General features: G+C 39.9%; 9 protein-coding genes across 10 annotated transcripts in view; 3 read left to right on the top strand and 6 right to left on the bottom strand.

Moving 5' to 3' along the window:
* LOC311046665 (cadherin-13-like) overlaps positions 1–3301 on the bottom strand; it is a 164491-nt gene extending 161190 nt beyond the window's left edge. Inside the window, exon 1 of the mRNA XM_084059151.1 lies at positions 3180–3301. Within this exon, the coding sequence (XP_083915277.1) occupies positions 3180–3224 (45 nt within the window). The 5' untranslated portion in view covers positions 3225–3301. The remainder of the gene's footprint in view (positions 1–3179) is intronic.
* Positions 3302–14661: 11360 nt separating this feature from the next.
* Positions 14662–16188, bottom strand: LOC311046945 (26S proteasome non-ATPase regulatory subunit 3-like; the record flags this gene model as incomplete). Its single annotated transcript, XM_084059525.1, has 1 exon — positions 14662–16188. The coding sequence occupies one exon, from the start codon at positions 16186–16188 to the stop codon at positions 14662–14664; it is 1527 nt and encodes a 508-aa protein (XP_083915651.1).
* Positions 16189–23779: 7591 nt separating this feature from the next.
* Positions 23780–25195, bottom strand: LOC311046944 (spastin-like; the record flags this gene model as incomplete). The annotated part of the gene is made up of 1 exon (XM_084059524.1): positions 23780–25195. One exon carries the CDS (start codon positions 25193–25195, stop codon positions 23780–23782), a length of 1416 nt encoding a protein of 471 aa, XP_083915650.1.
* Positions 25196–28105: 2910 nt separating this feature from the next.
* LOC311046666 (tripartite motif-containing protein 16-like) lies at positions 28106–35143 on the top strand. Of its 2 annotated transcripts, XR_014600910.1 has the most exons (8): positions 28106–28338; positions 30050–30379; positions 31251–31346; positions 31900–32145; positions 32253–32406; positions 32690–32761; positions 32869–33869; positions 33920–35143. XR_014600910.1 is itself a non-coding variant. In XM_084059152.1 (7 exons), exons 1-7 carry the CDS (start codon positions 28195–28197, stop codon positions 33420–33422), a joined length of 1596 nt encoding a protein of 531 aa, XP_083915278.1. In that variant the 5' UTR covers positions 28106–28194; the 3' UTR covers positions 33423–35143. The 2 variants fall into 2 exon arrangements, 1 of the variants encoding a protein (XP_083915278.1); XM_084059152.1 differs by having other exon boundaries at positions 32869–35143.
* Positions 35144–36675: 1532 nt separating this feature from the next.
* Positions 36676–43531, bottom strand: slc15a5 (solute carrier family 15 member 5). Its single transcript, XM_084059153.1, has 9 exons — positions 43333–43531; positions 42109–42331; positions 41171–41340; positions 39236–39456; positions 38177–38363; positions 37870–38058; positions 37429–37560; positions 37227–37335; positions 36676–36921 (listed from the first exon to the last, which is right to left on the bottom strand). Exons 1-9 carry the CDS (start codon positions 43514–43516, stop codon positions 36780–36782), a joined length of 1557 nt encoding a protein of 518 aa, XP_083915279.1. The 5' UTR covers positions 43517–43531; the 3' UTR covers positions 36676–36779.
* A 2202-nt stretch (positions 43532–45733) lies between these two features.
* Positions 45734–52616, top strand: ccdc34 (coiled-coil domain containing 34). The gene is made up of 7 exons (XM_084060274.1): positions 45734–45808; positions 46808–47095; positions 48180–48324; positions 48658–48765; positions 49250–49408; positions 50006–50135; positions 50956–52616. The coding sequence occupies exons 2-7, from the start codon at positions 46824–46826 to the stop codon at positions 51144–51146; spliced, it is 1005 nt and encodes a 334-aa protein (XP_083916400.1). The 5' UTR covers positions 45734–45808; positions 46808–46823; the 3' UTR covers positions 51147–52616.
* Positions 52617–52904: 288 nt separating this feature from the next.
* On the top strand, positions 52905–56297 carry rab19 (RAB19, member RAS oncogene family). Its single transcript, XM_084060443.1, has 4 exons — positions 52905–52993; positions 53655–53843; positions 54504–54687; positions 55650–56297. The coding sequence occupies exons 1-4, from the start codon at positions 52943–52945 to the stop codon at positions 55922–55924; spliced, it is 699 nt and encodes a 232-aa protein (XP_083916569.1). The 5' UTR covers positions 52905–52942; the 3' UTR covers positions 55925–56297.
* A 152-nt stretch (positions 56298–56449) lies between these two features.
* hdhd5 (haloacid dehalogenase like hydrolase domain containing 5) lies at positions 56450–62226 on the bottom strand. Its single transcript, XM_084060442.1, has 8 exons — positions 61912–62226; positions 59628–59831; positions 59419–59531; positions 59093–59186; positions 58953–58986; positions 58668–58842; positions 58325–58513; positions 56450–57931 (listed from the first exon to the last, which is right to left on the bottom strand). Exons 1-8 carry the CDS (start codon positions 62008–62010, stop codon positions 57526–57528), a joined length of 1314 nt encoding a protein of 437 aa, XP_083916568.1. The 5' UTR covers positions 62011–62226; the 3' UTR covers positions 56450–57525.
* Positions 62227–63432: 1206 nt separating this feature from the next.
* On the bottom strand, positions 63433–69804 carry ccdc77 (coiled-coil domain containing 77). Its single transcript, XM_084060201.1, has 12 exons — positions 69769–69804; positions 68544–68590; positions 67992–68178; positions 67382–67524; positions 67047–67143; positions 66773–66860; positions 66274–66359; positions 65040–65188; positions 64589–64850; positions 64289–64414; positions 63840–63992; positions 63433–63733 (listed from the first exon to the last, which is right to left on the bottom strand). Exons 2-12 carry the CDS (start codon positions 68576–68578, stop codon positions 63581–63583), a joined length of 1479 nt encoding a protein of 492 aa, XP_083916327.1. The 5' UTR covers positions 68579–68590; positions 69769–69804; the 3' UTR covers positions 63433–63580.
* Between the last annotated feature and the right edge of the window lie 212 nt (positions 69805–70016).

Raw genomic sequence — 70016 nt, 5'->3', positions numbered from 1 at the left:
AATTGGCATTATAAACGGGCTATTCAACCATTCATCAGTTATTTTCCGTAGGGCCATGAAGAACCTTTGTCCACATGGAAATAGATTAAATAAGGCTTTCACATTATGATAATACTGTAAAGCTCCACAAGCCTCTCCTCTCCCCTCCCCTCCAGTGAGCATGTGTTCAGTCTCATCATATTAACATGTCGTATATGTGGGTTTGAGTGAAACACTGCTATTCATAAAAACACTCAGGTACTGATCTGCAAGTTGATCTCCAATAAGCAGCCTCACACCCACCCGTTGCCTCCTTGGCGATACATCCCTGTTTTCTAAATGAAGCGTAAAGCAGTCTCTCTGGGTGGAGCAATGATTCAGAATAAACACAGCACAGCTGGGAGATGCAGGTGCTGCCTGGGGGGTTTATTTCCTTATGCACTGTTCATTACTTCCTTCATTACTTCCTGTCATTCTTTTCTTTCCCTCAGAGTTGTTTTGCGTGTCTTTCCTTTCCTTGCTCTCTGGTGTGACTCTCAAGCAGCAGTGTATAGCTGCTGTGTTTTTATATACATTTTATTCATTTATAAACCCTGTAAACCTCATTTATTTACAGCAAGCACAGTGCTGTATGTCTCTTTTGTTGTTGAGGCTCTTCTAGAGCCAAGTTCCAATGTTCATTTCTAGTCACTAGCTCACTCCGCACTCCATCCTCCAGCGTGACCCGGAAATTGTTAGCGTCCCTAATGTTATTTTGGTTTTGGAGGAGCTGCGAGTGAGAAGAGAGGAGGCTTCCCAAGGAGCAGCATGTGTCGTACCATGTGTAAATACGTAGATAATTTGTTATTTCTTTTTTCCCCACCACCCTTCTTCTTTCCTTTCTTTCTTCTATGAAAATAAAGATACGATGGGAACTATGCACAAAAACGAATTTCACCCACGTCTTTACTCTGTAAACCTGTGATGTGACAATAAAGCTGATTCTGATTCTAATTCTAAGCATCTTTGCTGAACATTAAGAATTCTTGCCATAACCATAGGGACAGTGATCCACACGCACACACACACACGCAAATGTAAACTCTGTGATTTGGGTGTCAATTTGGTTATCATTGTCTCCAGCAGGCCAAAAGGCATGGCCAAGACTATATTTTGTACCCTGTCCGTCCGTCCGTCCTCTCTCACTCTCTGGATGCCAGAGCAGAACCTCTGACCCAAATCTTTCACACGGGCCTGTTATAGCGCCACCTGGAGGCCGATTTGTGCAAAACATTTTTTTGACACACAAACACACACACACACACACACAAATGTAAACTCTGTGATTTTGGTGTCAATTTGATTATCATTGTCTCCGCCAGGCCAAGACTATATTTTGCACCCTGTCAGTCCGTCCATGAGTGTGTCTGTGTGTGTCCGTCCTTCCGTCTGTGAACAGCTAATCTCCAGCACCGTAGGCCCCATCGCAGCGAAACTGTGCACACACACTCCCTGGATGCCAGAGCAGAACCTCTGCCCCAAATCTTTCACATGGGCCTGTTATGCCTGTTATGGGTGCATTTCGCCTTTCCGACATGTCGCCTTTCCGACGTTAACGAACCCTATACCTAACCCTAACGGTGCGTTTTAACAGCGGGCAACTCTGGGCGATGCCGGGCGATATCGCCCAAAAAGATAAAGAAAATCCATCTTTCATCGCCCCCCCGCCCACTTCGCCCGATCGCCGGCTCTCATAGACTTTCATTATATTTTGGGCGATGTTGCCCGGCATCGCCCGAGAGTTGCCCGCTGTTAAAACGCAGGGTGACCGCACGCGGAAGCCACTAGTCGGAGTGGCGAGATGTCGGAATGGAAGGAGCACCCCGCCTGTTATAGCACCACTAGGAGGCCGATTTGTTCAAAACACATTTTTTGACAGTACTCCTACAGATTGTGTCCAAATATCACGCAAATCGTTTAATATAGTCATTAAACGAAACAGGTATTTCAGATTCTTCATATTCCATCCTGATTGGCCAAGATTGGCTACCAAAGTTTGAAAATCATGAACACAGAAATTGTGCATGCACATTCCCGCTAGGCCGAGGAACAAATGCCACCCTTTTACATTGCGCTGTTATAGTGCCACCACCAGGATTTTTGCTGGCCCAGAATAACCTACCTGACCTGGCGGAAACCTGTGCTCCGATAGTTTTTTGTTTTTTTTTCCAAATTAATTATATATCTATTCAATTCAATTCAATTTTATGTTATTAAAGTGTCAAATCACAACAAGTTGTCTCAAGACACTTTACATGTAGAGAAGAGACCTAGCTCCGACGGAACCTCTCCCTCCGCTGTATAGCTCCGAGATGAGGTTCCTCGTTAGTTACTGCCGTCTGTTTTCGAAATGGTCGCACGTCTTCCACTTTACATGTTTCTTACCCCTTTCTGCACATCGTATCCAAAAAGTAAAGCATTTCCGCCACTCTCTCAGATGTTTTAAGTTTTAACGCGCCATAAAAGCTATCCAACGGGTTGAAGAAAGTATTTAATTTGCCTCGGTTTTCATCCGGTTACATGTTTTTTAAGACATTGCGCAAGAGTTGCGCCCGTAGAGATAACATTACTGGTTACCCTACTGGTCAAATGTTGAATTGCATCTTCTAATGCAAAATATTATGGAACCGGATGAAAACCGAGGCAAATTAAATACTTTCTTCAAGAGGAGAGGTTCCGTAGGGGCTAAGAAGAGACCCGACAATCCCACCCTGAGCAAGCAATTTTGCGACAGTGGCAACGAAAAACTCCCTCTTAACTGGAAGAAACGTCAGGCAGACCCTAGGCTCTATGTTATTTCTTCATCATGCTTTGGCAATATATAGTGAGACGAAAATTCTGTAAAAGTCCGTGAAATCTCCTCTCTCTCTCTCTCTCTCTCTCTCTCTCTCTCTCTCTCTCTCTCTCTCTCTCTCTCTCTCTCTCTCTCTCTCTCTCTCTCTCTCTCTCTCTCTCTCTCTCTCTCTCTCTCTCTCCAAAAAAACAAACAAACAAACAAACAAACAACAAGAAACAATATTAAAAAAGGACAAGTGCGGAGTGCGTTCTAACCCACACCTGCTCGCTATTACCACTGATGATTGTTTTTCCATATGATACAAGAACGCATCCCTTTACATGCACGGTAGAGAGAGTCGTTTAAAAGTGTACGGTGGTTTTACCTGGTGGATGAGGAACGCTACCAGGACGCGGACACCAGTCTCCATGTTCTGTTCAGTTCGTTGGGAATTAATTCAGTTCAAACGCAGGTAACAGAGGATGAAACAGTTCTGGTCATAATTCCACAGTCCAGCCGTTAATGCTGCGAGTTGAAGCCAACTTCCCACTAGATCCAACTGCAGTGTGATCAGCAAAGCATTGGAGAGAGAGAGGGGGAGAGAGAGATCAGCAAAGCATTGGAGAGAGAGAGAGAGAGAGAGAGAGAGAGAGAGAGAGAGAGAGAGAGAGAGAGAGAGAGAGAGAGAGAGAGGAAGGGAGGGAGAGAGGGAGAGGGAGAGGGAGTGAGAGGAAGAGAGGGAGGGAGGGAGGGAGGGAGGGAGAGAGAGAGAGAGAGAGAGAGAGAGAAAGAGAGAAAGAGAGAAAGAGAGAAAGAGAGAGAGAGAGAGATAGATCAGAAAAGCATTGGAGGGAGAGCGGAGCGCCACCAATCAGTGTTGCCATGTCCGCTCATTATAAGCGACGTTGGGCTTCTATTTCTGTACAGTTGCTTGTAAAAAGAAGTTGCGTTTTTTGGGGCTTGTTTCTAGAGTGTACTTGCTTATTTAGGCTTGCTTCCAAAATGTAATTATTATTTAAACCAGTGCATGGTTCTCAAATATTTTCATGAAAATGTTTTGTGCGCAGGGAGCATTTGTGTTGTTAGATTGTCAATGTTTCAAAACATGTTCCAAACATTCACATTTTATTGCAAGAGTTTTTGAAAATAGCAGATCTACAAGCTTTGTGGGCTTGCAGATCGGCTATTTTCAAATAGCCGATGCATATACCGCAGGTTTAAAGTGCTCAAGTGCTTCTTTTGGGCTTGCTTTCCTAGACCTGCTTGCTTATTTCTCTCACAAAATATGGAAACATTGACCAATAGAATAGAGGATCTCTGATGCGCACGAACCGAAGGTTAGGCTGATGATATCTTATAATATTGTGCCTTTTTCTTGATGGATTAATAGGCTAAACTGTTTATGCCTGGCGAGTCAATTCGCACAACAGGCAACAGGAGCACCCTGACTCTGACTCGGAAAATAATAGATAGCCCTATCACCCCTATGTTTTTGTATTTCTTATTTTTAACATTGCTTCTCTACAGTCGGCCTTATTGAACCCAATCCTTGACCAACTGCACCCCCTTTTTCGTGCATCATGATGTGTTTGTTTGTTTGATTGATTTAAGGCATGACATGACCTGATAGATAATTTCTAATCAATAGTTTATTAGATTATAATTATTGTATGATTATTGTATTGTATCACTTTGGATAATTGCATAAAGTATGATGTATTTGCTCAGAAGGGACTGTTCTATAACTGCTAAGATAAGATGTCCTTGCTCCCTGGCCTACTCTTTCTTACCCATGAAAGTTGTGGCTACAGTTTATCTATGATGCCTTAGAACAGGTTACCGTGCCACCAAAATGAGCCTTTGCCCTGTTCATGATTGATATTATATTGTGGGGTGGGCTTAATAAGAGATAAACTGTCTGTTATAATGCTGAACATTTTGTATTACCAGTAGAGAGATATTTTTGCTGTACGGTGCCTCGTGGATTGATTCTTTCTCTTAATACAATGTCAACCTTTTAATTTGAGAACCGGCCTGTGTCTGTCTTTGATTTCGTCTCATCCTTTTTACACTGGGTTTTCAGCTGTTTAACTACAAATAGTTTTAATTAACATAGAGCAGGATTTACAACCCTTATCAGCTCTTTTATCTACTTTATCAATTGGTCCTTCGAGCCGGATAAAGGCCTGTCCGACATTATTATCATAATTATTATTAATATTTTTCTCGGACGGTGCGTTTAGAATCAGCCTTAAAATTCCGATTTTTTTTCCATATTTCTTTTTCACGGTCGACTCTGAGGGGCTCCGGACGACTCCTCTTCGCGCGAGGACTCTTTCCGGTCAGCTATCTTAGAATCAGCCTCTTTTTCAAATATTGTTTTTGGAGACAAGTGGCTCACAGACTTTCCTCAAACGCGTGGGGATTCTCCGTCCAGCTGACCACAAAGACACAGGTTACATTTTGGTTCGGTTCCTTGACTTGTAATTTTGACATTGCATTAACTTTAACACGAGGCTCATTGGCCGTACTTGTATATATATATATATTTGTAAAATTGTTATCAGTATTGATGTTGTATATATATATATATTTTTTTTTTTGGACAGATACTGTCAATACATATATATGCGCATATCAGACGTCTACCAGTGTGTGCATAGATATTTATTGCCTGGTACATCTGTTCCTCTGTTTTTAACTGCAGTTGTATAGATACATTTATTCAGATCTGTTAGGATAAAAGTTTAAAATAATAAAAATAATAATAATAATAATAATAATAATAATAATATATATATATATATATATATATATATATATATATATATATGCAGTTGCCTGTTCAATGGACAACAATTAGGTGTTGTTTATTTGACTTGTATAAATGCAATGTATATATATATATATCATTCTTTTGTAAACCGGTTGTCAGGCAAAATTAGATTTGTCTGCATGTTTTATTATTTCATTTATTTTGGTTTAAATTTTTGGTACCGCAACTTATGACTCAGGCAGAACACAGATTCTGTACTTTATGACTCAGGCAGAACCCAGATTCTGTACTTTATGACTCAGGCAGAACTCAGATTCTGTACTTTATGACTCAGGCAGAACCCAGATTCTGTACTTTATGACTCGGGCAGAACCCAGATTCTGTACTTTATGACTCAGGCAGAACCCAGATTCTGTACTTTATGACTCAGGCAGAACCCAGATTCTGTACTTTATGACTCAGGCAGAACCCAGATTCTGTACTTTATGACTCAGGCAGAACCCAGAATCTGTATTTTATGAATCAGGCAGAACTGACATTCTGTATCCTAAGTTACTTTGATTTTGTAAATCATTTAAACCTTGACACACACAGATACATTCAGTGTGTGCCAATAAGAGGGGAATTATTATAGGAAATAACATAGTGTATCCAGATACACCATTCAATTATTTTTCATTTTTAATACGTTTAATATTTTGATTTCATTCCCATTTATCTAGGAACCAGCCATCTTTGACTTCTCCTGTGTTCCTTTGCCCCAGGCAACCTCTGTATCACTAAAACCAACTACAGGCATCTCATCCATTCAACCCCTAAACAGCATTACATCAGCACTAAACCGTTTGTATGATATTTACTTATTTTCTAGGATAAGACACAGCCTGCTGATTTGAGTATTTTAAAGAAACTAGTCATTTAAACCTTCTACTTTGCCACAGACAGAAGTATGTAACCTTTGGGTAGGGCTGACAGCCTCTTTCTCTCACTCACTCTCTCTCTCAATCCCTTGAACGTGTCAACAATCTGTTGTCACTGTGTCTCTCTCTCTCCCTGCAAGCCGTGCATCTGCTCAGAATTGTTTTATTTAAATTTTATATCAGTAATTGTCATTTCATCCTTGCCACACACAGATACATTCAGTGTGTGTCAAATAGAGGGGATAATAATTATAGTAAAACAGGTCAATTGTCTACACTAGCCCACCCACTTCTTATATAGATACTAAATAGATTTTGAACACAGTCTTTTAAGTTTTAGTCACGTCTGAATAATTACATTTTTGCATTATGGGAAATATCCCTTCCCCGATTATTTGACATTCATTAGTTCAGTTTCTGATGGCTGGTCTTAAGTTAAATCTGTTTTATGTTTTTCTTTCTCGTTAGTGGATAGTTTAGTTTTTATTTTGTTTTGATAGCTGAGGGGGTTCTATTTATGACGACGGGGACATATTTTCTGGCATAAACGGAATCCCACCCTTTTTGTTCCTTTGATCAAAACCATCATTTTTGACTTCATGTTAAATTTCCACCCTATAGTATTTGTTATAAAACATTCTCCATGTCTGCTCTATACCTTACAGCATCACTGTACCCCGAAAGAAGGCAGCCGAGATCCATTCAGATCCAAATTACTGATGTAAAGATTTTTTGGTGACCCAAGACCATATGGGATCAGAGGTCAGTGGATTTCAGAGGGGTCACAACAGAGGTAAGGTGTACATTTTAATATCTTACGCCTCCTGTGCTCCTCTGAAACTCCAAGAAAGATTTACACATTAATATGAATCCTGGTACAATTTCATTTCATTTTTTTGAATAATTCATATCCATTTACTTAAAAAAAAAAAAAAAAGGGAAAAAAAGAAAGGGAACTTCATTTTATTTTCATTGTCGGTTTAATAAAAATAAATTTAAAAAAAATCTTAAGATATTTGGTTAGATTCTCAGTAGTACACTAAAATACTCATTGTTAATTGACCCATAACTCAATATAGAGATGAACAGCAGCCTTTCCTCTCTAGCTTATCTGTTTACATTCCATAGTAGAACAGCGCAGTCTAGATAACAAAGTCCTAACAAAGATGGTTAGAGAAACATGTGCTGTACAATTTTCTAGGTCACTTCATCAACTGTCATCTTAAGACTTATTTCATTTCATTTTTTGACATCAATCCAAAGTCACCAATACTAATACTAGCCAAACTCCGTTTCTGACTCATGAGCTGCAGATCATGAATCAAAAAGGATAGAGGTTAGATATTACCCTAATTAGTCAATTAAAAAAAAAAAAAAAAAAAAAAAAAAAAAATGTGTTATTAATATTTTATTATTAACGTCTGACACATATTGGTCCAAATGTTGGTTGTTTGAATTTATAATAGTTTTATTTTGACCACTCTAGTCTAAACCATCCAACCATCAATATATTACAATATATTTTGCTTTAATAATACGTTTTAAATTCTTTTAAATATTTTTCATATAATTTAAACTAATAAGTAATACTGACCCCAGTCAGTATAAAATAATTCTCACTCTAAAATTAGTTTGACGCTGAAATATCTATGTTCTATACGTGTATGTATGAATGATTGAGTTTAAAATTTTGAACACTGAATGACTCTCTCTCCCTGTCTCGTTGAGCGCCTGTTGTTTATGGTGTGTGTTTGAGTGAGAGAGCGAGGGAGTGTAAAGGAGTGTTAGTGAAAGTTTCTATCTCTCTCGTCTTATCTCTTGTTCTCTCCCTCAGATGTTTTATGTTTGCATGTGTGAATAAGTTTGTTCGTCTAATTTAGTAACTTTAACTGTTAAGCAAACTTCAATATCCACAATCCCTTGTGGAGATTTCCGTTTCCGTTAGGGTCTGTAACAGCCACGTTGCTATGGCCACTCATTCCAAAATTACCTCTTATCTGGTCTCTTAGACTACCCATAATTCCTTCAGCAGGAAGTGTTAGCTACTGAGTCTCAAGTGAATTCCATTTAAAACATAGATCAGTTAAATTAACCCTAATAAGATTCAATATGTTCTAATATCAATATTGGAGAACATTAACTATAATATTAAGAATATTATAAAGTCATTTTGATTTATTTTAAAAGTTTTGAAAATATTTTATCATTTTAACTTAAGATGTTTTTGAGCTTGTAGATCTGCTACTTTTTGAATTTTTGGATTTCGATCTATTTTTGTGTACCGTATCTAATTCTAATGTACCTCAGAACAAAGATGTTTATTCCTTACTTTTCATTGTTATATTTTAATCTTAAATAATTTTATTTAAACATTTTCCCCCAATTTTTTTCGTTTTTTTCCAATTTATTTTTTTATTTTTTTTTCCCCTTGGTTTTCTGTTTTATTTTTGTTTTTTTTCATTCACATCAGCAAATTCATTCTCTGACACACTATATATATATACTGTATATAGAATATATGGTATTGTGTCAAGAGGAGGGAGTTTCTGAATATTTGATTTAAATGTGAATATTTGATTTAAATGTGATTTGCTTAATATCTTTTTGTCATTTAACGATAAATATTAACTTACAGTCTTAGTCACATTCATCCATTTCAGATCTTGCCCCAGGAGTCATTGAAGTTTACAAAACCTCCCCAGGGGAGACTGAGGGTCTCAAACTCTGATGGAAAACCTTTAAACTCCGATGGAAAACCTTTGTATTTTATTTTTCAAGAGTTCTTAACTGTTTTAAACAGCTTATGTTTTGTCAAATACCTTTCATGTACACTTTCTACACGCAGTAATTCTGTGTTTAATTCATTTACAGATTAAATAATCTTCCTGGTTAAATTGAGTGACAGAAGCCTCTCCTCTCGACTGCTCAAAGAGGAAAAGTAGGTCCTATACGTCTGTGTGAGTAAAGAGGCATCACGTGAGTTTTTCCCGCCATAAATTATTTTGTAAAAAAATGGTTAACATATCAACCCACAGTATTGCTTCAAGGAGAAGTAGGGCTAAAATTCGACTGAGCCTTTACACACTTGGGGGCGGGACCGGAAACAACAGCTTCTTGGGAACAAGACTATGTTGGCTAAAGTTCCTGGTGGTACAGTACATACATTGTGGGATTTTCAGGAAAAGAAAAAAAAATTCAGATCCTGCCCTCCTGCCAAGGGATGGCCTTCAAAATAAAGAAAGGATCTGTTTATAATTATAATACCTTATTCTGGGAACTTGCGAGGTGATGTCATTTTTCTCATTTAACAGCATATAGAACACACTTACCATTCTAATTATTCTATAGTCTATGTAAGATTTCATCCTACTAACGCTGATTATTTACTCAAGAAATATAACCATTTGGCTTCCAAATTAATAAACAATACAGTCCTTTTGAAGAAGTAAAACAATGTGTATGTCTGAATCTGAATTCAGACATATCTGAATAAATAACCATTTGTTTTAGCCCTTATAGTCTTTTAATATAATTTACAAAGGTATTTAAGTCTAAAATGTATCTGTTTTCCTATATTAATTAATTACATTTTCTTTCAATGTCATACCAATCTAACTCGGGACAGATAGGTATAAAACTATGTCTTTTGTCGACAATATTGATATATATGCCATTATATCCTATTTTAGTGTGCCATCTCTGCATAACTCAAGTTTGCCTACCAATGCTATGATTTTATTAAGTTAAAGGTGGGCTGGAACTAATCCTAGTATTAGTTCTCTCCTTTCCTCTAGAGACTGCATGTGTTTTGAGTTGCACAGCGCACAGGCCCAGCCGATGTCACTGATTATCTCTGGAGGAATACAATAACAGCTCATTGGAGTTAACTTGACCATCTATGACAAAGCCACAACACCTCCAGCTACGCCGGCCAAGGTCTCGCCAAAGTCTCAACCTACGAGCAAGGCTCCTCATGGCCAGATGTCATCGTGAGCCCCTCCCTGCTGATGACTTCGCCTCGTACCTCCGAAACCTGGGCTGGGGGTGGTCTTACAATGCTGTCTCATCCCCCTGGTCAAACAGTTTGTGCACCACCTGTTCTCTAGAGCTATACCCACTTCGAGATCAACATTCTAACATTCCATAATACAGTCCTTTAGCAAATCGAAATAAGAAAAAAAAAATGTATTGCATTATTGAATTTGTCTATCTTGTGCTCCCTATGTTCTCTCCCCCTTCCCCCCATCTCCTTCACCTCTATACTTCGTTTACTCGTTAGGAGATAAAGTCTACATATTTTGACTTGCCCCATTGTTGTCATTTCTGAATAGAGTCACAGGGTCGATAACTTGCTGATGCTTGGTTGACTGACACCCTTTGACCCTATCCAAACTGATAAACAAGATGAGGGATTGATAGATAATTTCTAATCAATAGTTTATTAGATTATAATTATTGTATGATTATTGTATTGTATCACTTTGGATAATTGCATAAAGTATGATGTATTTGCTCAGAAGGGACTGTTCTATAACTGCTAAGATAAGATGTCCTTGCTCCCTGGCCTACTCTTTCTTACCCATGAAAGTTGTGGCTACAGTTTATCTATGATGCCTTAGAACAGGTTACCGTGCCACCAAAATGAGCCTTTGCCCTGTTCATGATTGATATTATATTGTGGGGTGGGCTTAATAAGAGATAAACTGTCTGTTATAATGCTGAACATTTTGTATTACCAGTAGAGAGATATTTTTGCTGTACGGTGCCTCGTGGATTGATTCTTTCTCTTAATACAATGTCAACCTTTTAATTTGAGAACCGGCCTGTGTCTGTCTTTGATTTCGTCTCATCCTTTTTACACTGGGTTTTCAGCTGTTTAACTACAAATAGTTTTAATTAACATAGAGCAGGATTTACAACCCTTATCAGCTCTTTTATCTACTTTATCATGACCTGTGAATAAGTGGGCACATTTAGCAATAAAATAATAGTTTTAGCTGGCATGTGACTTTTTGTATTATATTTTGTTATCATTTTTTAATCATATTCACATTGTACCTTTTTAATTTCATTTTTTAAATGTTATTCTTAACTAGAAAGGGGTGCTCTACAGAGCACACATCTTCAGCAGGCAGGGCTGTGTGAGGGCAGGGCACGGTCACACATGTGCTTCATACGTGTTTGTAGTGAATGCAATCCGAGGCTTCAGGTGTGTCAATTTCCCATGTTGTCTTGTCTGTGTTGGCTCACTGAAAGAAAACTACAAGCGAAATGGCTGGCAAGTGGGGTTCTGTGGCCCGCCTCTGGCGGCTCAAGTCCGCTTCAGACAGCACGCCTCCGTTATTTTAACAGGTTCTAAGCTGAGTCGATACCCTTTCTAATATACGTCTTGGGTTTGAGTATGGCACTTGCGCATTCCAGTGTGGGTGGGGTTATCGGGAAGTTTAAAATGACGTGATCGGGGGACCCAAATGTTGCCTTTTGGTCAGATGTTGTCCCATGCTGTCACTATAGTACAGCAGTTGAAAGGCTTTCTTTTGCTTTGCTTTATACCCCTTTTTTATCTCCCCAATGTAGTCGTTATGTCAATTATTTACTCCCCACACACACATTTCAGTATCGTCTTACTGACTCACCTGCCAGTGAAGAGCCCCCACCGAGAGGGCATAGAGCCTCCGCCCTACTCCCACCCAACACTCCGTGCTGACAGGTGCCACCCCAGCCCGTAGGATTGCATGCAACAATTATTACCCTCCTCGCCCGGCTTCCCGCCCCTGAACATGGGCCAATTGTGTTTGCGTATAGACACTCAACAAAGCTGGATGCACCACGGTGGATTCGAACCCCAGACTCCGCGGTGGTGGTTTGAGTGTTTTCTGTGGCAAAAGGTCTGCCAATAATTGGTCAAGGGGTTTGCGAATCCAGCAGACACTCTGACACATAGGGGCTTTATTTTATTTTATTGGCATTGAAAACAAGCAGAGGCGCTGACAGAAGCAGCCTTGTTTGATGGCTGCGCTGTCAACTCGGCACCGTGCGCTGCTGGGAACCAGTTATAATCTATTTTGAAATTGCACATCGTTTCCACATGGAATTGACATGGTCCGCATTCAATCATTGTCAACAACATGGTACACAAAATGGTACCCTTGATGTCAGCATGTGGGCTGGGGTTCCAGCTCAAGTGACAAAATATGACGGCTAAAAAATTAGGGAACATAGGTCTGAGGGAACACAATGTAGGGCTGAAAGAATCTCGGAAGCAGAACAACGACAGAGTTTCAGCACCATAGACAGCTCCTTCTTTTTTCCAATCAAATACAATTATGTCAGCTACATTAAATGTTGCTAGTATAAGTTATACAACACGACAGCGCAGACATTTCCAACAACCCTTATTACATATTCTGCACACCAACGATTGACTAGTAGATCTACTATCAACAATAATAAAATAGATCAATCCATCATCCATCATCCATCCATTCACCCACCACTTTGGTCACAAACAACATCGAAAACTACTAGTTGCAATCTACATTCATATTCCCTGGAGCATCCTCCTACACTATTTGTGACACTATTGCCTTTTGCTCTAGTCTAGTAATAGGACTGCACTCTTAGTACAAGACTGCAATATTAGTCTTGCACTAAGAGTGCAGTCCTATTAAGAATCCAATCTTAATGCAAGATGTCCAATTGCACAATATCTGAAAATCAAATGGGCAGATTGCCATGAAACTTGCTACTCACATTGACATATTTGGAGGTTGAAGTCTATAAATGAATGTGAATAAATGTGGTGCCAACACATCAACCAGCAGTCTGTATGCTACACAACTGAACCACACATATTTTTCGCTATGTATGCCCAAAACGTAGTGTAAGATGCCTCTCATCACTCGTGGGGCAGCACAGCAAAAAACCCAAAACACCCAACATGCAGACAAATCATAGTGTATGAACACTCAACACACTAGTGGAACAGTCAAATGACCCCCTGCAGAGAGAATTTAGAGATGAAAACTGAAAGCTGAAAACGTCTTCCTTCTGTGCTTCTTTTTCTCTTTCACTAGTTGCACACACACACCTTATGGTGGTGACAGATTTTTTTGCATTTTGAGAGGGAGGATAAAAAAAAGCTTAGCTTCACACAGAGTCAGCTGGGGTCTTGGTATATCTTCTGTGCAGGAAAGCAGTAACATTCACAGCTTTCTATTCTCTATGAATGTGAAAAACGAGGGCATAAATTGTTGTGACGCCTGAGGAATTGCTTTTCCTATGGGCCTCATGCAATAACATTCTCTTAAATGTATTGTATAAATTTGTCTGTTAAGAGAACAAAAAAACATAACATAATAATAACATCCAATAGCGATAGCATTGGGCAAACAATATTTGCGGACTGTATATTTTTACATTTTTATTTCCTTTTTTATCTCAGTAAGTGCCCTTGACCACTTAATATTTGCTCATCCCTACAAGATAAATCATGGAAAAGACCAAAAATGAGAAGAAATGTGTTCTTAAATCGCTTCCTGCATGAGACTCGATGTTTATGCCATGTCCATGCCATTAATTTATAACTGGCTAGCCTCTCGTGAGCCGAGCCATCTGTAAGAGGAAGATAATTGCGGTAGATCTGGGCTGAACATTGCCTAAATATGGAGTCATACATTATAGATATGTCATAGACAACTGACACCATAGACTGGCCACATGAACGCAGAGATCCACATGAAATTACATTGTTATTAGAACCTCTTTGTGTACATGTACTCACTGTTTGTTTGTTTTTAGTGGGCTCGCTGTATTAAAAAAAAAGAAAAAAGACATCCTTGGCTTACAGGTAACATGCACAAAAAAGTATTTTTTGTGCACATGCAATCTGGCAAGTTTTTTTAGCCCTTAATTAACATTAAGGGCATTCATTCAGACAGACATGACCATTTGTAGACATCTTGCGCCTATTACAGAACCACACTGTAAAACATTGTAAATATTTATTGTCTGCCTTATAATATAGACAGGACTACATAGTTTTAGTTAAGACATTTTGTTTGCTTTGTGCATGGTTGTCAGTGAGACGCCAAGGTAAGAAGGAATTCAAGCCAAAGAAAACACACCTAAGGGAAGAAAATACTAGCTCTAAGAAAGAAAAGCAGAGTAAATCATGGGAAACTGTCGTCGTCATCTTCGGCCATCTCCTTGGCAAACTCCAGGTCCTGCTGCTCCCGCTCGCGACATTCCTCTGCTGACTCCAGGTCCTTGTTATAAGCTTTGGGAGGGAACCTCATGGCTTTGACAGACATGTTGTAGATGTCCAGACATAAAGAGATTCTCTCGTGGTACTGTAGCTGAGGTTCTCGGGTCCCATAAATGTCCATGGCCTCTTTTGACTGGATGAAACCCTTCTCATGGTTTATAGTGGCATCTATCACTCCATCATGGATGGCCTTGGCCACTATGTACTCTGCGTCCTTTGGACTGTCCAGGTGTAGTTTGAGAGCAATGTCTGCCAGAGAGATCCTAGAGTAAGACAGACTGATCATACGCACTCCAGTCTTGATGACATTGTGTCTTAGTCGAATGATCAGTGTGTAGGTTCTGTCTGCCTGGAACTTCTCTCCAAACTGTTCCAGGACCTGACTGAACTTGGCCAGGTTCCCAGTTCTCATGACCTGTGTGAGGAGGAAGTAAGGCATGAGTGATCTTTTGAGCGATGGCTGTCTGAACTGCAGTCTTTCGGGAATCTCCCCCAACAACAACTCAACCACTATCAATAACTTATGGACTGTCTGTTTGAAGCCTACAGCAGTGTGCTGAGGAGCCTTCCTCAGGGCATTGATTAGAGTCTTCCTCGCCTCAGAATACTTTAACTGGATGGCCTTGATACGACCAGTGTAGTACAGGTATCTGGCCCATTCGTTGTTGTTGGCCAGCTCAGGGAACACAAAATTGGAATCCAGTTTCTCTGCCTGGTCATATAGGTTGAACTGTAGGTAGTTCCTCAGCAGCAGATTCAACAGGACAGCCTGACCGTCAGTATCGTGGCGCAGTGCTGCCGTGCGCAGACGTGTGTTGAGGAAGCTGCGGATGGTGCCCAACTGGTTGAGGAACTCGTAGACCCGTGCATGGTAGTAATAACACTTGGCAGCAACCAGGTCCAGAGCCCTGCGGTTCTGCGATCCAATCTTCTGCATCAGGTCTTCTGACAGCTTCTGGGCCTCAGAGTATCTCTTCTTGTTGGTAAGGTAGACTACCATTAGAAGCTGAAGATAGGCCTCAACCTCAGGCAGGAGAGGAGTGGAAGCTGCTTTCCCCATCCTGGGACAGAACTGGACCTCGCTTTCAGCTGTCTCCATGGGCTCTCCCAGGAAACCCAGCAGGCAGTCCCTGGCCGTGGCATTACTGGTGTAGAAGCCGGACACGGCTTTGTGCAGAACGTTGGAGTTGAGGCGACGACAGGTCGAGGGCAGCGCACGCAGTGCACGAAGAACGAATCGAGGTTCCTTTCCCAACACAGCCTTCTCTATCTGCTTTACATGTTCATTGATGTATTCCAGAGTCAGACCATCAAGCTCCTTAGGGGTTTTGGCCATGTTGACTGTGTCTTCTGGCATTTCGACGTCCTGCGGGTAGGGGCCTGAATCTTTCTTCTTGTCGGCTTTGGAGTCCTTGGGTTTCTCACGTTGCATAGGCTGGCTCCTTTCTCTCTCTTATTTCTTCTCTTTTCTCTCTGTCTCTGTAACTCTATGTCTCTATAGTTGCTACTATTCTATGTCTCTCAGTGTCAAAGCCATCCTGTGATGGCAGCGAAAACTTATGATCCCTTGTTCATAACGGCTGTAATACCTTATAAAGAATGTAGGCTGGTCTGACATCACATAGAACACAAACCATTGCAATACATACCTAACAACGCCGATTTGCATGGGTGTTCTTATTTGTACACATTTCTCTCTTTTTTTCTACGTTTCTTGAAACCTTCACCCATTTTACTTCACAAACCCTGACTCTTCTGGCAAAATCAAACAATTGCCTCATACCATTTACAGTAATCTGTGCTCAAAATCAAACAATGCTTCTAGATTATGCACACAGTCAGTCAATAGATTAAAACTATAGCATTCATTAGAACATATAGATCAGCTAATTGAAACACAGTGTTCAGGGTTTGTAGTTATAGAAAAGAATGCAGTAGCTAAGCTACTGTAACCGCATTCTGCAATTAAACAAGATGGGGTCTAATAATGGCATGGAACTCTCACATCATATTGATGAGGACATTACTCTTGCCGTAGCAGCCGAACAGTGTTGGGCTTGTTACAAAAAAAGTAATATATTACTCATTACTCTTTTCAAAAGTAATATTATTACGTTACTTATTACTCCCCGTCAACAGTAACTAGTTACACTACACGTTATATTTTCGTTACACCCCACAAAATTTGGTAATTGCTTTTTTTCTTCTCAAACTGTAAAATCCTGTTGGTACTGGTCCATTTGGCTACATTTGTAAACGCATCAGGGTTGGCTACACTTCGATGAAGTTGAGCTGTAGAAAGCATTTAGATGGACTCAACCACCTACATTACGGCTGCTAAACAAAATCTTTCTCAGATCGAGGGGAGTTTACAGCATGCCTGATAAGAAAAATGTGCTGTTCTACAAGCTCACAACGCGTCGCAGCCCAATACATTGTGAGCTTATAGATCAGCTTTGTTCGGCAAGCAACATGGCTGGCAACCAAGCATAAATCAGACATAACTAAGGTGCCGTAGCATGGAAATGGAATGGATTAGGGGGAGAGAGAGCACATGTTGTGCATACGGAGATCAGTGTCATTCATTTTCCTTAGGGAAGGGGTCTTCAACGTTTTTCAGGTCAAGGACCCTTTAGCTGAGAGAGAGATTAAGCAGAGACCCCCACTATATTGTGTTGCAGATTAAACTTTTTCATAGATTTCATAGATAACTTCATGGACAGCACTATCATCAGTGCAAATTAATGTTTTTTTGTTGACACATGATCTTTTCTATTCATATGTTGGATTCATGTTAATGTGTATTTTCAGACATCTCATCTCACCACTCAAACAGAGAGCGTCTCCTTTCAAACCCCAATGGTTCTATTGAGCCCCCCGCCCACAGGAGTGGCCCAATTCTCTCACAACTTGCTACAAACATCGCTCATGAAAAAATATATAATCTCCTACATTTAATTTTCCACCTTCACATGTGTCTCCTTCTCTAATAATCAAAAAGTGCTATATATTTCATCTCGCAATTTACTTCCGGATGGTTCGTTTTGCACCTTTTTTGCCACATCGGTCACGGGAAAGAAATAAGCGCTGGCGTGGTCTATGGAAACGAGCCCAAAAGTGCACCCAAATAAGCCCAAAATCGCTTATACAAACAGTCAGACCTGGCAACGCAGCCTACGCCAATCATGGGTGAGAGATCTACAAGCTATGTTGTAAGCTTGTAGATCGGCTATTTTCAACATGTTTGCCTCTTTCTTATATTATTTGACAATTTGGCCAATGTTTCATAGTATAGTTTGTTGACTACTTTTGTTGCAGTAATGGTCTTTTCCTTTACTTTCGTTGTTTTATTTTCTCCGCCAGGCCGAAAGGCATGGCGCCAGAGTATCTTTTACCCCCTGTCCGTCCGTCCGTCTGTGGCTAGCTAATCTCCCGCATCGTTGGCTTGATCCCAGCAAAACTGTGCACACACACTCCCTGGATGCCAATTCAGAACCTCTGGCCCATTTCTTTCACATGGCCCTGTTATAGTGCCACCAGGAGGTCGCTTTTTGCAATACACATTTTTTTCACAGTACTCCTACATATTTTGTCCAAACATCACACAAATCGGTACACAGTATCTCTATAGTCATTAAAAAAAACTGGTCTTTCAGTTTTTTCATATTCCATCCTGATTGGCTAAAAATGGCTTCCAAAGTTTGCAGGACTGCTCCGTTTTGACCAAAATGCCTCAAATTATGCACACAGTCAGCATGCACTTTCCGTGCAACTTCGCACCCACATTCCCACTATGCCGAGGAAGAAATTCCACTTGATATTTTCCTAATCAGCCTCATGGTGGCGCTATAACAGCCCAATTTGTGTTTTCCCTATAACTGCACCAATCTGTGTAAAACTTTGTATGTGAATCTCTAGAGGTCAAGGACAAACCTATTACCCTGCATTTTCCACATCTACCTTTTAGAGCGCCACCAGGAGGCCGACTTATGTAAAACATCTTTCTTTACATTACTCCTTCCGATTTTATCTAAATTTAACACAAATCGGTACACATGATCTCTACAGTCATGTGATCAAGACGGATCTGTTTAATTTTTCATATTCCATCCCGATTGGCTAACATTCACATCTACAGAATGCAGCGTCCGATTGCGGTCAACTTTGCACGCACATTCACACTATGTTGAGGAACAAGTGCTACCATTTTAACATTGGCCTGTGGGGGGTCCCCACCGACAGGTTGAGAACCACTGTATTAGGGGAGAGTCAGTGACAGCTGGATAAACGAGGTAAAATGTGTCAAAAGGAGTCTGTACGGCTGTCGATAAATGAACACATGACGTCGGTGGGAGAGGAGATAATTGTGACACACAGCAGCGTGGTGCTGAACTTTGTTGTGTGAAGCAGCTTAATGTCAGAGTGTTTGTGTTGGAGCGCCTCAGTGCGGCTGCAGAGTTCATGTGCAACCTCTTCCAGAGAGAGATAGAGACACTAGAAACTCTGCTGGAGAAAAAAAAAAACACTGTTGGGCATTGACTTTCATATGGACATTGCTCTACACACTGCAGGTATGTCTGTTACACACACAACATCAAAATACACACTACAGGTATGATGCAGCGTTTGCATTCCAGCCAGCACGCCAGCATAGTTCCCATATGGTTTCAAGGTGGGCTAAACCATATGGACCCCATGTCGCCAATGTCAGCGGGATCCACTTCAGTCCCAACTGGGATGCCCTTGTGGGACATACGTGTGTTCTACCTGGGCCTTAGGTGGGCCCCACATAGAATTGGCTAGGTGGCTTCTACCTGGCCCTTAGGTGCGCCCCAACTAGCCACGTTTATGTGGGACCGAGGCCGGTCCTAACTGGGTTTGCCCATGCAGGCTTTAAGTGGGTTCTACCTGGGCCCTAGGTGTACTCTAACCAACCAGAGTGCAGTGCCCATCGCTCCAAATGTTGTGACGTCAGGGCTCTCAATACTGCACATTGGTGGAGGAGGAGGGGCCGCAGGGCGACCGCACACATCGCTGAACCAATGGTAGCCCACGGATGTTTCCTCTGGAGATTTAAAATCTGCCCCTCTATGCCACATATCATCCGCGCTACAGGGTCTTCACTGACCGAGCCACGGCCCCACTGGCCCTCATGACACTACGCCACTTATATGCGCTGCCAAGTGGCCGCGGGCGCTACGTGGGCGTGGGCGCGGGCTAGACGCGAGGCCCGCGTAGCGGGCCGAGCTTCTAGTTTAACCAATTAGACCCACAATACTTGACCTTTGGCTCTGTACTTGGTTTGGTATTTTTTCTACCTCAACACCAAACTCTTTGCTGAAAATAGCAGATCTGCTAGTTCACAACGCATTGCAGCGTGATGCGTTGTGAGCTTGTAGATTTGCTATTTTCTGTGAATGTTCCCCCCAGAATAGGGATGCTAGGGTTCAGTAGGTTCATGAAAAAGAGTAGTGACACTGAGGGTCCCGGACCCCCTGTTGAAGACCCATGCCTTAAAGAGTGGGGGTTAGACTGGAGTCGTGAACTGACTGTGCTGTTGCCTGAAGGCTTATAACCCCTTTGCTGCAACTATTCCAGACAAAATCATGACAACACGCAAATCACACATCTGCACTACATATCGACCCACAGGTAAAAATAAATGAATGAGTTACTTTTTGGCTATAAGGGTAAAACGTTGGCAGGGTTTTCTACATCAGTTTTCAGCACTTTGCATGATTTGATTTGTAACAAGGCATTGTGCTCTGTGCATAACTCTAGTCCCACGGTTTCACAAGGTGGCATGGCTGTTTCTGTTCCACGTCATTTTCCCATAGCTTCTTTTGATAAGCTCAACAACAGGTTCTACCCGGAAACACATATGACAGCTTCACATATGTTCCAGTTCAAATCTGCTGCCGAGACAATCAAATAAAGCTATGGGAAATGCCACCTTCTGAGAACCTGCATGGGACAGCAGCACAGAGCCTATGTGGCACTGATCGGTCAAGCAGTTTGCGAGATTAGTGATGGACAAACACACATGCACGTACACACACGAACGCATTCACAGTTTACTAATTTCACATATGTTTTTTCTATTATGTTGTAGAAGCATCATTATTGCACACTGGCAGTAGGCCAAGAATATCTTTCATATATTGTGAATATTTCACATTAGGGCAAGAGAGAAGAGGCTAATGTCAGAGACTGTTGAACATCCTCATAACCACTCCCATGACAACAGCTGAAGGTGAGTGGTGTTTGTCCACCTTAAAGAGAATCAATCTTAAATAGTTTATTCATTTATATAAATTGTAACTACATCAGATTAACTGTGAGAGACTTTGAGGGTGAACGACAACCCATCTGTTGATGGTTACTGTGGAATGGCTTAAGGAACAATCCTTGTCTTATGTTACCATCTAGTGATTACATGTGGTATTGCTACATGATCTGACCTGAAATTAACAAATTGTACTATGTCCAGTTAAATCTTCCTTTGAATGGGTCACCTTTAGCTACAACCCCAAATACCCCCTGCCACTAAAACAATCATATTTTCCATGTGAGCAGCTCACAATTTTAAGTATACTACTTGGGAACGATACTTGGAAATGCATGACCCACCCCGCACCCGGTTATGCAATACCCGTTGTAACAACTGTCAGGGTACCCGGTGGACCCGTTTGTCTGTCTGCGTCCCTTTTATGCCCATATATGGAGTTTTGTGTCAGGCATGCCGAAATATAGAGTCCAGGTCAGTCTATGACGTCAGTAGGCCTACTATGACATCATCGATGACATCAGGGTACTCCATCAGGCAAACAAATGTTGTTGTCTCCGCCAGGCCGAAAGGCATGGCGAGAGAGTATGTTTTACCCCCTGTCTGTCCGTCCGTCCGTGTGTCCGTCCGTGTGTCATTCTGTCTGTGGACAGCTAATCTCCGGCACCGTTGGCTTGCTCTCAGCAAAACTGTGCACACACACTCCCTGGATGCCAGAGCAGAACCTTTGCCCCAAATTTTTCACATCGGCCTGTCATAGCGCCACCAGGAGGACGATTTGTGCAAAACACATTTCTTGACAGTACTCCTACAGATTTTGTCCAAACCTCACGCAAATCGGTACACAGTATCTCTATAGTCATAAAACGAAACAGGTCTTTCAGATTTTCCATATTCCATCCTGATTGACTATAATTGCCTTCCAAAGTTTGCAGGAGTGCTCCGTTTTGAACAAAATGCCTCAAATCATGAACACAGCATGCAATTTCTGTGAAATTTTGCACGCACATTCCCACTAGGCCAAGGAAGAAATGCCATTTTCAAATCAGCCTCATGGTGGCGCTATAACATGCCGATTCGTGTTTTTACTTATAACCTGCACCGATCGGTGTAAAACTTTGTATGCACACTCTCTAGAGGCCAAGGAAAAACTTTTCCCCTGCATTTTTCACATTTGCTGTTTATAGCGCCACCAGGAGGCCGACTTATGTAAAACACATTTTTTGATATTAAGCCTTCAGATTTTATCCAAATTTCACCCAAATCAGTTCACATGATCTCTATAGTCATGTGATCAAGACGGATCTGTTTGATTCTTACATATTCCATCCTGATTGCCTCAAATTCACATTTAGAGTTTGCAGGAGTGGCCTGTTTTGAACAAAATGCCGCAAATCATGAACGCAGTGTCCGATTACAGTGAAACTTTGCACGCACATTCGCACTACGTTGTCGAACAACTGCCACCCTTTTAACATTTTTTTCTTATAGTAACACATCTTAGTGCAATATATTTAAGAGCAAGTGCAATACCGAGCGCAATATATGTGTAATGTTAAGTTGATGATTGAATGCCCACTAGAGATACACAGATCCCCTATTACTATTCATAGTGAACAGATCAACCAGGTATGTTCGTATACATACCTAGGAGTAGTAATAGACCACCTTTTGTCATGGAAAGACCAGATTGAATCAGTGGGTAAGAAGACAAAACAAAGAGTCTATTTCCTTCGCCGTCTGAGATCTTTTGGTGCTAGTAGACAGATTCTTCTTTTGTTTTTCACTTCTGTTATTATGAGTGTCCTGCAGTACTGTAGTACCACCTGGTATGGATGTCTGTCTGTAGCTTTAAAGTCACAACTGCTGCAACAAGTGAACATTTGTTCAAAGATTGTTGGACAACCACTTCAGAGGCTCTATACATCTACGTATGATAACAGTATGATAAGGTTGGCAAGGAATATCACTTCAAACACTAGCCATGCTTTGTATGGAGAATATAGGTTGCTGCCTTCAGGAAGGAGATACAGTGTTCCTACATACAATAAGGTCAAACTGAAGAGGTCCTTTGTCCATCAGACGACATTGAGGCTTAATCAGGAGTTATAAGCCAGGGGTAGGCTGAGTGGTGGACATTGCTCTTGTCTTTGCATGTCTTTATGTATGTATTTGTATTTTGTTGTTTTCTTGTGTCATGTCAAATGTGTGTACTGTTATATGTTGCATACATGGCTGTTTCTGGGTCGCAAGACAAATTTCAGTGCAAACTGACAATAAAGTATTATCGTATCGTATCGTATGCCTAACATGTACCTGTGTGCTCTGTGCATAACTCTAGTCTCACGGTTTCACAAGCTGGCTTGGCCGTTTCTGTTCCACATACTTTATCCATAGCTTCTTTTGATTAGCTTGAGAACAGGTTCGACCCGGAAACATATATGACAGCTTCACATGTGTTTCCGTGTGGTTGAACTCTAGCATCCTTTTGTACTTATTCCAGACGCTAAATGGCTCATTCTCAGAGACTACTTTTGAAATGATGTTGCTCCATGGAAACAGCACGGTGGCTAGTGTGGGACAAAAGTGCGAGGGCGCAGCCTGCTTGCAATTTTAATGTTGTATATTGTATTGACAATAACTACCAAGCCACCAGATGGAAATGTACTGATTCAAATAAAAAAAAAGAATAATTAAAAAACAAAATAATTATAATAATCAGTTATTATTATATAGTTCAGAACGATGCTGTGTCACCAAAGTCTATGTTCCACTGTGAATACACGTTCAGAGTCCGTTGAGGGACGCTTGGTTTTATTCGTTTCAAGGAATCTTCAAAGTCTTTATACTGTATGCTCCGCACCTCACTAGCAGCCATATTCTGGACTTGGGTTGGTCCCAATTCCCTAATTGGCCCAAGGGCAGCGTCCTTGGCTAATGAAGTGAGATCGCTTCCAGAGTATCCCACAGTCACTTTTGCTAAATGGGCCATCTCTTGTCGTTTAAGTGGATTCCCATGCTTTCCCAAAAGATGTCTGAGCAGCTTGAATCTTGTCTCCTCATTTGGTAAAGTCACATAGATTCTCTTTGCAAAGCGCCTGAGTATGGCTTCATCAAGCTCCTGAGGCCTGTTAGTGGCACCCATTACCAACACTCGCTCATCTCCTCCTGACTGCATCCCATCAAACTCAATGAGGAACTCAGTTTTTAATCGACGACTAGCATCATGTTCTCCTTTGCTTCTTTCACAAAGCAGGCTGTCGATCTCATCAATAAAGATGATCGAAGGCTGTAATTCCCTGGCAACAGCGAACAATGCTCGGACAAGCTTCTCACCCTCTCCAAAGTATTTAGAGGTCAAACTGGCAGCACTGACGTTGAAGAAAATAGCATTCGACTCCATTGCAACGGCTTTAGCCAACATGGTCTTCCCATTTCCTGGAGGACCAAATAAAAGCAAGCCACGTGCTGGACTTCTCAGGCCAGTAAACAGCTCTGGTCTTAATGAAGGAAGGATAACAATCTCCTGGAGTGCTTGCTTGGCCAGGTCCTGCCCAGCAATGTCTTCAAAGCATATTGTGCCATTGTCAACAATTTCATCAAGAATCAAATTAGCCAATTTGCTGTCCACATTCTTAAAATTTTTCATGTCTGTCTTTTTGGGCTGCTTCATAGTTGATGTTCCATTTTGCACTTTTCGCACTTGTGGAGTGTCCTTGATGTCAATGGATCTGGGAGCAGGTCTGAAAGTAGTGGAGGGTTTGATGTGATTGCATGCAGCACCTGCTCCAGTCTGGCTTTTTAGTCCAGGGTTCGAGTGGGGTGGTAGATCATTTGAGACATTCTGAGGATAGTTTGTCCTTTTAGATGCCAGTTTATCTTCCAAGATTGCAAGTCTTTCTTTTGCCATGTGGAGATAAGTCGCCATTTTCACTTTTGCCTGATTGTACTGCTCTCCTTGTCCTGTGACCTCAACAGCAATACCACTTTCAAACTCAGCAATGCCTTTCTTGTACCACTGAACAGCCTCTTCCTTCACACCTGTATCATCTTCATCGATCCGTAGTGCCCAAGATATGCATTTGAACGCCTTCTTGTAATGGCTTTGAAAACCATTGACGTTATCGTCTTTGCTCCTACAATCAACGTTCATTACACCCGGTGCAAACTAAGGGCCGAACAACGCAAAATACAGTTTCACTGTTTAAAAATAACTGTTGCAACTAAGCAATCAATCAATCGATGAAACTGAATACATAAATGTATCTGTCAGTCTATCTATATATCTAACCGTATCTGTCAATTTGTCTATCTCATGCTATGACAGAGTCTACATAAGATCCAGACACCTTATGTTGACTAGAGCTGTGGTCTGACATCACACAATAACACAAACCGTTGCAACAATGCCAATTTGCACAGGCCCACTTAATCCAATCCAATTAATTGTGACGTTTACCAAAGCTTCTATAATGGAATGTTCCCTGGACTGATTTCTGTTGAAACACTGGGTTCCTGCCACGTGTACTGGTTTCTTGTAGGGAGTGATGATGGGAAGGGGGGTTGGAGGTACAGGTCTGTGAGGATTAAAGGTTCTATGACATTCGTTTTTACTTTTTTTATTTTTTATGTTTTTTGGGGAGTTTTATGACCTCAATTACACCCCCAAAAAATGAACTTTAAACATTCAGTGGATTATCTGTGGTGTGGGGTTTTCTGAATAATTAAGCTGAACAGTAATCTGAGATTGGCCCTTGGATAGTGAAGTCACAGGCCATTAATCAATGGCTCAACAGCGACACCCGCAGGCAAAGATTTATTTTTTCATTGCAGTTGAAAAGGCTTTAGAAATGTGAGAGAAAAACACCTGCAATGGATCAGTAGAGTGGAATTTTCAGTCAAAACTTTTTAGACACGTTTGAAGGACCATGACAAAGACTTTATGTGTTGTAAAACTGAATGTCATGAAACCTTTACGGTACCCTCCTGGAGGGAGAGGTCTTCAAGAATGGATGGACATGAGTGGATGATGTTGACCTCTAACGGCATCTTCAACACATTGTATATGTTAGACATCATAAAAAACAAAAACTGTTGCCTTGCAACACTAACAACGGCAATTTGTCCTACATTATATCTTGGAACTAATGGGCTTGAGACAGGTATTGACATGGTCGTGATGTGATTGATTTAACTGATGCATTGATGCAGTTTGTCCGACGACTTGAGGATCTTAGTCACACAGCTCTTAGCTAACTGTCATGGTAGCTTGCTAAAGATAGATAATGAGTACACTATATTGCCGGCATAATAAGGAAAGATATTAAAAGTTAAAGGTGGTGTAGTAGAAAACATACTGAACAGGCAGGTTGAAAAACTGTGTGGCTTCCCTGATGTTCTAATGCAGTGATTCTCCACCTTTGCTGGATCAGGGCCCACTTGAAAATCTAGAAAGTGTTCACGGCCCACCAATCTGACCACTTAACGCGGCAGCCGATAGGCTATTAAGTGGTCAGATGTGTGGACCGTGTGCATTTTCAGAGCCTGTTTATTTTGATAATCAATTGATTGTGTTGTTCACCCTTGGATCGTTGGAACCAGCGTAGTATGATTTAAGTTACTGTACGCGGTATCACAAAGAAAACACATTTTTCAAGGGTAAAAAAATGCTGTCATTTATTGTATATATATATATTCTTTTAAATATATAAAGAAATATGCTATCATTAAAATCTTAATGCTTGCCAATTATTTGGGGGCACACTTGCAATACCCTCGTGGCCCACCAGTGGGCCCCAGCCCATAGGCTAAGAACCACTGTTCTAATTGACTCCATCTGCACCTGTTATCCCCCAAAGTAGGCCCATGAAGTAAGGTAATATATCAATTATAATCCCAATAATAGTCCATAGTGATTCTAGCATATGACTCTATGGATTCTAGCCTATGCTGCCCTGTAGTGCCCACGTGAAGCCACAACAGCATTATTTACACTCACCCTTTTCATTTAAGGACCCCCCAGTTTGATATGCATTAGAGCCTATCAATGCATTTGTAAGTATTTTCAAAGTTTTTTTTTCTTGCTGTCAATCATGTATTTATTTTTATTTCATGTATGCTCCTCCTGCAAAGAAAACAGAAAAACTTGTAAAACGTCTCTGCAATATTCCGTTCGACCAGAAGATGGCAGTGATATGCTACTCGTGATTATGTGATCTACTCTTCTATTCAATAAGTGATCCTCTACTACTCACCTATACAATAAGTAATCCTCTACTCTCCTATACAATAATGAATAATGAACGGATCCAAGCATAATCATCACATAAGTTACTAGACATTTCTTCTTTTTCTTCACTTTTACATTTTCTTGGCTTTTCTACACTTTATACTTGTACTTTCTACACTACATCTCAGAGGCAAATATTGAACGTTTTACCCTACTACAATTATTTGAAAAATGTAGTTGATGAGTTGCCTTGTAGTGGTTTACTTAGTTTTTGTCTTTATTCGAGTGTTTACTTTGGTACTGTAAATATAGTTTGATGCCAATATGTGTGTACTTTTACTCAAATAACATTTTTAATACAGGCCTTTTACTTGTAACAGAGTATTTTTATATTGCTACAATTTCTGAGTACTTTTTTTTTTATTTTTTTATTTTTTAAATCTGTATTTATAATCTCATGAAATACAATATAATTACCAAACAAACACAAATAACATACACAAACAAAGAAGTTATCAATACATCTTATACATTTTCTCAGTACTTCTTCTGGTTACACGAGAAGTGTAGGCGGCAGCTGGCACAGGTCAATCAAATAGCCACTCCCCTTCAGGAAATCAGTCAGTTCAGGAAACAAACTGGGATCAAGTAGCTTTGCAGGTTGCTAATCCGGTCTAGGTGTAGAGCGGATACGGAAACGATACGTGCATTTGTGTGGGTGCAAATTTTAGGATACGGAAACCCGGCTCTAGACCGGATCACAGTGGTAAATAAGTAATGAAAACTAGGCTTGCTTGAGCGACGCAAGTTTTCAAACAACTGACAGAAGTGACATGGCGGAGCAGCAGGGTCTCTTTGACTGCTCTATCTGTCTACATCTACTACATGATCCAGTAACAACGACATGTGGACACAGCTACTGCATGGGCTGTATCAATGCGGTGTGGGATGGGAATATCAAGCAGAACAGAGACTGCTGCTGCCCCCAGTGCAGACAGACCTTTACAACCAGGCCTGATCTGAAGAGAAACACTCTTCTGGCTGAGTTATTAGACAATCTCAAAAAGGCAAGTAAACATATTGTATACCCCCTGCAGACTGCCATGTTATTCGATTTTCTTCACCTTCTTCCTCTGGTTGGAGCACTGTGTTAATGTTTCAGCTGTTGTTTCCAAGACCCCATGAAATCAAAGTAGAATTTGTTAATTTCCTGAAATAAATTAAATAGAAATAAAATGTTTCTAATGTTTATGTCCCTCCCCTATTTCTATCAGTTCTAACATTAGACCCTTTCACATGTGTTGCTGTGTGCCAGCATGAAGTTAACTGTTCAGGAGTAGCCCTAGAATGGATGTGATATTACATACATTTCATGTATTCCACATACATGTATGTAATCTCACTGCCATTCTAGGGCTAGTTCAGGAGCTGTCTATGCTGGCACACAGAGAAAAACATAAATTAAACGGTAGCACTTGCTATGCATCCTATGTGTATAACACATCATGAACATTCTTATAAGGCATTATAATCTGCTCATAACCCTGTATAATCAGATTTATAAGAGCTCATAAATACTCATAATTCTTTATAACCATAACCATAACACATTATAAGGCCTTTCATAATGACTTATAAATATCAAGTGTTATAATACTTCATAATTGCTGCCAAATTGGTAACAGTTGCTATGCATCCCAAATTATTTCTCATAGTTATAATCCATTATAATCAATTGATAATGCTTTATTATCACTGTTATAATGTGTCATAACCATTATAATGCATTATACTACAATTATAAGTTATATTATAAGTGGTCATGTGTTACTTTATGATCATTTTATAAGGCTTTATTATCACATTTATAATGCCTTATTATCACTTATAAGGCGTTATACTGTGATTATAAGTTATTATAAAGTGAACATTTGTGACATTATGATCATTTTATAAGGTGGTATTATTACATTTTATTGCCTTTAAATCACTGTTATAATGCATTATAATTACTGTTATAATGCATTACACTATGATCAAGTTATTATAAGTGGCCATTTGTTACTTTATGATCATTTAATAATGCTGTATTATAATGTCTTAAATGCATTATACTCACTGTCATAACGCATTTTAATCACTGTTATAATGCCTTATTGTCACTTATAATGCATTATAACTGATTATAATGCATAATGCATTAACAGTGATAATAAAGGATTAATTATAATGGATTATAACTATGAGAATACATTTTGGGTTGCATAGCAAGTGTTACCAAGTGGGTAGCAATTATGAAGTATTATAATACTTCACATTATAAGTCATTATAACATGCTGTATAATGTGTTATGATTGCATTATACGTTGTTATGAATATTTATAACTGTAATCATCAAGTGTTATAAGCATAATACAATGTATTTATACTATAAGTCATTATAACAAGCTTTATAATGTGATATGGTTATGGTTATAAAGCATTTATGAGCTCTTATAAATCTGATTATACAGGGTTATGAGCAGATTATAATGCATTACAAATACGTTCATGATGCATTATACACATAGGATGCATAAAGTGCTACCATTATGTTTTCTTAAATGTTTTTCTTACCCTTTATTTATCCAGGGTAGGTTAATCGTAATAATAGCTTAGTAATAATAATTGTTTTAATGATGCAATATAGGTAATTTCTTATTGTTTACATGTTTCAAACACTGCATTAAAATGACTACATTCATACAGTGCTATTTACTGTATAACCTTTTAAACAGGGGGATACTGGCGGCCACTATGCTGAACCCGGTGACGTGGAGTGTGACGCGTGCATGGGAAGAAAGCATCAAGCTGTCAAGTTCTGCCTTGTGTGTCTGGCTTCCTACTGTGAGACTCACGTGAAGCCTCATTTCGAGGTCCCACCTCTAAGGAAACACCAGCTGGTTCCAGCCTCTAAAAACATCCATGAAAGTATCTGTTGTCGTCACGATAAGCTTCTTGAGCTCTTCTGCCACAGTGATCAACAGTTTATCTGTCTGCTGTGTGCAGTGGGGGAACACAAAGGCCATTGTACGGTTTTGATTGAATCAGAAAAGAGAGAGAAGCAGGTAGATGATTCTATATTATAATGTCATTTTTTTCAACCCACCTTTTGAGTTGAGCTGAGGTCCTTGAATAGGCCTGTCTCAATGTTGGGGCTGTCACGATTACAAATTTAAGTTGACGATTAATTGTCACACAAATGATTGCGATTAACAATTTAATGGTGGTTTTGGCATAGAACATTGTGGAACATATGAATAAAAGCTTAATTTATGTTTGCCTTTTAGGCTTCATAATAAAAGATTGCACAGGGCAGATATGACAAATAACTTAAATATGCAAAAAAAATACTGACATATTTGATAATTTTCAATTAATAATTTTCAGCTTGTATATTAACTATTTCTGCTATTTTTTGGAAAATGTTTGAAAATCTATGAACATTTTTCAACATGGATACGATTATGCAAAAATAATTGCGATTATCTCAAATAGTTGTGATTAGGTGATTATGTAATAATTGTGACAGGCCTACTCAATGTATCATAATCGCCTGATTACAATTATTCGAGATAATCACAATTATTTTGCATAATCGTCATAATCGTCTCCATGTTGAAAGATTTGCATACATTTCCTAACATTTATAAAGAAATGGCAGAAACGGGTGATCTACAAACGCACAATGAAGAAAATCATTTCCATGTATATTACTTTATTTGTCATATCTGCCCTGTGCATTTTTTGTTTACGAAACCTAAAATCCAAACAGAAATTAATGTTTATTTATAATGTTCAATGCCAAAAACACAATTAAATTGTTAATTGCAATTATTTGTATAATTGTGACAATCAATCATCAAGTAAAATGTCATGATTGTGACAGCTCTAGTCCTGAAACGTTTATGTCTTATACGGTATTGTATGTTCCAACAGAGAGAGTTGGAGGAAACCAAGCAGAGCATTCTGCATAGGACCCTGAAGTTGGAAGAGGAGATGAAAACAATGAGACAGGCGGAAGACTGTATAAGGGTGAGTTACTGCAATCCATAAACATTGATCAATTGATTGATTGATCGAATACTTTATTGAGGTTTAAAAGTACAGGCAGTACCATGAGTTAAAAACATGGCAAATGGATGACCAGAGGCTTGTTTCCATTGTGGTTTAATAAACATTCAACACTTTAACAACTGGACAAAACAACAGTCCAACAAAAACAACTACACAATAATATTTGAAATGTAAATATACAGATTCATTTCATGATAGTGACATAATAGGGGGTAGGAGGCTCTATCAAACTGAAACGGGGAATCGATGAGAACCGGAATCGATTAAGCAGAATCAGAATCGATCAAATCCTAAAATATCCATCCCTAGGTACAAAAGCATTTTAATAGTGATAACGTTATTGTGGTATTCTTCTAGCACACATTAAATAAAATCCGCTGTGGAAGATATGCAATACTTTGTACATATTGTAATATTATAACATACCGTATTACTTTTTTTTAAATTAAAAGTAATATGCAATGGTTGATATGCTTTTGGAAAGTAACTTCCCCAATATTGCTCTAAATAGGATGCTGCGTGGGAGTCAGTGGATGACTTTGAGAGATTGTGTATGGAGAATGGTCGTTTATATGTCCTCTCCATGGAGAAGAAGTGCTCTGAGATGAGAGAAAAGGTTGGAGATATGGAGAAAGCTGCAGTGGATCGGACCAACGGTCTGCTAGGGCAGCTGAGGCTGGAATTATCTGACCTGAGGAGGAGAGATGCTGAACTTGACGGCCTTTCGCTGTTGGAGAATCCCCTGCAGTTCATTAAGGTGACTATGTATTTAGTCCTTCGCCGTGTCTTTTCAGTTTCTTCCAAGTGTGGCTTTTTTTCCCTGTTGTCTGTTCATTGACAGATATTTGTTTTCACTTGCGGTAGGGTTGCCTGTCCTTCAGTGAGCCTCCTGTATTGTCCAACTCACACCAAAGCCTTGACACGGTGAAAGCATTTGTTTCAGCACAGAAAGCTGACTTGGAAAACATGTGCAAGGAAGAAAAGTTGAAAGTGTCATGCACCTTCGAGCAAAATATGTGTATGTATGACAGATTTGAACCGCTTAAGCCCTATATATTCTATACGACAAATAGGGAAAATAGCTCACAACATTTTGGACTGCGACATATTGTGAGCTTGAAGATCTGCTATTTTCGCTATTTTAGAAAATTATGAAAAACATTTTTGTTTTGAACATTTTCAAAACATGTCCAAAGTAAGGATGCCAAGTTGAAAGTATTTTCAAATGTTGGTTGCATGTTCCCTGCAGTTTTATAAAACATGTAACGAGTTTGATGTTTGCTTTTCTCGTTTCCGTACAGTGTCCAAACCCACAGAGACTTTTTTGACAGAGAAAATAAAGGCCAAGCGGTATAATTCGGCTGCTTCTAGAAGTAAATATTGAGTCAATTATTCTTTGAGCAAAACATACACAGATACTTACAAACATGCAGATGGATACAGACATGTGCAAACGAGTGTTCTAAATGTTTCTCCACAGAACAGAAACTGAAAGTGGATCCCAATAAAGTACTGAAAGTGGATCCCAATACAGTACCCGTATACCTCTCCTTGTCAAACCAGAACAGCGAGATATCGTGGACAGCCAGTGATCGACCTCGTCCCGACCATCCAGATAGATTCACGTTCTACCACCAGGTCCTGTGTGACTGGGGTCTTACTGAAGACTGTTATTGGGAGGTGGAGTGGGACGGTGGCATCGTTGAAGTGGCTGTTTCATACAGAGGCATCGAAAGGAAAGGGACGCGAAACAACTGTTGTTTCGGACACAACAGTCTGTCATGGAGCTTAGTTTGCTCTCCGTTTGGCTGTACATTTTGGCACAACAACATTCACAAATCCAAAATTCCTCCCCCGCGCTCCCCAAGAGTCGGAGTTTACCTTGAATTCTCTGCCGGACGCTTGTGCTTTTTCAGTGTTTCTAACTCGGGTGAATTGACTCGTCTGCACAAAATCCAAACCATATTCACAGAGCCCGTCTACCCTGGGTTTTGTGTTGATTTAGGTGCAACGCTGAAAATATGTCAGCCTTAACTAAACCAATATTGGTTTGGCTCACAAGGTTTTGATTGATTGAATACTTTATTAGTCAAAACTGTAAACAGCACGGAGGTACAGTAAAACATTTAGGCCAAAACGATTACACAAAAGTCCTGGGGACTTGTTTCCATATGTGTTCAGGTCATGTGAAAAGTGGTGATAGACTCTCCAAAGAGAAACATTCTGAATAATAACTCCCAGGTCTGTACGATGAAATCGATTCCTCTCTCTCTCTCTCTAAAGATAGGACTATTCTGGTTCAGGTAGTTATTGCCTTTCAGTATGTGATGATCCGTTCAATGGAATACATATACTGTGGTTATGTTATTACAAGCACAACACTGTAGGACAATTAATTATCTGGGCTCATTTCCTTTATTGGGTATGCAACTGTTTTATTTTCTCATATGTATTTTTTATGTAGACCTTTGTAATAACACAGTTTTCTTATGTACTTCATGGGTCTTCAATAGGGGGTCCGGGATCCCTAGGTGGTCCTCTGAGTTACTACTGGAATGCTGCCTATTGTTTTTGTGATAGCAGCATTTGATTTTATTTGTATATATACAGTATAAAAACAAATAATAATGTCTGAAAATGCACATTACCATGAATCCAACATATTATTAGCATCGATACCTATGAAGCCATTAAATCTGCAGCATCACTTGGAGGCAACCCATAGGTACTTAGAAGAAAAAGCTGTGGAATACTTCCAAGCTAGTTTCAAATCTCTCAACAGTCATCAGACATTCATGAGACAATCAGCTAAATGTGATGAGCTAGCTTTGAAAGCCTCTTGTCAAGTTGCTTAATAAAATCAAATAAAAAAGTGCACACAAATATGCACAATGTTACATAATAAACAGTATGTAGTGGGGGTCCCTGCTTCGTCTGTCTCTCAGGTAAGGGGTCCTTGGCCTGAATTATTTTTATATTTTTCAAATGAACAATGTGCCTTATTGGATATTTTTAGGTTCTCCTGAAGTACTCTGCATAATATATTCTAAAAAAGGAACTTAAATTATGTATTGCTTATAATCCAACCCTTACATTCCTTATGTACAGTATCTAGACATTGGTTTCAGAACAAGCCTTGTTCTGTATACATACGGTAATTACAATGTGGGTGAAAGCAATAATTCACTGATAACCCTATATACTGTACTGTACATACTTTTGTGATTTGTTTATTGCTGTGTGATTTTGATAGTTCATGTTCTTTTCATGGGCTTTATTACAAAAATAAATACTTGATTTTAAATAAGTGAAAAGGGTCAGCATTGTTACATCGCTTGAGGACTGAATGCATGACCCAAATAAAGAACATTTAATAGTGTCATTATTTTTTCTTTAATTCAGTGCAGTACAATTGGTGTGTAATGCAATATGCATTATGCAGTCAGGGTCCAGGCTTAAATTCATAAAACAACAAAAAAAACAGTTTAATATGTTTGTAAGTCTGTTACAAACAACAGCAACATTTCAAAATATACACATTTTATTTATACTGTTACGACAAACATTCTCAGCAGTTATATTTACATCGTTATAAGTGTAGCGCCAGCGCTACTCAATTTAAATAATGGAATGCCATCACAGGACTGACTGATGGCATTGGTGTAGAAGCTATTCACAGTATTGACTATGGAAGCTTTGGTGTAGGAGCGATCCATAGTATCACAGTATTGACTCTATGGAGGCATTGGTGTAGGCGTGATCCACAGCATCACAGTATTGACTATGGAGGCTTTGGTGTAGGAGCGATCCTTAGTATCACAGTATTGACTATGGAGGCTTTGGTGTAGGAGCGATCCTTAGTATCACAGTATTGACTCTATGGAGGCATTGGTGTAAGAGTCATCCACAGTCAGTATCACAGTATTGCCTATGGAGGCTTTGGTGTAGGAGCGATCCATAGTACCATCGGCGGTGCTGTAGTGGAGAGGGTGGAAACCTTCAAGTACCTGGGAGTTAACATCAATGAGAAGCTGAAGTGGGAGGGACACACATCTCTGGTGGTCTCAAAGGCCCAACAGCGCCTATATGGACTCAGGCGTCTCAAAAAGTTTGGTCTGAGTCAAAATACCATCAAGGCCTTCTATCGTGGGACAGTTGAAAGCCTGTTGACCAGCAGCTTCACCAGCTGGTATGGAAGCTGCACGGACAAGGACCATAAGGCCCTAAGAAGGGTGGTGCGCACAGCTGAGCGCATCACTGGATGTCAGCTGCCCAGCCTGGAGGAATTGTATGACCAGCGCTGCCTCAGGAAGTCCCTGAGGGTCATCAAGGACCCCACACACCCCCATAACAGTCTGTTCACTATGTTGCCCTCAGGCAAGAGGTATAGAAGCATCAAAGCAAGCACAAGTAGACTGAAGAACAGTTTTTTACCCCAGGCTGTGAGACTATTAAACAAGTCTATGAAATGAATTTATTTATTTCCATGGTGTGACGGCCTTGTATGCTGACCCTGGTCTTTTAAACTGACTTTTAAACTGTTTTTAATCTTTACGGAAGTTTAGTATTGTTATTGATGAACTGTTTTTATTCTTTGTTTTATGGAGCACCTCCAAACCTAAGTTTTTCACAGTGCATGTACTTGTACTTTGTACCTTGTGACAATAAACATCTTGAATCTTGAATCTTGAATCTTGAAGTATCACAGTATTGACTATGGAGGCATTGGTGTAAGAGTGATCCATAGTATCACAGTATTGACTATGGACTATGGAGGCTTTGGTGTAGGAGTGATCCACAGTATCACAGTATTGACTATGGAGGCATTGGTGTAAGAGTGATCCATAGTATCACAGTGTTTTTTTTCTTTTACATTTTTATCCCACGATTTTTGTAACCCATTTTTTCACAGAGTGCCAATTGTCTAAGTAATCCTGGGCGCTACACTCCCTCTGCCAGCCTATAGGAGAGCCTAGAGGTGAGGTCATGCCTCCTTCAATGCATGAGAGCTAGCAAGCCGCTTCTTATCACCTGACAGGGGGGAGCTTCCCCGGTTGGACGTAGTGCGTGGAAGGAACACGTTATTCCAACCAGTTCCTTTCCTCTCCATCAGACGCCCCGGCTGACCAGGGGGAGGCAGTTTAGAGACCAGGATTACAGCATGTTTTTGTGAGGGTATCTACCCTCGGGGACACGGGAAGAACATACAAACTCCACACAGAGAGGCCCTTCCGCCAACCCCACCTAGGGTATAGGCACTGATGACGCGGAGAGAACACGCCCCCCAGTGTCCTCTAGCTGTGAGGCGACAGCGCTACCGACTGCACCACCGTGCCCCCAGTATCACAGTATTGGCTTATGGGGGTATTGGTGTAGTAGCGATCCACAAAATCACAGGATTGACTCTATGGAGGCATGGGTGTAGGAGCGATCCACAGTATCATAGAACCTTAAGCAGGCTTTGTAATGGAGCAGCTTCTCAGCCAATGGACTGGTGGTCAGCCCCCTCCCCTGGACACTCAGGTCTATATATCTGGACAACACAAGGAGACAAAAGGTTCGGGGTGCGACAACAATTATAACTTTTTATTTATTTAAATAAAATCATCTATTTTTAAATAGTTTTTTTTACTATAGTACAAAAAATACAAAACTGAAGATGCACAGATCACACTTTTGTAAAGTATGTGGGTAACAAGGTGCAATGCATAAACTACTAATATTGCATATGCTATTAGTTTAGTGCAAATAAACAAATAATAGTATTAATTTCATGCTTATGCAGTCAGAGTTAGTAATACTATGGGTCTATATAATGCTACAATAGGCCTACCATACCTGTAAGACATTCTCCAAAACATCACAGTGTTAATAGCCATCAATGTGGCCAGAAAGAAGAAAAATCTCTCCAGGTTCCCATCGTGGAGTACATTTGGATAGAAGTTACCTTGAATAAAAAATGTGAGGATATTAAAATCTTATATTAGCGGTTTTGGGTATTACATTAGCACAAAGTATTTCTTTCTTTTTTAGTTTTTACCTCCAGACACCAGATATACCAGCTGAATGATGAAGGCTCCTAGGAAGCAACCCCCTCCATAGGACAAAGTAAGGAAGTGCAGAGCAATACCTCTGATGTGGCTCGGGGTCAGTTGGAAAGATATAAGAGAGCCTGCCAATGAAAGGTAATAAAGAGATCAATTAAGAAAAGTCCACATAGTGGAAAGTGTGGCTTTGTTTGACATTTTTTGACATATCCTACTGTATAAATACATGGCAGACTAAGTAAAATGTAGCTGTATGTGGTGTAAAATTAGATTTAAGACAATGCTGTACTGTATACATTATGTACATGGGTAAGAGCGTCTGCATTGTAATTGTAAATTACATCTACATTATGTTTGCGTCAACAATTGTTCCCTGTTGAAAGTACACTCCAAAGTATAAACTGGCTTTTTTTTTGTCCATTCTTTTCACTCACAGGCAGGTGTTACCAAGGCCTCAGCCAGACCTAGTAGGATGTACTGGGGGGCCAGCTGGAAACAAGGCATGGATGACACCTGCAGAACTTTCCCAGAAAGGGCCTGCTCCACTGGGGAGTATGTCTTTCTGTGCATCTCCGACAGGCCGGCCACCAGAACTGACAGGGCCGCACACACATGTCCTAGGGCTGAAAAGAGAGATGAAACAAAGTGAAGGGTAGAAGGTCTTTTATTCATATTTCCTCCAATTATTTACCGTGTTATTTATTTTACTGTGTAAGTGGGTTTACTTAAATGAATACACACCGATGACTTTGGCTGGGGCCAGAGGTGTTTTGTCCATGGAGAGGTAGCAGGTGGTCACACACTCTATCAACGGAGCCAGGAGCAGCAGAGGTAGGATGCTGATCACGTTCAGGGCACCGATGGGCAGCAAGAAGCCACTCAGGTGGAGGTTGGAGTTCATCGTCTGAATGTAGTAGCTCGAGGGGATCTGTGGGGAAAATCCTGAGTTATAGGTGATGCCACTTTTGGGAATTAATGTCATTATCTTATCTATGTTCATATATAATCACCGTAACATTGTCTTTTCTTTTTTTTCTCAGAATGTTCTTTACCTTGCTACTTTACATGCAGTTACGTACAGTATAACTGCATGCATGCAGTTTTCTTACTAAAGTAACAATTAGCAATACCATAATGTACTACTGTAGAAATACTCTGCTATAAGTAATGGTCCTGTATTAAAAATGTTACTTGAGTAAAAGAAGTACAGACGTTTTGGTATCAAAATATACTTATAGTATCAAACTTAAAAGTAGGCTACTCGTCATGCAGAATGGCCCATTTCACAATCATATTGGATTGTGATTAGTAATGAATTAATTTGTTCATCACTTTAATGTTGCGGCTGTTAAAGTTGGGTCTGATTTTAATTACTTTATCTGCTGGACAGCTTAACCTATTATACATAATTATTGTTCAGTTCATGTATGTTTTGTATTATAATCTAAAGCTGTCAAATAATTGTAGTGGAGTAAAAAATACACAATTTGCCTCTGAGAAGTAATGGAGTGGAATAAAGCAAATGGAAATACTCAAGTAAAGTAAAGGTACCTCAAATGAGTAAATGTACTAAGTTACTTTCCAGCACTGGCTACATACAAACACAATCATAAATACCTAGGACCACAATATAAACAAGTCCCCAGGACTTTTTTGTGTTATCCTTTTAGCCTAAATGTCTTACTGTACCACCGTGCTGTTTACATTTCTGTCTAATAAAGTATTCAATCACTCAAAAATCCTTCAGATTGCAGTATATGCATTGTAATGAATAACCCTAATGCGTTCCCATTGACCTGCCTGTGTGATGCAGGCTCTGTACAGCAGCTGAAGGCCGTAGAGTGGGAAGAGCCTGGCCAGCACTTTAACGTTCTCCACATGCGTCTCGCTGTAGCGCCCGCCGTTGTTCTCCTTGGCCCGGTCCAGCCAGGAGGCCACGTCCCCACTCAGATGACGGGAGTGGAGACAGCACATCTTCAGAGAGTTGAGGAAGACTCCCAATGTCGTCAATAAGGAGCCCCCTGTGAGAGAAACTCAATTTTATCCACTTCCAGGGGTGGGCAACTGATGATGGAGAGGGCCACTATATTTCCACACTCATATACTGTCGGGCAGACACGTCTTATCTTCGTATTTTAACTTTTTTCGCAAATTAATGCTGTACTTCGCCATTCTATGTCACACAAAAGTAGCAAAAATAGCCGCGTTTTGAGCTTGTAGATCTGCTATTTTTGCTATTTTTGAATTAGGGTTAGAATCCTGAAAAGTAAATGTTTTATTTAATTTCAAATGCATTTAGTTATACTTATGTTAACTTTATGAACTGAAATACAAATACATTGGACATAAAAAAGATAATAATTTTAATACTAGTCATTAAGCTACTAATATAGACTGAAGTAATTAAAGCGGCTCATGTTTGCATGTTTGGAATTGGAACAGCTTAAATCAATAATATATCAGTATTCCGATATTAACCTACGGGCCGCATTAAGTGAAGGTGGGGGCCGCATGTGGCCCCCTGGCCGCCAGTTGCCCATGTATGATTACACCCTATATGCTTAGTTGACCGGGGTCCCCCAGGGCTCTATACTAGGTCCACTAGTATTTCGCTCTAGTCTACAAATCTCTTTGCCGAACATAGTAGATTTCACAGCACATAGTATTTTTGCTGAATGTAGATCGCCCCCAGAATAGAGAAGGTAGGGTAGATATTAAAGTAGATATTTAAATATATGTTAATGATGATGCATTACATGGACACATTACATCATAATATTACTTCCATGAGTAATGAAGTCATATAATGCATTATTTGACACATTGTGTAATATTATTACAATGACATGTTTCTACCATTTAGGCTGCTAAAGTAGCATTTTAAGTAATATAATGCATTACATGACACACAAAGTAATATTGTAACATAGTAAGTAGCTGAAATGATTCTTTGTACAAGCTCCCATAATATATTCTTATTATTAGTTATTGATTGATTGATGTACTTTATTTAGTAAGACATGAGAACAACAGTACATGGAAGTACAAATTCACAATACAAGGTCTACTAAACTGGAAGACTCATAAAAGCACAGAGCTTGTTTCAAATGAGTTCCCCATGCACACAAATCATGATGACATATAAGAGACAGACAGATATACACAACTACTATAGAATGTCATACAATCAGTTTACAGGTTACTGGTATGAAGAGTGAGAAATATGTACAAAGGGAGAAGGAGAGAGGGGGGGGGGGGGGGGTAGGGGGGTAGGTTAGGTTAGGACTTAGACAGGGGCCATTTTCCAATTGCAGCCTCCTGAAGGTGTATCTTTAGGGCTGTTTTGAAAGAGAGTAGGGTTTTACACTCCTTTACTCCTTTTGGTAGGGCATTCCACATTTTTGATGAATAGCATTTTTTTTTGCCAAAAAGCACCTTTTAATTACTCTTCACAAGTCTTGAACGTCGTAGCCCTCCTTTTCTCTATTTGAAAGAATTTTGAATATTCCTCTATATCCTATGCAAACTCATCTACACATGATACTTTGAGGGGCGCACCAGTAGATCAATGAATAGTGCGCTAACCATATTGTTGCAACATCTCTGGTTGGTTTGATTCCAGCTGGAGCATGTTTCCAGCTTCCTGACTCTATAATCTCCTATCTAAATAAAGCAATAATAGCTAGTGTATAGCTTTTGGTGTGACCATTTCATTTTGTGTGTACAGTATGTTACCTTTCTTAGGATTGAAGGTGAGTTTGTTGCGCACCATGTGTATGGCAATGAGGGCCAGCAACACAGAGGTGAAGGGGATGAGGAAGCCCAGGTTTTTAGCCACAGATTGCTGGATATAAGCAATGCCCAGAAATACAACCGTGGAGTTGAGGTTGACCAGCCAATAGAACCTTTGGAGGAATGAAAAATGTACTAATTAGGCAACACGCCATCAACCAATAGAAAAGACTCGAGGGATATGAATGACATGATATGAGTGACATAAATCTTGACACTTTTCTTTTTAAGAGATTGTTTTAGTCGATTATTGCTTTATTTAGATAGGAGATTATAGAGTCAGGAAGCTGGAAACATGCTCCAGCTGGAATCAAACCAACCAGAGATGTTGCAACAATATGGTTAGCGCACTATTCATTGATCTACTGGTGCGCCCCTCAAAGTATCATGTGTAGATGAGTTTGCATAGGATATAGAGGAATATTCAAAATTCTTTCAAATAGAGAAAAGGAGGGCTACGACGTTCAAGACTTGTGAAGAGTAATTAAAAGGTGCTTTTTGGCAAAAAAAAATGTGAACAATTTTCAAACAAAAACAAAAATGAGTACAAAGCACTCTGTTTGAAGTATTTAAAAAAAAAAGCTTTAATGCCATAATATCATAATGAAACAGTTACAAAATCCCATTCAGCCCAAAGGCCGCTTTCATCAGGGCAGATATGAAGATTGCCTTGGACACATTTTTGTTGTTATACAATATTATTTGTTTAAACATAAAAAATGTATCTCTAAAAACGAGTAAATTCCTGTTTTTAAGGTGTTGATACGAGAAACGCAAAAAGGGAGCAATCCCACATGTCGTCCGACTCGATGCATCAGAGAGCAAGCCAGATGACCGACAAACAAAATATGTGACTGGTAGAAGACATAAACATCACTCACCAGTTAAAGAAGGACAGGAGCTGGTGCTGGTTGTAGCTCTGCAGGCTGTATGCCCCCATGGGACAGAGGATGGCCCTGATACCCCCGATGCCCAGTGCAGCTGCCAGGAGGCCAACGTAGAACAAGATCTGCTGCTCCCGTGGCTCCAGTTGGTGAGTCATATGATGAGTGTCAATGTAGAAGTCCTCGAATGGGAACGCCACCACAGGGAGCATGGCTGTTCCTAGAAAGTTAAAGCAGCATTATATGTAACTTATACCTCTTCTACCCCGGATTTTAACCCGGTTTCCTGTGTAAGTGCTGACATTTTTACCATTGAGCTAATAGACCTGCTTGCTCAGGGGGATAAATTGAATCTTGACCATCAGGTCAAATTTCGTGTCAGATCCTGTGTCTAGGTGAGACATGACCTTTGACACAATCTAAATGTCTCAATGGAAGAGCAGGGAGACAAAATACAACCACCTCAATTGTATTAGTTATAGTTATAGTTAAGGGGAGACCTTGAAATCTAAAAGTTTGAGAACCATTGCTCTACCTGTCCATACAGATTGGACAAAATTACATTTTATTCATTAGAAAAAAGCTACATAATGAGGCTTTAAATGGCAGGAGAAAACATAAGTGGATGTTGATATCAGGGAGCTAAACCACTAACTGATTGTTTTAGCGCCGGTAGAGAGGCATGTTACTAATGGTCTAACCACTATCTACTCTGTCATATAGGCCTACAATGAATAGTGAAAATAGCCTCTCCAAGCTCACACCGCATGACATTGTGAGCTTGTAGATAAGCTATTTTCACTATTTCTAATTAAGATTTTCTTTACAATTTAATGACATGCCCAAAATAGGCAAGCCAGGTCGACATTGGTTGATCTCTTGGATGAAGCTCACACCAAAGAGGAAATTGAATGATTAATAAAGCTGTGGTAAAGATAAGTTAGATTGCAGTTTTACCTGAAAGGCCACTACCCTGTGGTTCAGAATAATTAATCTATAAACACACAGACCATTATTAATTTCTCATCTTTGTACTTTTTTGACTCAGATTTGACACACCTCAGAATAATCACTTAGGTACACAACAATGAATGTGTTCATATTGTTTCTTACATTAATACAAGTTCCTTGATATGGCATTGTTTTCCTCAGCAATAGGTTCAACATTTTCATGTCAGAAAAACATGTTACAACCAACATTTAAATTCCATTGTGTCTTACCAAAGAAATGAAGGAAAGCACACAGGTAGAGCACCTTGGTCCTTCCTAAGCAGGTTTCCGCCATCCACCCGACCAGAACAGGGGTGAGGGTGCTGGCTCCGATGAAGCAGAGGCTGACGGTGGCAGCCAGGTAGTTGTCATACCCAAGCTTGACGGTGCAGAAAAGGATCATGTTGCACACCATCCCAAAGAAGGTGAACCTCTCACACAGCTCCACCAAGAGAACGCAGATGATAACTTGCAGTTTCTTGCGGGACTTTCGGCGCTGGACGTGAGGGTGTTTGAGGTCGGGGAGCGGAGTCTGCATGGAGAGCCGACGCAGATGGCGGTTGCCCTCGGACATCGCTTGAAGGTCCCATACTGCTACCATACTGTCTGCACCAGCTGCTTGGCTCCTTGCTTAGTTGGGGAAAGAAGGGCTCTGAATGAGAACTCTTGCCCTTGTGGGCTAGGACCCACAGGATGACTGCAGAGCTCACGGCTGGAATGTGTCACCTTCCTGTGAGTGCCCTGGACCTGGAAAGCAGATCAAAAGCACAGAGACGTCATCTGAATCGTGCACGTGCCACTTATTGTTTCTGAAGGTGTCTTGTTTATGTGGTGGCACTCAGACTTAAAGTTGCTACATGTAAATGAGGCAAACTTGTCACCTGTGACCTGGGTGTGGGGGGACAGTCTGGAATGGGGGGTGGCTGATTGCAAATAGATGCACACACTAGATGTGTTGTAAATCAAGTTAATCTAATAATATAACATAATTTATTATTCGCAGAAAGAAAGAACTTTGCGATCCTAAAACTCTTGGGTGTCTTCTGTCCGTCCTTTGAGCCTGTCACTGATAAAACAATTTTAATTGTAATAGTTCCTTAACCACATGAATTATGTTGTTCAGGATAGAGATGTTTTTTTCCCCCCAGTTCATTTGTATGTGCAGTTGGACTAGTTGTTTTGTGTACATTTAGCACTTAGGAGTGAAGGAGAGGACACTGGCCTAATAGTAACGCTGTCTGTCTAGAATTCAGGGACATTATTTGCAGTTCAGTTCAGGAGTTCAGTTATACAGCAGATGAACCAATATAATCTATATCTGAATAAACTTACAACATCATACAATACATCAATGCCTTGGAATAGCTTATGCTGTGTCAGAAAGTAGCCTATGCGATGGGACAGCTAACCAAATTTGTGTCAGAGGTTATTACAAACACCTAAAAAATGTGGCACACCTTTGTGAAAGCAGTCTTCCAACATGGGAGTTCATTTTGGCTTACATCAAGGAGGTGCTGCCAATTAGACTGATCATGTGAAGTGTGTTTAAGATCAAGAACATGGCTGGACTGGACCACCCAGATCCAGTCAGGGCCAGAGTTAGATCATCAACAACAATTGCCTCAGATATTAATTACAAGTTGCATGCATGACTGTATGAATATAAAGAAAAACAGACCGCTGACAGTGACAGCTATGTCGGTCAGTAGGCTACTCAACATAACCAACAGGAAATCCTGGTAGGAGGAATTGAGCTGTCAGTATCACTCAGTATGTGTTTAAAACCCAATTGAATTATACAACTTAAAAACAAGACTTTAGGAATTAAGATCACAGAGTTTTCATGTACTTCTATAATTCAAATAGAACTTGATTTCTGTACACATTTAAGACATACAAGATCAGAGTCAGGGTGACCCAGGCTTTTTTCAAATTGCCAAAGTATAGGTCTGAAGTGGTTTTGTAATAACAATAATCAAAATCTACAAAGTAACTAAAGCTTACAAATAATTGTAGTGGAGTAAAAGTACAACATTTGCCTCTGAGATATAGTGGAGTAGAAGTAAAAGTATTGAAAATACTCCAGTAAAGTAGAAAATTGTGCTTAAGAGTACAGTACTTGAGTAAAGGTACTTAATTACTTTACACCACTGCACTGCTAGTTGTTGTAGGATAGGATATCCTGACAAAAAGCTTTGACAGGATTGATGAAGTGTTGATCAGCACATTTAAATTGGTGTTTAACATTTTAAAGAGCTACTGTGTCTTACAACTAACTGTGTAGAGACTGGCATTTTCCCACACATAGCAACCTGGAAGGCGTCAACTGTCGCTATGGTTACGGCGTCACGTTAAGCGTGGGGCCGAAAGGAATCATGGGAAAACTGTTTTGCGTTGTTCAGTGTTGCCATGTCCGCTTCATGTCAAGGACCCTCACATTAATATGTATTTGGCCGTGGACCGTGTGTTGTTCATTTTTCAAAAAACGTTCAAGATTTGTTTGAAGCCGACCTACAAGCTCACAATCCCATCTATGCTCACAACGCATCGCATCGGGATTTTTCAAATGGGCTTGTTTTTCATAGACTGGGTTTCTTATTTCTCTCACAAAATCTGGCAACAGTGGTTGTTGTGAATGTGTGCATCCTGAGCAACTAACTCTGTGATCCAGACGTTTAGGAGAGGGGACGATCTGCTTGAATCCGAGGTATTAACAAACATTAGTTATAAGATAGCAATTGTTCTTGATCTAATGTACACATTGCATGCTACACACTGACTGACAGACAAGTGAGACAACTTATGACCGCATTCCAACTAGCAGGAAGACCTGTGGTGTTAAAGCAAGGCAAACTGTTAGCACAGGATACAAACATTAGCTTCGTTAACTGGGCGTTTAAACGTTAAAAAACGAAACAAACAAACAAAACGGTCTCGATTTTCTGATTATTTTAACGCTTTATTTTGTTAAAACATGTGTTAACTCATTGCTAAAGTGTTTCCCGTTGCAGTGTAAAGTAGCTAAGTACATTTACTAAATTACTGTACTTATTTTTAGGTACTTTTACTTTGCTGGAGTATTTATATTAGTAAACGGCGGGAATGCCTCATTAGTATTAATGTTCAATACTTTTACTTCTACTAAACGACAATATTGTACTTTTTACTCCACTTTGTAGTGGAGTTACTTTGTAGATTTTGATTATTATTACAAAACACACTATAACCACTTATATATTGTGTATATACTTAAAGTACCAAAAGTAGAAAGTACTAATATACAAATCTTTTGAAAATATATAGCAGATCTGCTACATTAGTGGCATTCAGTGAGCTTGTAGATTGGCTATTTTCATATGGCCGAAATGTATATAGGGCTGAAGTGGACTGGTTACTGTCAGTTTTGTAATAATAATCCAAATCTAATAAGTAACTAGTAACTAAAGTTTTCAAATAATTATAGTGGAGTAAAAGTATAATATGCACCCCTGAGATGTAGTGGAGTAGAAGTAAAGTACTTGAAATGTTAAATACTCTAGTAAAGTAAATTACAACCCATCTAATCTTGAGTATATGTTCTTAGTAATGTACTTTACACCACTGTAAATACATTTGTCCACTTCCACTCTCAGATTTACAGACCCGCAAGGGTGCATTTGGTTCCTCTTGTACAGTACTCCCTCTGATGTTCAAATGTTTTTTGCAGCTCCTTTCTAGCAGTGATGTCTGGAGTTAAAGGGAAGATGCCAACCTCTCCTGCCTCCGCCTCCAAGGGCTTCAGCTCGACCCCTCTCAAGCACAGCAGCAGCAGCAACAGGGCCAAGCACGTCTACAGATCCACGGCCGTGGATGAATATGTGTCATCTGACGAGGATACCTTCTCCCTGCTGTCTCCCATCTACCATGACAGCTTTGATAGTGATGAAGAGCTTCAACCAGACACCTCACTCAGACAGTCTGAAGGAGACCCAAGGCCCACCATCTCCCCAGACAGGTACTGACGTGTGTGTGTGTGTGTGTGTGTGTGTGTGTGTGTGTGTGTGTGTGTGTGTGTGTGTGTGTGTGTGTGTGTGTGTGTGTGTGTGTGTGTGTGTGTGTGTGTGTGTGTGTGTGTGTGTGTGTGTGCGCGCGTGCGGTTTTCATATTGAATTATTAGGCTCTGTCTTCACATTTTGTATACTCTTAGTTTGTGCAATCTGGGACTTATCTTAATAACTAAAATGTTATTTAACACCTCCCTACTTATACCCCGGTGTTGTCGGACACCTAGTGGTTAACAAGTAGCCCTGCCTGAACTTGAAGCTTGTAAGCCCAACATCTCCCCTGGCCAATTGGGGGATTTCCACTTTGGATGAGCGGTAGATGTTTGGTTTCCCAGGCGGGAGATTGCAATTACTTCCCCGGACTCTATGTCAGGGGAGAGGACATAAAACGTATGGATTCTAACTTTCAAATTCTGTACTGGACTGGTTAATTTGTGAATGTGGTCATAACTGTTTTCAGTCAAGCACGGCATGCTCTCATCATCATCATGGATTTTTTTAGTTGTACCATTTGGCATTGTAAATAATAGAATAAAGTTCTACTTTCAACGTGTTGTCCAAATTTGGGCATGTCATTGAAAATGATGCCAAAACATGCTAAACAGATCTACAAGCTCACACTGTATTTCATCGCAACACGTTGTGAGCCGGCAGATTTGTTATTTTCACATTTGTCGTTCCACGAAGTACAGTGTATAGGGCTTACAGCAAATATACACTTTGGTGGAGGTTTGGCTTGTGTGTTTGGTGGAAACCTCTTGTTTGCATTAATTTGTGTGCTAAAAGAGTGACTTTGAGACCGGTTTCACCTTGCAATGTTAGTCAAGCGGGGAGGCTGTTTTTAATTATCAATTTCTAATCGGAACAGCATTTGAAGATATCTCAACAATATTTGGAGTTACATGATGGCAACAAGGTAACTAACTACACAACCTAAACCTCTACCAAAGTGTCATTGGGTTTTTAAGTTAAGAAGGTAAAGAACGTGAAAAGGAGATACAGCCTGGTTATTGTTGGAGTTGATTGTTTTTTCAGGTGTGAACTTCCTAAATCACGTGCCGAGGAGCAAGCTATTGCCGCTGAGCAACATGCAGCCTCGCCAGCGCTCAGTGCCTGGGAGATGTGGCTGGTGAACAAAGCCAAAGATGACCGCGTGAAAATGGAAATGAAAGCAGAGGAGGTAAGTCTGCTCTTCTGTCATTCCTGTTAATGATATCCCCAGAACAGCTATTTATGTATAACAGTGGTTCTCAGTGTGGGGTCCCAGCTAAATGTGTTAATATAGCATCAAGATCGGTTTAACCACTTTAAACCTATATACATGGAACAGTTTAACGATACAAATCTTGTATGGGGTCCCTTGCACAAAATATTTTCAGATGGGGGTCGGTGGCCAAATACAGATTTATTTTTATATCAAACCTACCTTTTCTTAATGTAATCATGCTAAGCGTTCTTCTTACACCCGGGGTCAGAAACGGGGACTTATTTCTTTTTCTATGTGGTGAAATAGGAGCGCTTGCTGAAGGAGAAAAAAGAGCAGGAGGAGAGAGAGCAGGAGCAGAAGAAGAAGGTTGTGGAAGAGAGGATCCAAGGATGGCTGACGATGAAGGCGGACCTGGTAGACAACTTGCTTCTTCAGCTCAGCCTGGGGCTGGGCGATATGACTTCAAATCAATATCACAATTCTTTCAAACGTTTGCCTCTATTGCGATTAATGAATGATTATGCCACCATTGTACAATGAAGTAAAATACAGGTTTAAGTGGTTAATCAGACTAATCGATTTAGGAGATTATGTGTATGAGAGATTCTAGGTTAATTGATTCTAGAGATCAATTAACCTAGATTTATTAAGATTAAATCAGTTAGTGGTTCTTAATATCAGTTTTGATATATTTTCGATTAATTGCCCAGCCCTAGCTCAGCCTATTGTATAGTAAACAATAAACAATTGATATCTCTGGCCTTGCTTATGTTGCAGTCCATAAAATGTAGTGTGTGTGTGTGTGTGTGTGTGTGTGTGTGTGTGTGTGTGTGTGTGTGTGTGTGTGTGTGTGTGTGTGTGTGTGTATATTTATTTTTTGTGTCCTTAATTTCCCCAGAAGAGGCAAGAGACACAGCTGCAGCAGAGCAGAGAGGAAGAGGAGGTGCAGAGGCAGCAGGTGAAGCAGAGGAACACAGAACAGAGAGCACAGCACAAGTACAGAGAATGGCTCCACAAGAAGAACCAGGAAAAACAGGACAAAGAAAAGAAGGAAAAGGTATGAAGGATATCTTAATGTGCAGTTAATGCTAGAGCCCTAACTTTTCTGATGACTGATCGGTATCTGTAATTATGCAGCCGAAGTGTCCCGATGTTTTACCTTTTAAACATTTTTGAAAGTGTTTTAATAGGGCTTATGTCGTTAAATAAAATAAAATTCAGTTTGTGTATTTTATATTTACTTCTTTGCGTGTTCATTGTATAATTAAAGTTAAATGTTCTTTTCATGTATTGAAGTTTAATATAATACTTTTATCAAACTTTATCAAAACGTTATTTGTGATTCTTCTTCTTCATTTGTTTGCTCATAAGTTAAATGTTCTCAAATATAAAATGTAGTGAATCAAGTTTTTCAAGTTGATTTCAAGATTTTGCCCTTTTTCCCCCCAATATGAAATGTTAAATAGCGGTCGAAAATATCAGTCAAAACATCGATAATCAGCTTTCTAGGACTCTCCAAAATCGAGATTGGCATTGGACCCAAAAATCTGACATTATTCGGGCTCTAGTTAGTGCAGCAATTCTACTGATTCTGAACTGAAGATGCCCTACTGACATCATAATGATTCTATTGACATTCTGTTGTTGTTGACAGGAGGAAGCTGCCAGGAAAGAGGACCAGGAACGTGAACGACGAAAGAAGGCAGAGGAGAAGTTTAAGGAATGGCTAGAAAACACAGATGAAAAGAGCAAAACTAGCCCCAAGTCTCCATGTTGCCCGAGAAGTAAGATCAATATAATAACATGGGAATTAATAACTAAAGCTCTTTTAAGACAGAAAACAAAGGGCAGTTTGAAGAATACTTTTTGTTTTAGTTCTGTGTGAAAGCCGCCTCCCCACCTAATCACCAAGCAAGCTGTTTCGGGCAAATGAAGGGATCATTTTAAAAAACAGCATTTTAATTACCTATGGCATTCAGCCAAAACAGTCGACCATGCTCCCTCTCGCTAACCAAACTAAACTATCTAGCCAAAGACACCCCAATGCTAGCAACATTTGCCAAAAAAACACTGATAATGTTAGTGCCACGTTTTGTTTGTATTTCCATGGTATTTCCTATTAGACCTCCAGATATCCCTGGAGCCTCCGAGTCCATTGTATAGATCAACTGTAAATTTGAAAAACAGAATTGATATTAAGAACAATGTAACTTCTGAAGGTGCCATCTTCCAGTCAGCTGTTTAATCAATGCAAATGTGTACCTTTGTTTACCATTGCTTGGCAACAAAAGCCGTACATAGCAGTGTGTGAAAAGGTGCATGGAGGGAACTTTTTGTGGTCTTTCCTGTCTGAAACGTGCTTATAAGCCTTTTTTTTTGCAAAATGTTTTCACTATACACAACATTCTAATGCTGAGAGAACTAAAGACACATTTCCATATGTTGACATCCCCACAGGTTTCTATTCAAATTGATGTATAACTGCATTTATATGATTGTATCAGTCTGGCTTAATCTTTTAGGCTTAATACTGGATCTAGTGAATTCCATGTCCTCACTCATGTAGGTTTTATTATTGAAACATATTTGTTTATGTTCGCCCAGGTCCTTATGATAAAGGCTACTCATCGCCAAGCTTCTGCAACCCAATCCCATGGAAGCCGATCCACGTCCCTCTTCCAGAAGGAACACCCAAGAAGAAGAATGCTTCGCAGCAGAAACCTCAGAGTCAGTCAAGACATCGGCAATGCCCCAGTGGCACTGCTTATAGACTGAGGGACAATGTGAGGAGATGACCCAGGACACACAGAATTATTATAAAAAAATACTTTAAAGGGATAGTTTCTATCGATTAATCACACACATTCATTCCTAAGCCAATAATTTGATGACTGGCAGCAGTTCCGGTGGGAGACACAAAGAATCGATAGAAAAAAAGTCATTTTGGGGGTGAACTATCCCTTTAAGGATAATTTATGGTTATTCAGTCGACCAAAACAGCATATTTTCAACTGGGGGAAAAAACTCAAAACAACAACAACAAAAAAAAACACTTGGGGACAGGGTGTGGTTCCATCGAGATTCAACTCTCCATCACATTCCTTTGGACTCTCGATCAGTGAGGCAGCTATGATCTAATGCTGCAGATGCATGAAGGACATGCTACTTTGTCTAGATTTGATATTGTTTTGTTACATTTAGTAAATAGTACGTCAGTGCCATATTTTTTTATGAACATTCCAATGATTTAAACAAAAAGAAAATATTGCGTATTTTAGTTTTAACTCTGTTGACCTGTATAATCATAACGTCTTGCTTACATTTTGTTGATGAAATGAAAAGCCTTTCTTTGACTAGCATAAGTTGATACATTTGAGTGCAATCAAAACGCCTTTGTTCTTATTTTTTCCCACTGTCTCCTTTCATGGCATTGTAGCAAAACACGTTCCATTGCATTTGATAAAGTACTGACAATACGTACACACACGGACACAAAAGACGGTGGTGACTGGCTGAGGCCTGGTGGTGGAGTGGCCCCTCACACTCGCACATTGTTCTCCATCCAGTTGTGCCTTGTTCCCGTGTGGGCTGAGATGACGACAGAAACGAGTGTGTGGGTGGAGAGAGAAGCACTGGGGGAGAGGGTCTCTGCGAGACTCGGTATTGCATTCTCATCTTTCCATTAACATCTCACTGTGAAGCCAATGTATGAAGTGACGAGGTAAAAACAATTTAATTACATTAGATTGGATTAACCCATATAACATAGGCCTGTAAGAAGAAAACTGTCTGATTTTCTTTGTTGTATTGTTGGTCCTCGTTCTATACTTGGCTCCTTATCTTGTGTTATTGACTGCCTTGACTGCCGTGGAATGTGTGAGCTGACAGCAGCAGGCAGGCAGGCTAATAATGGGGGTCTACTGTATGTGTGGTTCGGCCATTATAATGTCAGCCTCGGGTCCAGAGAACAGCTGTCAAGACAAAGGAGTCAAGTGTTTGCTGTTAGTCAAGAGCAGTTGAACTGCACAGGGAGTGGTTCAGCTGTTTACTCAGGGATGTTTGCACAGGAAGCATCACAAGATGAAATCGCCTTCCAGGTGTTTCTGTGAACTTGTATTGATTTCACAGAATGTGCTAGAGTAGGTCTGAGCTGGTGCATCGCAATGCTGTATTTTGTGTTGTTAAAATGTATGGGATCTTGACAGATCTGTAAACAAACGCATGTATACAAATGGGAATAAAGAAGTTGTGGAAAAAATGAAAATATCCGCTAGAGAGGTCTTACATCTACATCTTAAAACTAGAGAGGTCTTACATCGCATTGTACGTAACACAAAGACCTCTGTTGAAACATTGTACTTTAGTAAATATAGCTTGGAAACCTTGAAGACAGTGTGTAGATATTTTCCTTTATGTCTTGGTTTCCTTTTTGTATCCAACATCTGTTGTAATTCTATTTCGATGCATCTCTTGGACTCTGTCTGGTCAGATCCTGTGCTTTTTGCCAATGATCTCCTCAGTGTTTGTTTTATCCTTGCTCTTCCAGTAATTAATACTCCTGACAGAGCCTGAACACACTTCACATCCCAAGATGCAGTGGTGCAGGTGGGCCAGCGACTGGAAATCACACCTACCCGGACAGGTAGGGGGCGTGTCTTACATGTACGGTGAGAGAGTGAGTGGGGGAAAGGTTTTGGGTGGGACCAGAACAGAGGTTGAGTTTAAAGGGCACAGACTGCAAGAGAGCTGGTTGATAAATGTAATGTTGAAAACGGAAACAAAATCAGAATGAAGAAAACGATTTTTCTATTTTTGGATGCACTGTCTTAAGAAAAATGGAATGTGACTTTGTTAGAGCGACTCCTATGTGAATTTTGATAGGTGACACCCATGGAATGCCTGCCTGTCTATAATGGGGAAACATTTGTGAAGTTTCACAGACTGGGATTTGGATTAAGCTTGAAGGATACTCTTCAACGAGAAACAACTATATTTGGAAGATTTATTTATATTTTGCTTTAGATGCATTATGGAAATGTATACAATTCTGCAACAACCTCTCATACAATAATGCTGTTGATTTTCTCAGAATGGGACAAATTCTTCTGCAGTTGACATAGTTGAAAACACTGAAACAAATGTACCCTTATGGGGAACAGGACCTGCCTTTTGTTTATGTAAATACTCACAATCATTATTGACACAACTTACAAGGAACCAGTTTCATTGCTTGAGGGCTCAAGGACTGGACCCAGTGTTTTAGTCTGATTCTCATCTTGTGTATGACTCCCTTCACCATGCAGAATACGGGGCCAGAGCAGGAAGACTCCTTTGACTTTCTATTTAAAATCATCCTTGTTGGGGACTCGAATGTTGGCAAGACTTGTGTGGTACAGAGCTTCAAGTCTGGCATGTTTGTGGAGAAGCAGCAGAACACGATTGGGGTAGATTTCACTGTTCGTACCATGGATATTGATGGCAAGAAGATTAAGGTAGGAGAAGTGCACATTTTAAATTATATCTGCAGCACAATTTTAGTTTACCTGACTATTCTGTGTTCACTGTATTGCACCCAAAATGCCTTGCTATCACATACGTACAGAGTTTTCAAATGTTACTGGCTCTGTGCTTTGACCATCTGGTGCGTTAACCTAAGACCAATAAAGCAAGGTTTCACTCAGTTGTCTAACATTATTTATTTAAGGTTTAATCATACGACTTCAGACCTAAAGACCCTTAAGTATAATTATAAAAGCATCTTCGTAAATCAGTTAAGAGTTTTCAATTTCTTACTGTCCTCTTAAATGCAAAATACCTCGATTGGCCCACTCAAGAAATAGGAGTGGCCCACTGGAACTTTGAAGTGGTTCATTTGTGTGTGAGCTTTCGGGGCGTGTGATGATTGTTCAACATAGACATCTTATGGTAATAGTGTGTGTATTTTATGTTCAGGTAAGTATGTATAAAAAAGGAACTATTTTGAATGAACGGTTTCACAAGACCAATAACTTAAATTTGAGTATTATAAACAAATACAAGTTGTATTACAACATTTTTTATTTAAACCCACCGAAATAAAACCCATCTTGAACCATGTTAGATCATAACCTGATCTTCACACGTCTCATCTCTTTTTTTGTGTGTCATTATAGATGCAAGTATGGGACACAGCAGGACAGGAGCGTTTCCGCACAATCACCCAGAGTTACTACCGCAGTGCCCACGGTGCCATGGTAGCCTATGACATCACACGCCCCACCACCTTTGACTCTGTGCCCCACTGGATCCAAGAGGTGGAGCAGTTTGGAGCTTCCAGCATCGTACTGGTACTCATTGGTGGGTAGAACAGGAACTGAGTGAGTGGGTCAACTGACTAGTATAGGCTAACTCACTACAAAAGTGGTTCTTAAACATTTTCATTTCAATTCATTTCAAGGACCCCCCAAATTGATAGTATGTGTTTTGGCTGTAGGTGAAAAGATCTTTGTGCCAGGGACCCCCATGAGAGAATTTTGTTTTCTGTTGTTAATTAGATTTAGCACAGAATTCTACAGCTGTTTATAATGTGGGTGTGGAGAATGAAACATACTTTTTATACATTATCTCGGTAGGCTAACTTCTAGCCAGTGATAATAGTGAAATTAAACTGTTACCAGTTGCTAGTGACCGCCTGGAGACTCCCCAAGGACGCTTAGGGGACAATTGTTCTGAAAAATCTTTGTTGTACGATGAAAGTGAATAGAGCTTAAGTGGTAAAGTAACTGGGGGTCCGGGACCCCTAGGGGGTTCTCAGTTATTGCAGGGGGGCCGCCAAATGAGAATTTATTTTTTTCATTAACCACTTTAACCTTATCATCCCTACTAAAATAGCAGATCTACACGCTCACAACGCCTCGCGCTGCGAGGTGTTGTGAGCTTGTAGATCGGCTGTTTTTGGTGAAGAGGTTTGGTGTCGAGGGAAAAAAGAGCTGACTAAGTAATGAGTGAAAGGTCAAGTATGTTAAGTATTGACGGTTTAACTGGTTAAATGTCTGAAAATACACATTAACATGAATCCAACATACACTGATGATAGTGCTGTCAAATTAGTCTATGAAATCTAAGAACATTTTAAATCTGCAACACAATTTTATACAATAAAGTAATGGGGGACCCTGCTTCATCTCTATCTCAGCTAGGGGGTCCTTGGCCTGAAAAACTTTGAAGACCCCTGCTTTACGTAATTGACAGCCATTCAAATAGCTGTAGTGTCCACTCTGTTTGAGTGTTCCACTACCCAGTCGTTTTGTTCCTTCCAGGTAACAAATCAGACCTCCATGCTCAGAGGCAGGTGTTATTCGAGGATGCGTGCACCCTGGCAGAAGACAAAGGCGTGCTGGCTGCTCTGGAGACCTCGGCCAAGGAGTCCCAGAACGTGGACGTAGCCTTCGGCCTCATGGCCCGAGAGCTGATGGCCCGGAATGGCATGATTGTCACGGACGAGACCTCCCAAGACTTCCCTCAATTTGAGATAGGCGACAACTCCCATCCAATCCATGGACCCTTTTTCTCAAATAAGAAATGTGGTTGTTGAGGTAATCGAACTGCCCGAAATGGAGAAGAACCTGTGATCACACAGTGCACTTTTGTGTTGGACTGTAACGGAAGGTGGTTTACAGAAGATCAAGGGTCAAGTCACCAGGGAAACACAGGGTGAAACACGTTTTATGAATTGTTTTGTGGGTATTTTCTTTTTATGTAATCACTTAAGCTCATACCCTTAATTCAGAGCGACTTACAATGAGTGAGCGAGCAAGCAGGAGTCCGGTTTCTTGCTCAAAGGACGCTTAAACTGGACACATTGCCTGTTGTTGGTGTTGAATCTGGGACATTTTCTTTTATAGGTCAGTTCCACATCTAGGTCATGTATCAGTGTGTGGATTTTCCTAATGATATCTAGATTTAAAATGTCAATTTTTTTGGTAGTGTACATTCTTCCGAAGTTAATCAGTGCTGCTCCACATGCAACAAAATTAACTATTACATTCCGGACACTCAGCTCGGGCCCTGGGAACAGGAGTATTATTATGATATACATGCATTCACTTGACACAAATGATCATTATTATTATTATTTTTATTGTTCTTTCATTCTTTGATAATACAGTAAATGTTCCACAGCTTTGAACCTCCCATTTAAATTTTACAAATTCAACCTTGTTTCATAACTTTCAGTTAGAATCTGTCGGAATTAATCCACCTGCATTTCATTACATAAAATAATCTGGTTACCATACTGTACATAGATCTCTCCCATGTCTTCTAAAACAAAAATATACAACATTGTAAAACAATCTTTACCCACTCCCACAGATACAGCGCCAATCTGTAAAAGAAAATTTAACTTGCATCTTTTGTATATATCACAGAAATGTATGTCACTACTAACAGCTTTGTTTTAAAATGACAATCTCTTTGATGTTATAAAAAAGTCTTGAACAAGACTCAAATAAAAAATACATAACTAAAAAGCCTGGCCACATAATAAATATCTTCAACATTAGTGTGGATGTACATGGCAGCTAAAATACACCAAACAAATTCTGCTATTTTAGTGCAAACACAATAATAGAGAAAATACAATGTCTGTGTAGAATGTTTGTATAGGCTATTATGTGACTTGCAATAAATGTTGTCTGTGTTGGAGCACATAAACCTATAACAAGTGTGATAACATGCCTATATAGCTTCTTACACTTTTGTGTTGAATTGTTTAAAATATATAACTTAAATTGTGTTGCAGTGGCTAGTTAAGGCTGAGAAACATTTCTGTCACTCAAACAGAAAGGTAGTTGGCAGTGAGTGCATCATGGACAGCAATTTGCATTCTTGGCTTATTAGGAATAGTTACACTGCTGTACATTGCTAGACGCATTAGCAATGTGCAGGTGGGTTCAATCGGTCACTGTGATCCCATGTTCACAGGTAAAACTGCATATTGTTACTTTGACATACTAAATCCCATGGCACTTCCTGCAAATCTGAAAGGACTGGTCACAGAAATGGCTCAATTTCTCTGTGATAATTATGGATATAAAATAGCTCCACAATCCTTACAGATCTACTAATGTTGGTGTGACTATCATTAGGGTTTGTCTGGAACCAGGCTGAGAATCGTGGGCCATTCGTCTCACTTCATTCCAGTGGGCAGCCTTCCTGCTGAAACACCAGCTCCACGGCCTCCTTCACGTCCTGCACCATGAATGAGGGCTGCGTGAGGGTGGGGTCAAATCGGAAGTCCCTGTGGCCGTGGAAGATGCGATGTTCGGTGACCGGCTCCTGCTGGTCTCTGCTGTACACTCCTGTGCACACCAACATGGAGCTACAGCTCTCCGGGAGGTGGTCCCCTCCTTGCCCACAGATGTCGGGTGCTCCACCCAGTTCCGTTGGCGTAAAATCGGGCTGATCGTAGACGGTCTCGCTCTGGGGCTCGCAACCACCTTTGCTGCTCTGAGCCAGCATCTTGGCCCTGGAACGCCGAGAGGACTGGATGTGGCGATTGTAGAGGTTGGCGCCATATATGTCAGCCATGGGGTTGTCACTGTAGGAAGAGATGACGTGACAGAAAAAGATAATGAAAGTAGGTCCAACTTGAAATCAAAGAGATCACTGATTCACTTAACCTATGCTAGATCACTATTTCACTTACCCTACCCTATACTCTATCGCCAAGTCATTTTGTAGAGCTTGTAGATCTGCTATATTTTCATAATATTAATCTGTGGAACCCGAGTCAAACAAAATGTAATGCCTCAACTCCTACATTCCAAGTGCTTATCAGGGTGGGGGGTCCCCAGTTCAAATATGATTATTTTGTGGGGTTGAGAAACACTGGTCTAGACCACTGATCCAACACTATTTCTATTTCACTAGAGCACTGAGTCACTTTTCCTATACTACATCACTTACACTACAAGATTTCTGAATTACTTACCCTATAGCGTAGAGTCTTTGCACGGGCTCGGTCCATCCCAGATGCTCGGCCTGCTGTCTGATCAGCAGCTCAGCGTACTTATAAGTCACCACGCTGGGCTTACCAATCAGAGCCTCATACTTAAGCTCACAGCCTGTGATCTTCTTATATAGGTTCTCCAAGCACACCAGGAACATCCCATGACCAAACCTAGGTAATTTACGAGAAATTATTAAATTATTAAGATGTTCTATTGTCTTACATTAAATGTAATAGTATGCACAAACGCATGAAGAACTTGATGGGATAATGTTCAGCAAAACCAGGCCAATGCAGATTTAAGTGTGGATGGCCTGGCACAAACCTGGGACTCTTGGCTTCAGCCATCCACAGCAGGTCCATATTACAGGCCAGGACTGGGATGTGAGGATACTGCAGAGAAGTCAAAGCATTTCCTGGTTTCCCATTGGTTAGTAGGACATCTGTGATAAGCTGGAGGTTGGTCTCCCATCTGACAGGCTCACCGAAAAGGATGACAGCTGTGGCATGACCCAGAATAGAGGGAAAACAACCCAAAAACATAATGTCAAACAAGTATCCAGTAATGAGAGAATAAGCACTAAACATACTGTAATCATTCAAACCCTACCTTCTATTGGAGGTAGACTTTTGGTTGTCATAACCTGTAAAACAGATACTGCCCGGTAGAATTGTATGCCTATTTTGTAGGTAAAACATGTTCAATGTACATTCATTTACATCAATAATGGTTTCTACTTTATTACTTACATCGTCTTTGGGTCTTCTATTGTGGTCCACCACATCCAGGAGAGGATATGCATCTCTCAACATATCTATAGTAATAACATTCTTGAAGCCTAAACTGGAGTTTGGAAAGTTAAAGTCAAACACAGAAGAGTGGTAGAAATGTAACAATGAAAGTTAAATGTATCTGTATAAGGAATTTGGTATACAGATTAAGTCATATTTCTTTAAGTATAAAACAATAGAGAATCCTTCATATACTGTATCATTCAGTTATGTCCTCGTATCCCAGGGTAGGGCTACACCAGAATAAACCTGAACTGGTCTTGGGTTTGTTTAAAACAGGATACTTGTGAGCCGTTTCTTCTACAGGACCCTGTCCTGATATCAGCACGCGCATGTTGTGGAATTGGGTGAACATTCGCAAGGGACTGTGGGACAGCATCACCTGTTCTGGGGACACCTGATGAGGATAGTAGTAGAAGTCAACAAAATAATTTCTGTAAAACACAGGGTAAGGCGAGATAAAACGATATGTTAATCATTTACTGCCCCTTACCTCTACTTCCAGCAGATGTGACAGCTGTTCTGCTTTGGTCTGTCTCATGCAGTTCCCAGCATTGGTCACAAATACCACAGGCACCTTATATTTCCCTGTTCGATCCACCAGCTGCCTGAAGCACTGCTTGGCTGCAGGGATGGGTGTCCTGCCTCGCACCAACACTCCATCGATGTCAAAGAGCAACCCAAATGACTTGTTGACCTGAGAAAATAGGTGGCTCGTTCAATTCTCAATCTGGCTTCTAAATTCTTTCTATGACGTCACGTAATCACCTCTACTCATGGACACCCTTGATGAACTGTATGTACAGCTCTGAAAAAAGTGCTGTTTATCTTAATTATCCTGGATCATGTTGCAACTTCTACCATTTGACCATAACCACACCATGTTTGATTCAGAGGGGAGGTTTATTTTGCCCTCATTAGAATCAGGACTTATGACAATGTTATAGCCTACACAAACTACACACAGTAACCACTCTATGCTAAACGTAGGTTCCAGTGGTCAATGTCTAAAAGTGACAAACAGGGGTCCTTCATGGATGGATGAGGTATAGTTTAATGTCCCTATCATTTCAATGGTTATAAGTTAGCCCAATGAGAGCATGTATTAAGATTGACTATTTGGATCATGGTTTCACTCTATCCACTATTATCTCCCCACCTACAGTGCAGATAGATGTAGAATTACAAAATAATCTAGAGGGGGTCTATATGGGGGTCCCTGGCACAAGATCTTATCAATCTTGAGGTCCTTGATGCTGTCAGTGTCACTATGCTCAGTATGCTGTCAGTGTCAGTGTACCCAAACAAACAACACCCATGGTTTATGCATACCAGGTGGTATTTATAGGTCAGTCTGGCAAGAACAGAACCATGCAAGAATAATAGTGTCCATCAAGAATCAATTTGTCAATTTCCCTATGTACTTACTTACCAGTGGTGTAAAGTAACTACATTTACTCAAGTACTGTACTTAAGTACAATTTTGAGGTATTTTTACTTTACTGCATTGCAATTTGCACTGCATTTCCAATTTTCAATACTTTTACTTCTACTCCACTGCATCTCACAGGCAAATATTGTACTTTTACTCCACTACAATTATTTGAAAACTTTAGTTACTTTGCAGATATACATTGCTATATTAGACAAACACATAGACAAACATACATTACCCACTTCAGCCCTATTTTATACATAGGCTATTTGAAAGTCGCGATCAAACATTTTAGTACTTTTACTTTTGGTACTTTAAGTATATTTTGATGCTAATACTTTTGCACTTTTACTCAAGTAACATTTTGAACAAAGGCAAGGCCTTATACTTGCAACAGAGTATTTTTATATTATGGTATTGCTACTTTTAATTAAGTAAAATATCCGTGTACTTCTTCCACCACTGGTACTTACATACATAAAGAATATGAAATACTGTTACCCCTCAGCCACTTGCAGTGCAACTAGCCTTAAGATCAAGACTATCGTAGATATATTTGATCGATTTTGACATTTTTATATCTACGAGTCTTAGCGACCACCCTCCCAGTGCGCCCTGGACATTCACCAGGAAAGCCCGTACTTCTCCGTACATGTATAAAATAAATATATAAGGTGCTTACCCGGTTGCACCAAATGTTAACTAGCGTCCGGAGTCTTTATGCACTGTATTAGCCCGCAGTGTTCAATAAAGAAGTGTTTTAATCCCGTCTGTGGCCGATTCCGTCGAAAGTTCTCAATGGGCGGTAGTGACGGGGCGCATCCGGTGAAAGCCGGAATTACACTCAATTTAAACAGGAAGTAAACGGAGGGGGGTACATGGCGTTCGGCCACAGACGGGATTAAAACACTTCTTTATTGAAAAATATAGACTAATACATTCCACAAAGACTCCGGACCGCTAGATAACATTTGGGGCAACCGGATACGGACCTTATATTTTGCAGTTGTAGATGTACGGAGAAGTACGGGCTTTACTGGTGAAAGTCAAGGGCACACTGGGGGGGAGGTCGCTAAGACTCGTTACGTAGATATACAAATGTCAAACTCGATAAAATACATCTACAATAGTCTTGATCTAAGGCTACAGTGCTGTGCAACATAAAACATCAAGCCTATCTTAGCCATGGTTCACATGACGCTTGTATACACATGACAGTCATGTTTCAGGGCTAAGCCTATCTAAGACACATTAAAATACCAAAACTAAAACACAACATAAAGTGCATTCGTTGCAGAGCATTTAATAAACTGCTAGTGGTAAAGGTGTGATTATAACTTACATGGCTGTAACTTCTGGAAGAGTTCCAGATGTTCAGTAGTTCAGCAGCTCCACTAAGCTTCTTCAGCCCACCAGACGTCAACCACTGCATTCTCTGCATTTCCCCCGGATAATCAACAGTGTAGTTTTACACAAAGTTAGATCTGCTGCCTCTAAAAGTTTCCCGATCAACCAAGTTGAACATTACTAGATCAACAGAAGCAGATAAGAGGGAATGAGTTTCGTTTCTTGTTGAACGGCTGGAGGATCAGTTGAGTCATATATCATATCTAATGGTGGCATCGTATGATATACAGTGTTACGACGTGGTGCTAGCTCCGTGCTAACATTAGCTTACTGTACACGAGGACGCATGCGCAAAAGCGCAATAACAAAACATGTAAGCCAGTGATGGCACGGCAGAAGCACTCACATGTTTTTACTTTAAGTAAAAGTATCAATACTGCAATATAGATGTGCTCGGTTACAAGTAGAAGCCCCGTATTCAAAATGTACTTGAGTAAAAGTACAAAAGTGTTGGCATCAAAATATAAAAGTTCAAAATGGATACAAAATCTTTTGAAAATAAAAACAATCTGTAAGCTCACAGCGAGCTTGCAGAGCTACTTTCAAATGGCCGGAATATATACATAGGGCTGAAGTGGTAATAGTGTTTTTTTTTTGTAATAATAATCAAAATCTACAAAGTCACTAGTAACTCAAGGTTTCATATAATTTTAGTGGCATAAAAGTACAATATTTTCCTCTGAGATGTAGTGGAGTAGAATTAAAAATGTATTGAAAAAAGTAAAGTACTTGAGTACATGCACTTAGTTACTTTACAGACCACTGCATGTAGCTGTAAAGTTTCAACAATATATTTATAAAATTAAGTAAAAAAATGAACGAAACTGACTGTGAAGCAATACCTTGTACATATTGAGAAAATACATTTAAAATATATTCATTTATATCAGTTCTCTACTTAAAAAAATAAAAAAATGAAATGTAAGACTGATCGATAGCAATCCCAATATTTTGTATACCAATACCATTCTGTGCATGGGCATACGGAAATCAGATCGTAGCCTATTTGTGAACACATATATATTCAAAGGGGCTAATTTGGAAAAACATATGTATAGCCTATACATCAGGGTTTCATTACTCTTTTGCCCAAAATAGGAATGCCAGGTCGAAGGTGGTTTGAGCCTTTAAACTTTTGAACTGGTAAATTACTGTCATCATTGCCTGTCTGATGTTGAATGCACACTTTGTGAAGCTCATGTTAAACTGAAAAGGAAAAAAAATAATAACAATAATTGCCTGTCTATCTTATTGTACCACAAGACCAAACCAATCCGGGTAGAAACTTGGCTATCTTGGCTGTTTACAAATCTTTCAAAAATGATAATGATATAATTGCATGCATCTTTTGGGCTGGGTTAAAATGACAGTTTCTGAACTCTAACCCACACATTGCAAATTATAGCTCTCCTAGATGCACACACAAACATTTACTCATCTAATTAGTCATGTTTTAAATACAACAAAATAAACATCTTTATTGATTAAAAACAGCAAAATGGAGTTCCAAGTTTCATAAACAATCAGTATAAAGAGATAACAATGGGCCTACAAAAAGGAATGAATGCATGAATAAATTATTATAGAGTACATACAGGCTGATTCTACTGATAACTAAACCGCATGTCATTTTCTAGCCCATAGATCTTAGCCTTCAGATTCATCAACTCTCCCTGAACCTTCTTTGTCCTGGCATTGGTCTGACGGACCTCATGCAGGATAGCCAGGTCCTGGTTAGGCCCAATGTTCAGAGTGACCTAGAACACAAGATATTCATACCATGAGTTGAACAATAATGATATCATGTTTCTAAATCATGGATAATTTGACAGTGACAAAAGAAACTCCAACATGCATGTGTACCTTGAGGAGCTGTTTCTCAACATCTTTGAATTTTTGTCTGAGAAGTTTGATGTCCGTCTTGTAGCCCTCCACCTCCATGGCCCTCCTCTTCTCTAGTGCCTCATAACGCTGTGTCATCAGCTGAAGACGCTTTGCCATCTTGTCGGAGCGATCCTGCACGAATAAAGGTTTGGCGTTAAATTGCATGCAGCCACATTTCAATTTCTTTATATTGGGCATTAGAGAACTCAACTCTCTGCTCTTGTACTCTCTATACAACATGAAAATCAAACTTGATTTTCATAGCACATAGACTTGTGTTTACAAGCAACATGCGGAAGAATGCTACTCAGTATAACTTTAAGCCCTATATATATCATGGTACGACAAATAGCCAATCTGCAAGCTTACAAAGCTTTTTGAAAATGTTTGAAAATTGTTGCCTATAGGGTGAGGGTACCCATGTGTACCTTGAATATCTCCCTGCCCACGTCCCCCTCCTCTCTGATCTGTGCCAGTTCTGTCTCCAGAGTGATGCACTGTTCCCTGTACATCTCAGCCAGACGGTGGGCCTGCTTCAGTTCCTCCTGCATCCCCTACAAACATGGATGGCATAAAGTTAGCACTTCACAATAAAAGTTCTTTATTGTGGTAGACTGTATTCTCAAAATACAACACAGAGGATGCTAGTATTTTCATTGTAAGAAGAGTTTTATTCAAACTATAATTATCGATTCAGTGTATGAATGTCTTGCGTAACAACCACAAACCTTGATCTCCTGTTTGTGTGTCTGCTGTTGTGAGTCAGATTGAGGCAGGGTAGCGAGCAGAGTAGTGATACTGGGCCTGGGCCGTAGTCCTGGCTCATCACTGCCAGACCTGCCCCTCCTCAGACGCTCCTGGCAGGAGTCTAGTTCCCTTAGCAGACGGTCCTTCTCCACCATCCAGCTCTTCTCATGTGCCCGTGTGTCAAACTTCAGCTGCAGGAAATCCCTAGTGCTCTCATAGAGCAGGGTCTGCGTATTCTTGAGTCTGAGGTAGGACAACATATTTGTTTTATAGTTATTAATAACTGGTCAATATGACAAATGATACTGTTAAAATCCAAAGTCTTTCATTACAGATGAACAAGAACTAACAGAGCATTATTAATAATGTAAAATACAAACCCCACTGCAGAGGCAGCTGATCTGTCAGATATATACAAAAAAAAAGACCCACTTGTCATTCAGAGCCGTGATGCGGTCCTGGTCTCTCTGGTGCTGCACCTGAGCCTCCTCCACGTGGATCCTGCGCTCCTCCAGCAGAGACTCCACCTGCTCTTTGGACAGACGGGTTTGCTCCTCCATCTGAGCCTGCAATGCCTCCACCTGCGAAGGTAAGCCACAACGACACACTCAACTCCACAACTGGCTAGAAGAACAGTGTGCACAAATGACCACAGGTTTAGTTGAATAGTGAAAACAGACGATCTTCGAGTTCAAAGCATATCGCATTGTGATGCGATGCGATGCGATCAGCAATCTTTTTTTTTTGAGAAATAAAAAATAAATAAAGATCAAGATTGTTGTCTATAATGAAAAGCCCAACATAGGTACATCAAGTTTAAAGTGGTTAAATGCAGAGTATTACAAAGGCAGAGTACTTCACAATCTATGATTCAGAATGATTACAAATGATTAGTTGTTTTTTGTGTCCAGATGTGTGGAATTATAATTTTAACAGTTTTTCAGCTGCAACTGATGAATATAGACACATCAGAAATAAATAAAACTACAAAATGTTGATGAGACTACATGTTTGTGAATGTACAGTATGTGTAGCTTTTTTTTGTGATCGTTTTTACACACATCCACCTTTCTTTGGTGTCAACCAAAATATAAAATACATTTAATTTATAATTTATAAAGGAAGGTGCGCAACTCTGTATATACTTTATTTATTTTATTTAAATTACAAATTATCTACTTTATTTATTTAGAAATTTATTTTAGAGGATAAGCCCCTTGAGATGCATTATCTCGTTTTTTCGAGGGGGTCCAGACCAAAGGTCCAGACCTGTAATGTTTCAATCCCACTCAGATCTTTGACATAAATGGGCCATCAGCTCCACCTAGTGATGTGGGGTGGAAACACATGTAGAGCATGTACTGTACACAATGTCATGTGTAACAAAATTAGGCTTTTTGTACATGTACATATACAGCTACTATTGTGATATACATGCTTACATGCCCATGTGGTAAAGCTTATAATGGAAAGACAAAACAGGCATTAAAACATGCATTGCAGGGCACAGCCCATGTCACTGAACAAAAACTCATCTATAGCAATGATTACTATTATGATTACAATTGCAATGTAGAACTTTAACTTATAGACAACACAAACAAACTCATCAATTACACCCACTTTAAGGAAAACGTTACTGAACCCAGGTGTAATTCTTAGTTACCTGTAATAACAAAGTCTGATTGTCATTTCTGTATTGGTCCACACTTTCTCCATTTACCCCCTCTGCTGATTTTGTCCTCCTGCTCTCTGTTCAAAGAGACACAAGACAGAAATGGTACTGCACAGTCAGGGAAAGACTACTAAGAGTGAATATTCCACGTTTTACTAATCTTTCTAACAGATCTACTATTTTTGGCGAAGAGATTTGGTGTAGATGTAAAAAAGCAGTCCAAGTACAGAGCCAAATCCCTTACAGTTTACTAAGTCTAGAGGGTTTAAGTAGCTAATAACTCCCCTCTCTGTCCCCAAGTTAAACTTATATAGAACATAACTTCATTGTCATTTGCAGAGCAAAACGCTGGATATTTATTCATGTTGATTAATATGGTGAAGCAATGTAACAAACATGACATCAAAAATGACCAGATCTTCATAACATTAATCTAAAATGTCAATGTTGATACGCCTGGAACAAAAGAAAGCAAGAATGTGGATCAAACCTTTACTGGATCCAGGTCTTTGTTTTGTTGGCCGGAGATTTAAATGTTCTTGAATCCTGGGCTCAAACGTCTTCTGTGGGATGGTGACCTGAAATATAGTTATGAGATTGAGATTGTGTTATTAGTAATTATAAGCAATGTAATGTCAGTTTGAGTGAGGACAAATTAGATGCACTCACTGAAGGTATGATGTCATACTGTATAATGTGTATATGACTATGTGTTTGGATTATAATTTAACAATATTAAATATTTAAAGTAATTAGCTACACACCTTATGTGGGGGATCTCTGTGGAAGTATGTGATTTCTCCCACATCAGGACCCACCAGAGCGAGAAGGTGCTGAATTTTTTTCCTATCCTCCAACTCTCTGTGCACAGTGAAGAGAGAAAGTGTTTGCTGCTTTTATTATTATTAGATGGTGGCCTATCTAACTGATTTACAGCGGAAATACAAATAAACTCAGCTAGTTATTCAATGCAGAAGAGGGAAATTAAAATGACAACATGTCTGTAACAAAGATATTCTCTTAGCTACCATATAAACCTGTTATTTTATTACTATTACCTATTACTGTTCTTAAGGGTTTGCATACATGTTCAGCCCACCTGATCTTTAGTCTGTCATTCTCTGCATACAGTCGCAGGGACTGTTCTCTCTCTTGGAAAAGGTAGACTTGCATGTCACTCAGGGCCTTTTGCAGCTCAGAGATCTCTCCTTCCCGCTGGCGCACCTCCCACTGCAGCTTGTGCTTTGGAGATGAGGAGAGAGGGGAAGGCAGTTAGAGCAGTGGTTCTCAACCTTTTCAGACCGTGACCCCCCAAAATAATCATATTTGAACTGGGGAAAATAGCAGATATACAAGCTCACAGCTTGTAGATCTGTTATTTTCCAAAAATGTGCCTCTTTCTTTTATTATTATTATTTGACAATTTGGCCAATGTTTGACCAGTTTTTCTAGTATAGTTTGTTGATTACTTTTGATGCAGTGATGGTCTTTTTCTTTTCTTTCTTTTTGAGGTATTAAAAAAGTCACTGTCCTCTGGGGAACCCCCCCAAAATCATGTGGGGACCCCATTGGGTTCCCCCTGTGACTTGTATAATGACTTAAGAGGCATTATACACACACACTCACATCCCTTTCTCTGTAGAACGGCGAGTAGAACTGCAGCTACAAGTAAAACAAAGACATCTCCAAAACATGCCATTTCCTTTTACCTGATCATCTGTGAGGCCTTTGTATTTCTCCAACATCTGCACCAGCTCCACGTGCTCATCGTCAAACTGGGCGATCTTCTGCCTGTAAAACTCCAGTAGCTCCCTGGATGGACGTAAACATGCCAGGCGCTCATTGATGGGGGGAAGCGGGGAATCGGGTTCTTGGCCTTGGGTACGATTGCTGGATCTGGGGGGGGGGGGTGGGAAGCAGAAGTTTGATATCAACATTAATCTGTGTTTTTTTTATAATTAAAAAAAAAATTGTATTATGTCAGTGTCACAGTGTGCAATTGAATTAATTTCAAAGTGGTTGAAAGACTAAACCAAGCCAAATATTTACACCCAATTTTGTATTACGTTTAAATCTCTATTATTAGACTATCATAGACTAGATTATTAGACTATCATACTAAAGAAATAAGTGTGTAAAACGTGAAAAGCATTCCCCTTTTATTTGATAACTCATGAATTATGCTGCCTGATTATTCTCATTAGAAAGCCTCCAAAAGTATGTGATGGCGTTTTGTATTTTCACTTGGTGGCAGCCATTACCTTTGTGGCACAGCACCTCTTGTTGGTGATTCCATCCTATGTCTTTGCTGAAAACAAAAGTAGAAAAGATTATGTAGCTCTTCATTATACACTAATGGTGTCTCTTTTGAGAGTGTCACAGTTTTATAATGTAAGCGACAGCTTCTGTGGAGGGTCTGGATACAGAGAAGCAGAATACATTGCAACAGGTGTGTGTGTGTGTGTGTGTGTGTGTGTGTATTGCAGACAGTTGAGGTTTTTTCACTGCAGTGCTAAATTACAGGCAGTCCTCCTTGGGTCCACCAGTGGTGGAAGAAGTACTCAGATATTTACCACAATATAAAAATACTCTATTACAAGTAAAGGCCTGTTTTCAAAATGTTACTTTAGTAAAAATACAAAAGTACTGGCATCAAAATTGACTTAATGTACCAAAAGTAAAAGTACTAAAATGTTTGAAAATAGCAGATCTACAAGCTCTAACGGCTATTTTCAAATAGCCTATGTATAAAATAGGGCTAAAGTGGTTAATGTATGTTTTATAATATAATGATTTATATCTGCAAAGTAACTTGTAAAATGGAAATACTAAAAGTAAAAAGTAACTCAAAACTGTACTTACAGTATCTAAGTACATGTACTTAAGTTACTTTCCACCACTGGGATCCACTGTGTAACAAGAGATCAGATCGTGTTCATGCTTTATGAAAGGATCAACAGATGGTGAACAGCAGCAGTGTTTACTGTCTCGGTCTGGTCCCTTTAATGTGTCATGTATACTCCTTCGTACATGGGTGTCGCTTACTAAAAAAGAACATATCTACAAGCTACCATCGCGACGCGTTGATAGCTTGTTGTCTTTCCACCGCGGAGGAAATAGCAAGAACCTTGGGCGCGGGGGGACGCGGGGCTTTGAAAAATATAAAGCAGCACAAACGCTTGTAAAAAATGACCCTTTAAATAACTTTAAAGTATATTTTCAGTGTTGCCATTAGTTAGAAGAGACTGTGTTCATTCTCTGCGATACATGGGAAACAAGTCACTTACAATAACATGACATTGAAGAGCAATAGTAAGAATGTTACACTCAACTTAATCTTTTCTACTGCACTTTAAACGTATTGTTTGAATGTATCTCATTTTGGAGCGTTGTTCTCTAATCTCTACTTCTCTTACCTTTCACTATGGTTTATGTACATTGTTTAATGTAATCTAATTGTGGAGCGTTGTTCTCTACTTCTCTTACCTTTCATTGATTCATTAGAGTTTCTTCTTGTTGTCGTGGTGAATAGTGTTTGAAAAACCGGAAGTTTACAGCTGTCTGTGTTTTCTTCGGGTGAAACTCGGTAGTTTTGTTCTGGATTATACTGCCACCTAGTGGCACGTAATGTGCAGCGATACATTTTACATTAGCCATGGATCACAAGACGGTCATCTGTCATGACCGTCATGGATGAACTTCAACATAGTTTGCACTTTCTCTCTGTTTGCCCC

Source organism: Gymnoscopelus microlampas, assembly GCF_963454915.1.
Source record: "Gymnoscopelus microlampas genome assembly, chromosome: 6".
Lineage (NCBI taxonomy): Eukaryota > Metazoa > Chordata > Actinopteri > Myctophiformes > Myctophidae > Gymnoscopelus > Gymnoscopelus microlampas.
Note: the sequence above shows the minus strand (reverse complement) of the source record. Positions and strands in the feature narration are given on the sequence as shown.

Excerpts from the sequence above, each read along its gene's own strand:
- hdhd5 (XM_084060442.1), bottom strand. The coding sequence starts at position 62,010 with ATGCAGAGAATGCAGTGGTTGACGTCTGGTGGGCTGAAGAAGCTTAGT. Across the intron at positions 59,532-59,627 it reads CACATCTGCTGGAAGTAGAG|GTGTCCCCAGAACAGGTGAT; the intron begins GTAAGGGGCAGT and ends TATCCTCATCAG. Across the intron at positions 58,987-59,092 it reads ATAGAAGACCCAAAGACGAT|GTTATGACAACCAAAAGTCT; the intron begins GTAAGTAATAAA and ends TCTGTTTTACAG.
- rab19 (XM_084060443.1), top strand. The coding sequence starts at position 52,943 with ATGCAGTGGTGCAGGTGGGCCAGCGACTGGAAATCACACCTACCCGGA. Across the intron at positions 52,994-53,654 it reads AATCACACCTACCCGGACAG|AATACGGGGCCAGAGCAGGA; the intron begins GTAGGGGGCGTG and ends TTCACCATGCAG. Across the intron at positions 53,844-54,503 it reads TTGATGGCAAGAAGATTAAG|ATGCAAGTATGGGACACAGC; the intron begins GTAGGAGAAGTG and ends GTGTCATTATAG.
- ccdc77 (XM_084060201.1), bottom strand. The coding sequence starts at position 68,578 with ATGGAATCACCAACAAGAGGTGCTGTGCCACAAAG. Across the intron at positions 68,179-68,543 it reads AGAGGTGCTGTGCCACAAAG|ATCCAGCAATCGTACCCAAG; the intron begins GTAATGGCTGCC and ends CCCCCCCCCCAG. Across the intron at positions 65,189-66,273 it reads ATCAGACTTTGTTATTACAG|GTGGAGGCATTGCAGGCTCA; the intron begins GTAACTAAGAAT and ends TTACCTTCGCAG.
- slc15a5 (XM_084059153.1), bottom strand. The coding sequence starts at position 43,516 with ATGGTGTGCAACATGATCCTTTTCTGCACCGTCAAGCTTGGGTATGAC. Across the intron at positions 38,364-39,235 it reads ACAGAGCCTGCATCACACAG|ATCCCCTCGAGCTACTACAT; the intron begins GCAGGTCAATGG and ends TTTTCCCCACAG. Across the intron at positions 38,059-38,176 it reads GGCCCCAGCCAAAGTCATCG|CCCTAGGACATGTGTGTGCG; the intron begins GTGTGTATTCAT and ends CTCTCTTTTCAG.
- LOC311046666 (XM_084059152.1), top strand. The coding sequence starts at position 28,195 with ATGGGCTGTATCAATGCGGTGTGGGATGGGAATATCAAGCAGAACAGA. Across the intron at positions 31,347-31,899 it reads AGGCGGAAGACTGTATAAGG|GATGCTGCGTGGGAGTCAGT; the intron begins GTGAGTTACTGC and ends TGCTCTAAATAG. Across the intron at positions 32,407-32,689 it reads CACCTTCGAGCAAAATATGT|TGTCCAAACCCACAGAGACT; the intron begins GTATGTATGACA and ends GTTTCCGTACAG.
- ccdc34 (XM_084060274.1), top strand. The coding sequence starts at position 46,824 with ATGTCTGGAGTTAAAGGGAAGATGCCAACCTCTCCTGCCTCCGCCTCC. Across the intron at positions 48,325-48,657 it reads TGGAAATGAAAGCAGAGGAG|GAGCGCTTGCTGAAGGAGAA; the intron begins GTAAGTCTGCTC and ends GTGGTGAAATAG. Across the intron at positions 50,136-50,955 it reads GTCTCCATGTTGCCCGAGAA|GTCCTTATGATAAAGGCTAC; the intron begins GTAAGATCAATA and ends ATGTTCGCCCAG.